Source organism: Balaenoptera musculus, chromosome X, assembly GCF_009873245.2.
Source record: "Balaenoptera musculus isolate JJ_BM4_2016_0621 chromosome X, mBalMus1.pri.v3, whole genome shotgun sequence".
Lineage (NCBI taxonomy): Eukaryota > Metazoa > Chordata > Mammalia > Artiodactyla > Balaenopteridae > Balaenoptera > Balaenoptera musculus.
In genome coordinates, this window is record NC_045806.1 from 54,014,245 (window position 1) to 54,086,333 (window position 72,089).

At 38.5% G+C, this 72,089-nt stretch overlaps 1 long non-coding RNA gene across 1 annotated transcript; it reads right to left on the reverse strand.

Moving 5' to 3' along the window:
* Window positions 1-674: 674 nt before the first annotated feature.
* LOC118888673 lies at window positions 675-28,592 on the reverse strand. Its single transcript, XR_005018345.1, has 3 exons — window positions 28,582-28,592; window positions 20,201-20,204; window positions 675-1,143 (listed from the first exon to the last, which is right to left on the reverse strand). It is a non-coding gene; the product is annotated as an uncharacterized LOC118888673 (long non-coding RNA).
* Window positions 28,593-72,089: the final 43,497 nt, after the last annotated feature.

Consider the following 72,089-nt stretch of genomic DNA (forward strand, 5'->3'; position numbering starts at 1 on the left):
TGGTTTTGGTCTCGGTCTTGTTTTTTATGCGTATCCTTTTGTGTTGCAAGTCGACAGACTCGATTTTGTAGGGTAAGTCACTCCAGGGTGCACACCAGAAACATATTCCTCTCTCAAGTTGGGCTTTTCCTTTATGGGATAAGCCAATTTATTTGATTGGGGTACCATGTTGGAAGGGGAATTGTTGTTGGACTCTACCTGATTTGGAATCGGTTCGTTGGGAACTAGTTCATTGGTTTTGTAGAGTAAGTCTACCCAATTTGGGAGCTAGTTCATTGTTTTTGTAGGGTAAGTCTACCTGATTCGGGAACCGGTTTTCATCTTGGTCTTGTTTTGGTTTTGTGTGCATCAATGCTAGAATTTTTGGGGCCTTTTTTGTTGAAATTTGTTTGTGTCTTTTTGTATGTTGGTGTTATCAAACTTATAAAAATGGGAAATACTCCATCTATCCCAAAGGAGAGCCCTTTGGGGCATATATTAGATAAATGGGTGAAACATAGCCACAAGCCTATGACTAAGAAAGACATGATGTACTATTGTAATACAGTGTGGACCCAATATTTAAGATCAGAAGAGTGATGGCCCCTGAATGGCTCACTCAATTATATGGTCTTGCAGTTAGAAATGTTTTGCAAAAGAGCAGGCTGCACTGGCAGTTGTTCCAACTGCTCCCCCCATGCCATCATCATATTCACCACCACCTGTTTCCCTTACCCATGGGAATCAAATAGAAGTTTCTATGTTAACCCCCAGAGCACAGGAGCCTGATTTAGTATCACCATCTAAGACTCCACAGGCCACCCAATTTGGACCAGGAGCCACTTCCACAGCAGGGCAATTTCCCTTGTGCTGACAACCTATAAGAGGCCAGGCGACGCCCTTGGACCTGAGGCGTCCGATTCTAATTTCCCCACAGGAGCCCCAGGGAACTTTGACAGTGGGGAACGAGTTGATTGACTCTCCAATAGATACCACTCCCCAAACCCTCCCTTAAGGAGGGTTTATCTTAAGAGGCTTGTAAATATTAAACAAAGGGGAAACAAAGTCATCCTAGGAATAACTTGCCTGTATCTTTGAGATGCAAATGTCCTTTCTGGTCTTCTCAGGAACCCTCATCTCTGCCATCTTTTTAAAATGCATCTTCTTAAAAGAGGGTAAAGTAATTTAGAAATTGACTTATCAAGGATAAATAAAAAACCTAAGTGTCTTTTCTGTAAAAATTCAGCCATCTAGACAAGTGAGTTTGATTTTTTCCATCTGTCAGAAACCTAATTTGAATCCAACCTCTTTTTGTAAACTGATGGGTTTCACATGGCTGTACCTGACTCCCTGCTGAAATTTGGAAATGACAACTATGACGTCTCTGTATGTTTGTGTCCTTGTATGTGTCTTTGTCTTTGGATAACATTGCTGAGGTTGATTTGTGGATGAGCTCTATTTAATTGGCTTAAAGAAAAGTGAGCACTTACAAACCAAACTATTCTAAATACAAGAGAAATTGAGCTAAATGAGCTTCAGGTTCATGTGAACTGGGAAATATTCAGTATTAATTAAGACCTGGTATTAATGTTCGTTTGTTGATCTAATTAATATAGACATGCTGTTAGAGTCATCAACATTAAGTATAATACTTTTATTGTGCCTAGGTTTAATATAAGCTAAATAAAATCTTGTTATATCTATTGCAAATTTGTCAGCAAGGAAATAACCTGATGTGAAGAAACTTTTAAGGAAAGAAAATGCAAATGAAATAAGAGCTTTAGGTGAACTTTTTAAAATACTTATCTTTTAGGAAGGTCTATCTAAAATTAGTCTCTCCAGATATTTGACCACTTGAAAGTCAGAATTGTGCTAAAATAAGTGACAGAAGCTTTATGGAAAGTGGACCCTGAAAAAAAGAGTTCTGTACGTGGTCAGGATTGACTAAGTTGAATTGAGTAAATAAATTTTAAAAGTAAGCTGGTGCAAAACCTGAATTTCGCTTTTCTCTCTGTTAAGAAGACAAGGTTTCTTAAGATTTTGGACTGCTTTTGATACCAGATTTTAAGTTTTTCTACCTTTTAAGAGATCTGTTCTGTACTTGCCTTTGAAATCTTTTGTTGTTACTTTGGCTAACTGAATAACTATTGTTTCACAGTGACATGTGATCCTACCTGACTGTTTTTAACCCTTTTCTTATTTTTCGGACAAAACTTCCCAAATCAAATTATAATGAAGTTCCTTTGACCTCTAGCTAACTTTGGGGTGCTTCAAAGGGCCCCTGAAACACCCCAAAGAGATATTAACTAATTAGGTTGACTTGGTATGTTGAATTACACGGGAAGTGTTGTCAAATAAGCAATAAATCTTCTTAGGTTACATTGTATGCCAAATGATACAGGTATTCTACAGATTATATGGAGTTCCTAAAATTTGGTATGTCCTGGTAAAATGTTATCAGTCATAATTCTAGTTATTATCTGAAAGTGTTGCATGTCACAGCAGCAACCAAGTTGCTTTGTCAATTACATTGTAATCAGATTTAAACGTGCCTTCCTAAGTCTTTCGTCATTATAGACAGTTATGGTTTCACTCTGATTGATGCCTTTGCTAAACTGCTTCCTCTTCAGGAAGATTTATGGAAAGGACCTTTGGATAAATACAAGTTTCTGGCTTTCAGACCATAATGCTGAACTGGGTAAGAAATTGAAAAATTCTAAAGGGAAACCTGGTGGCTTCCTAAAGCTGTTAACGAAAAGGATTAGTCACATAGGACTGAGTAAACTTGTGAATATGGTTATTTTTATGGTTTCTATCTGAAAAATGACTGGTTTAAATCTGTGTTTTCCACAGATTTAAGGAAAACCTTCCCCTTAAACTAATTATGACTTACAGTAATTTGGTAAATTATACCTTTGTAAGCAGAATTGAAACATTTATTTTCTTCTCTCTACCTGGTTGATACTGCCTGTAACATATGCTTGTCTCAAAGATTAAGCCATGTATGTCTAAGTACACGTGGCTGGTACAGTGAAACTGCGGATGTCTCATTAAATCTGTTATGGTACCTTTGGTTGCTCGCTATTGCAATTGGATTATAAGTAATTATACTAATCATTGTTCTTTGTTTCCAAATTGTTTGTGCTTTGTGTCTCCCTGCTGCACTATGTCTTTGTCAATGTTACTAGCTGCATTACTTATATCTTGTCTATTTTATAAGATTGTTGTCTCTTACAGTACCCAGTGTGTAACCAGGCTTCCAACAAAACTTCTCTGGCTTAACATCCTGAGGAAATAGATCACATTTATAACATAAAATAATTGTAATAGTGTGATTCTAGGTATGGGAAGAAGCAACGAGGGAAAATGTCTTCTGGATCATAATTAATTAGTGGATCCAGAGAATCTTTAATTATCCATAGGGCCTGATCCAAAACTAGCACCTGGATTGGCATATCATGAATTTTCGCCTGATCTGGGATGAGGCTACCAGTGCCAAGGGACAAAATTTGATCATGAAATATCTCCCAAATATTGGTCAAAATCCTGACTAAGAGGAGAGGATCTGAGAAATGGAATATTTCCTCCACATAGCCCTCCAACAAAAGCCGATGAGCCCTGAGAAAACTCAGGATATGAGAATACAGGATACAGGCCCAGATAGCTGAGGTGCATATCAAGAGAGTGATTTCAGTGAGTCCAGACTCTTGCATCTTCCCATACATAGAAAAGTGCTAAATTCCTTAACTTGAGATGCTGCCTCCTGGGCTTGAAGCCCTCAAAATTCCCACCGAATAAATCATAACTCTCAACTTTTAGGTTGTGAATATGTTTTTAAGTCTACAGGTGTAAAGGAGACACTTTCCAGAGAGGAACAAAAGAAACAAGGTTTGGAACACTGGCACGGATGGCAGACACTCCCAGAAAGATCCGTCTAACAAAGCAATTAGAATGGTCGTCACCTCTTTTCCCACAAGATTGTGAAATGGACATTGACAGTGGGGAATTGTAACAGGGAAGAGCCAAATCTGACTACATGTTGAATCTGTTTCGTTTACTTTAACCTTTACTTCCCATTGCTTTTGTTCACTAAAAGGATACTGTCTATATATAATGGCCTGCCTCAGGGAACGCTGCCCCCTGCCTGAATGTTAAACCAAAGTGCCTTTGTTTAGGGAAACATCCAGACCCTGTCCACTTGTGGATGGCTGCAAGAAAGAAGAAATTAATACATCCCCTCCCTGAGGCTGGCCATTCCAGGGGATATTTGCAAATCTTATGGCCTTTTTACTTTACTTCCTCATCTCCTCCCCCTCTCTGTGCTATAAAAGAAACTGGCATTCAAACCCCCAATTATTTTGAGATTGTAGTCTGCCATCTTCTCAGTCTGCTGGCTTTCCGATAAAGTCGTATTCTTTGCCTCAACACCTCATCTCCGATTTATTGGCCTGTCATGGGGCGAGCAGAGCGAGCTTGGACTCGGTTACAGTTAGTTACTTGGGGGTAAGGAGGGGGAGGGATAAATTTGAAGATTGGGATTGACCCATACACATTACTATATATAAAATAGATATCTAATAAAGACCTACTGTATAGCACAGGGAACTCTACCCAATAATCTTTAATGACCTATATTGGAAAAGAATCTAAAAAAAGAGTGGATATATGTATATGTATAACAGATTCACTTTGTTGTACACCCGAAAATAACACAACATTGTAAATCATTAAAAACTAAATAAATTAAAACATTTTAAAAAAGGAGTAAATGCAAATGAGAATATACTCAGAAGCCTCTCTTTAGCTCCTTTTTTTCAACAAGTATAATCAGTTTATTAACTTTCTGCTACATTTGTTTTATCATTTTATGTGTATAGCACATATACACATATTTATGTTGTTATACATATGTGTGTGTGAATATTCTCATATTGCAATTTTGACAATTAACTCAATTATATACTTTATAGCTTTTTTTCCTCTAATGAAGAATCCAATCCAAGATAACATATTGCATTTATTTATTTATTTATTTAAGTATAGTAGATTTACAATATTATATTAGTTTGTAGTGCTCAGCATAGTGATTCAGCATTTTTGCAGATTATACTCCGTTATAGGTTATTACAAGATAATGGTTATAGTTCCCTGTACTATACAGTATATCCTTGTTGCTTATCTATTTTATAAATAGTAGTTTGTATCTGTTGATCTCATGGCCCTAATTTGTCCCTCCTCCCTTCCCTCTCCCTTTTTGTCACCACAAGTTTATTTTCTATAAGTGTGAGCCTATTTTATACCTCCAATTGTATTATTTTTTAGATTCCACATATAAGTGATATCATACAGCATTTGCCTTTCTCTGTCTGACTTAACTCTTGAAAGTATTGCAGAATCACTGCTAAAGCATTAGTTGCCCAGCAAAGATCCTTAGACACTCTGGCTAAGGTTGTTCTTGATAATAGGGTAGCCCTTGATTATCTTTTAGCTGGGCAAGGAGGTGTCTGTGTTGTGGTCAACACCACATGCTCTAACTAGAGCAACACTTCTGGGGAAGTTGAAAGTCAGTTACATAAGACCATTGAGCAAGCCACTTGGCTTAAAAGGATGACTCCTTCAATGGGGTCTTTCTTTGATGTATCTTGGGACCCATGGCATGTTATATGCTCTCAAAAGCTTTAAATGCATGTTCACAGCCACTAACCACCAGACAAATGATCTCCCTAAGTCTGGAACATCAAAAAAGAAACAAAGAGAGTAACCCAATTTAAGGATTATGAACCTGGAACTGTGATCTGTGAATGTCATGGGGTTAAGCAAAAACATCATGACCAATGAATAACACATCAAAGATCAACAAAGCTGCAGAGTGGCAGCTGAGAATGATGCTAATGCCTTAAATCTTGACCACATCTCTTTGTTAAGCTCAGAGACTCATCAAAATGGGGGAGTTATTACAAAGAAAATCACAGGCCCAAAATGGCATCACTTGCGTTAAGGCCCATGATACCAAACCTAGATTTAATACCTAATCTAATTGCAGTTTCCACCTTCCCCAGAAATATGATCCTAATCAACCAGTCTGGAATTTTCTGGTCAGCACCAATTAGGCAACCTGTCATATGAGCCATCTCTATCCCCCAGAGGAAGAAGAGGCAATCTGCACAATAAAAACCCATGTTGTTCCCTCCAAAAGAAGATTTCCTGACCCAGAATAACCCCTTCCTTTCTTTTGCTAATGATGTCTTTGCGCCATCCTCTTTTTCATAATAGACTCCCATTTTGCATAGCTCTTCAAGGTGCCCTCCTAGTTGTTAGATGGGAGACTGCTCGAATCATTAATTGCTTAATAATACAAATTAGATCTTCAAGTTTATTCAGTTGAATTTTGTTTATTTTTTCTTAACACAGATTAAAATGCAAAGAGAAAAAAGCAAATCAGAGTATCCAAGAACAATGAGAGAATATCAAAAGTTATAAGATATGCTTACTTGTAATACCAGAAGGAGAAGAAAGAAAGAATGGAGCAGAAGAAATATTTGAAATATTAATAGCTGGTAACTTTCCAAAATTAATAACAAACACTGAACCACAGATCCAAGAAGCACAGAGATCTTATCCAATGAAGTAAATACCCCCCAAATGCACAGCTAGACATATCATACTCAAAATGCAGAAGACCAAAGACAAAGAGAAAATCTTGAAAGGCGCCAGGAAGTGAGGGATAGTGTGATAGAAAGAATACCTTACGTATAGAGGAACAAAGATAATAATTACACCAGAATTCTCATCCAAAACCATGCAAGCAAGAAGAGAGTGGAGTGAATAATTTAGTGTGTTGAGAGAAAAAAAAAACATGAACCTAGAATTCTATCCAGCAAAATTATCTTTTGAAAGTAAATGAGAAATGAAGACTCTCAGACAAACAAGAACTGAGGGAATTAATTGCCAGCAGATTTTCTCTGCAAGAAGAAGTAAAATATAGGTCAGAAACTTGGATGCACATAAAGAAATGAAGAGCAATGTAGAAGGAATAAATGAAGGTAAAATAGAATCTTTTTTACTCTGAATTGATATAATACTGTTTAAAGTGATGCTAGTGACCATGTACTGTGTCACTATTATAGCATATAGAAAAGTGAAATGAATGACAGCAATGTTATAAGGGAAGGGTGGGGAGATTTGGGAATACTCTAAGGTACTTGCACTGAACATGAAAGTGGTATAGTGCTATTTGAAAGTGTATTTGCTGCAAATTAGTTGTGAGAGTCACCCCAGGTCTGGACGTAGATAAGTTGTAAATTAATTCAGCTTAGATTAGTGGAAAGTGGACTTAGATTAGTTGTTCAAAATCTGAACCACTAATTTTTTTTAAAGTATAATTGATATAAGAGAAAAGAGAAAATTAAATCATATAAAGTGCCCAATATAAAATGTTCCATTAAAACCAGAATAGGTAAAATAAGAGGGGAAAAGGAAAAAAAGAAATAAAGAACAAGTGCAACAAATAGAAAACTTACAAATATTATAGATATTAATTCAACGATATCAATAATAACTTACAATGTGAATGGACTAAATACACCAATTAAAAGACAGAGATAATCTGAATGGATAAAAATAAGAAACTCACCTTAAAAATAAAGACTCATTTTAAGAGTTAAGTGATGGCAAAAGATATATTGAATATAATCATAAATTGCTTTTACATAGTAAGAGCTCAACGAACAGTAGTTATGATTATTTTTTGCATTTTTTGTTGTTGTTACCAAACTTGGAGCTCCTAGAGGGCCAGGACCTAATCTACTTCATCTCTGCCTCCCCAGTACCTGGCATAGAGCAAGTGGGGAAGAAATGATAGCTAGTGGGAAGCAGCTGCATCACACAGGGAGATCAGCTTGGTGCTTTGTGACCACCTAGAGGGGTGGGATATGGAAGGTGGGAGGGAGACGCAGGAGGGAAGGGATATGGGGATATATGTACACATATAGCTGATTCAGTTTGTTATACAGCAGAAACTAACACAACATTGTAAAGCAATTATACTCCAATAAAGATGTTAGAAAAAATTAGTTCCATAAATTGAACAAATGTTACATTAAAAATAAAGAGATAAATTGACCAAAAAAAAAAATGGATTAAATGACTACTCTGTGCCAGACCTTGTTTGGGAACAAGAGAGGTGATTTAGACTCAGCATCTGTCCTTGAGTAGCTCACAGTCAAATGGAGAAGATGGACTTTCACTCTTTCAATAGATATTTATCTGTAAGTCAATAGTTAAAAGAACAGTGTGATACGTTTTTCACATTTTGACACCTTCGAAATTGGGAGGTATCTTGAGACCACTGGTGACTTAGCAGTATGTTGTAATTTAATTGATGATATGTGTTTTTCCTCTGTGTTACACAAAATGATGGTGTGATTCCAATCAGTGGCATCTTAGATTTGATGAAATATGACAATAGATTATGTCAAGGCCTTCAACAACCTTAAGCCATAGGGTTTTATTTATGAGAAAACTGAAGTTTAGAGAGGTTAAGTAATTTGTTCAAGGTCACACAGTTGGTAAGTAGCAAGTCATTGTGCCTCTAAAACTCCTTTTCTTTCTCTTTCACAAGAACTATTCAAGAACTGAGTAAGCATTCAATATCACATTGGAATAAGTGAATGAGTGAGTAATAGTAAATGTCAGCCTTTTAAATAAAGTGTTTGGTGATATTTGATTGCTGTCCAGTAGAAATATGTGAGCCTTATATATAATTTTAAATTTTCTGGTGACTACATTTTTTAAAAGTTTAAAAAGTGAAATTAATTTTAATAATACATTTATTTTATCTATTATATCCAACATGTTATCATCTCAACATGTAGTCAGTTTAAAAACATTATTAGTGAAATAATTTACAATCCTTTTTTTCATACTAACTCCTTGAAAATGCAGTATATACGTTTATACTTATAGCACATCTCAATTTGGAATAGCCACATTTTAAGTGTTCAATAGCCACATATGGCTAATAGGTACCTCATCAGACAGTGCAAGTCTAGAACATCAGGAAGACCTAGCAAGCCTGTCTTTAGACCTTCTTTTTCATTTGGCCATTAAAATGATTCCCTTCTCTCTCTCCCCACAAGTGCCTCAGCGTTAGGAGACTTTTATATTTATTTATTTTTACTTTCTATCTTTTATTTTTAACTTATTATAGAAAATTTCTAACATATAAAAACAGAGAGAGAATAAAATAATAAGCTCCCATATATGTATAAGTTTTCTGCTTATATTGCTCTACCTCTTCTCCATGTATTTTCTTCCAGGAATATTTTAAGAAAACCCCAGACAACTTATGACTAAATCCATAAATATTTCAGAATTCATTTCTAACAGGAAAACACTGTGATTTAAACATAACCTGCATACGGTCGTCATTAGAGTCTTTCTTACATTCTTATCCAACCATTCCCTACTGTTTGGTGCATGGCCTTGGCAGGCAGGATTGGAGATAAAGAAGATGCAGTGATCTTGGCTAGTCATTTAATCTCTTTGAGCTTCAGTTTCTTCATCTGTAAAATGGAGATAAGGTAGCTATGACACTGAATTGTTGTGAGTATTCAATGAGATAACTCCAGGTAGACCTGTAAGTATAGTGTCTGGTGCATAGTGTGAGCTTATTGAACCCCAAGATGGTAAAAGGGAAGTCCGAACTAATATAGACTAGAGCAGGTTGGTAACTTTAATTGTTCCATGTACTATGTTTTATTAATGCAGCCTATCACTGCCTTAGCTTTTGTGGCAGTCATACCTCGTTATTAAGCCAAGGAATTCACTGCCAATTTTCAGAACTGCTGCTACTGAGTCCTGACTTTGCATCTTGTGATTGTACCTGTACTCTTATCCTCTAGCAAATCTACCCTTCTTTGCTCAGGTCTTTATTGTCTCACACTTGGATGATTGTACAGTCTCCTAACAGGTCTCCCTGACACCATTCTAGACTTCCTCCTTTCTGTTGGCTTTGAGGTTTCCAGACTCTGAGAGAATTGCCAACTCTTCTCCAGCTCCCTCAGGAATCTGAAATAAGCAGGAATAACAGTGGAAGGACTGAGATAAAAGATGATCCCTCTACCACCCCAGGCATTTTATGGAGAAGGGACAGGCTCTTCTAACTGGTTTTCCTGTTTCCAGGTGAAACAGGAGGGAAGGGGGCAGGACACAACCTCTAAAAGAATGACATATTCCTTGAGGATACGACATAAACTGGTTAGAACCAACTAGGTCCAAGATGGTGGAAGATTCGACTTCCAGAGGACCTTGAGCCTCATTGTAATACATTAGCATCTAAATGACACACCCACCAGCACTATGACAGTTTTGGGGCCAACCATTAAAAGGCCAAAAAGTGGGTGGTGGCTCAATTCCTGGAAATCCCAGCCCCTTCCCCCAAATAGTTGGAATAATCCTCCCACTCATTAGCCTATGAAATTACCCAGCCCATTAAAACTAACCACACCATATTTCAGGGCCTATTGCCTTCTGAAATGACCCACACTCTGTCTGTGGAGTGTGTTTCTCTCTAAATAAATTCACTTCTTACCTATCACTTTGTCTCTCACTGAATTCTTTCTGCGATGAGACATCAAGAACCTGAGCTTCATTAAGTCCTGAGACCAGGTGTGTGATCTCAATTAAAAGACAGTGGGTTCAAGTCCCAATCTGGGTTCTGGCTGGGTTCTAATCCTGACACGTGGGTTCAAGTCCCATCTGCGGTGCACAGTTTCACAGGTGCTCCCCTTCAACTTACCCTCCACCAGCCACCAGTGTGATCTTTGTAACAGAGATTCACATGTCACTCCCTTTCTCAAAACCCTTTAGAGACTCCCCTTATCCTATAGAATACAGTCTAACTCCCGAACACAGCACTCAAGTCCCTCTGGGGTCTGGTCAAACCCTCTAGGGGTTTCCCATCTCATTAAGAGTAAAAGCCAAAATCATTATGGTAGCCTATAAGATCCTACATGCTCTACCCCCACCTCTGTCCCATAACCCTAATCTCTCTGACCTCATGTTTAACTATCTACCCTACCTCATTCTGCTTCAAGCATACCAGTCTCCCTACTTATTCCTTGAATATAAGTGTGTCCCCACTTTGGGATCTTTGTACTTGTAACTCCCTTTGCCTGGAACTCTCTACCCCCAGATATTCACATGGCTCTCTTCCTAACTTTTTTCAGATCTTTATTCAAATACTACCTTCTCAGTGTTTGCATTTTATTTAAAATTACATGTCCCATCCCCACACATCTCATCATTTTTCCCTTCTTTATTTTCCACTATAGCATTTAAAATATACAATTTTTGTTTTTATTATCTGTCTCCTTCTACTGGAATGTAAGTTGCATGAAGGCAGTGATTTTTGTCTGTTATTTACTGTCATATCCTTGACACTCCCTCAACCTCCCCGTCTGGATGTAGTCTTCCCCATCTCAATGCAGTGCCCTGTATTTATCCTTGTGGTAGCACTCATCACACTGGAGTATTATTTTCTCTCTCCTTGTCTGTCTCCCACAGTAGTTCTAGAGTTCCTTGCAAGGTTTGCACTGTGTCAGCGTCTATTGTCTAATTGAATTTTACAGGTGTGTTTTGCAGCTGAGGTGCAGGACTTTGCACTTGAATAAGATAAATGCATCTTGTTAGCTGTGGCCCTGGGACCCAGTCGACACACACCCTCTTTGGACTGAGGATGCCCTCCTGGGCTCCTGTCCCCTGATCCCACCTTTATCTAGCTTCTTAGCATTTGTGACTTTGTTTGGCATGTTCTCTAGTTCAACAAGGCAATTGGTGAAATTATTGGGCAAAATATTAAGCTAGGGTTGAGGGTGGGGGAATGCCTTGTGGCAAAGTACCAAGGATATCATCTGAAAGGACTCTATTCTATTCCTAAATGCTGTATAAGTGCACTCATGTAGTCATTCCAGGCATACCTGCCTGAACTAGTCTTTACATTGGTCTTTGCTATTTTCTTGGATTGTCCATAGATAGGCAGAGTCTTGACCCATCCACCACATACACACATACTCTCTGGGCTTCAATACTATTGTCCTAATCACACAAGATGTTCAGAGGCCTGAAGAGCTGCAACACCAAGACATGTAAGTTCATCATATATTGTCAGAGACTTACTATGTCCTAGGACCTGTGAGGAGTAGCCTGGGAGCTTTTGAGGGGAGGCACTTTATCTTATTCATCTCTGTATCCCTAAAATCTGGTAAGAGCTTGGCATAAAATAGGCACTTATCAGGTGATTAATGATAAAGGGATGAGTGAATGAATAAACCAATAAACAAAGTTGCTCACAGTCTAGAATACAAGAATATAAAATAAAACTATTTGTTAGAACAATTTACCAAAAAACATCAGTGTCTAGAAGCCAGGGACCAAAACTAGAAAACCATGGTAAGATTCTAGAGTCCATGTGCCTTTCCCACTCTTATTTTCTTTTTTACACACTTACATTTTCCTGAAGAAATTATCAAGAAATGACTCAAAGCTCAAAAAGAAACCTAATGTTGTTGAGGATATGGTAAGATGAACACTCTTGATTCTGTTGGGAAGAGTGTAAATACCTTCTGGAAAGCAGTCCTGCCTCAGCAGGTCCATCTCCAGGAACTGAACCTAAGGAGATAAGCAGGCTATTAGACTACAAGCTTCAGGATGGCAGGAACTAAGTCTGTTTTGTCCATCATATTTTGCTAGAGCTTAGCATAAGTACCTGTAAACATTCAACCAATATTTGTTGAATAAATGAAAGTTAAAAAACATGTGTTTTATGCACAAGGATATTCATTATGATGTTTATACCATTGAAAAATTAGAAGCAACCTAAATATCCTCCAAAGAGTGGTATCTGTGGAATACTATGTATAGAAATTAGCAATGGCACTAATTTATATATAAGTAAAATTCTGTGTGTGTGTGTTTATGTGTCTGTTTGAGGAGATTTTCAACAAAATGGCAAAAAGTGGGTTATGTCTGAATAATAGGATTTTAAGAATTTTGAAATTCCTTCTTTATTTTTATGCTGTATATGTATTCTTTTAAAATAAGATATTAACCCACAGGTAACTTTAACTCAATGGCAAAAATTGAAAGTGTTTCCTCTAAGATCAGGAATAAGACAAGGATAGTCACTCTCATCACTCTTATTCAATAAAGTACTGGAAACCCTAGCTTGAGTGGTTAAGCAAGAAAAATACATTTAAAAAATACAAATAAGAAAGGAAGAAGTAAAATTATCACAATTTGCAAATGATATGATTTTTTATATAGAAAATCACAAAGACCCAGTCAAAAAACTGTTGGAACCAATCAATGAATTCTAGTAAAGTTGCAGGATATAAAACCAACATACAGAAATCAGTTGCATTTCTATGCACTGATAATGAAATATCTGAACAAGAAATAGAGAAAATTACCCCATTCACAATAGCATCAAAAACAATAAAATATGTAGGAATAAATTTAACCAAGGAGATGAAAGATCTGTAAAACCAAACTACAAGACTTTGTTGAAAGAAATCAAAGAAGAAACAAACAAATGGAAAGACATCCCATGTTCATAGATTGCAAGAATTAATATTGTTAAAATGTCCATACCACCCAAAGCCATCTGTAGATTTAATGCAATTCTCATCAAAATATCAATAAAATTTTTCACAGAGATAGAAAAAAGAATTCTAAAATTTGTATGGATCCACAAAACATCATGAAACAATCCTGAAGAGAAAGAACAAAGCCAGAGATATCACACTTCCTGATTTCAAACTATACTACAAAAGTATAGTAATAAGAACAGTACAGTATTGGCATGGACATAGACACATAGACCAATGGAACAGAAAAAAGAACTCAGAATTAAACCCCTTCATGTGTGGTCACCTAATATTCCACAAGGCAGCCAAGAACACTTAATGGGGAAAGGATAGTGTCTTCAACAAAAAGGGTTGGGAAATCTGGATAAATACATGCAGAACAATGAAACTGGACTCCTATCTTGCACCACTCACAAAAATTAACTCAGAATGGATCAAAGATTAAACATGAGACCTGATACCCTAAAACTACTAGAAGAAAATGTAAGGAAGAAGCTCCTTGATGTTAGTCTTGGCAATGATTTTTCTGGATGATACAGAAGTACAAACAACAGAAGAAAAAAATCAGCAAATGTGAATACATCAAACTTAAAAGTTTCTGGGAATGTAAATTGGTACAGCTACTGTGGAGAATGGTGTGGAGGTTCCTTAAGAAACTAAAAATAGAGTTACTATATGATCTTGCAATCCAACTCCTGGGCATATATCCAGAGAAAACTATAATGCGAAAAGATACATGCACCCCAATATTCATTGCAGCACTATTTACAATAACCAAGACATGGAAGCAGCCTAAATGTCCATCAACAGAGAAATAGATAAAGAAGATGTGATATATATATATATATACACACACACACACACACAGACAATGGAATACTACTCGGCCATAAAAAAGAATGAAATAATGTCATTTGCAGCAACATGAATGGGCCTAGAGATTATCACATTAAGTGAAGTAAGCCAGGCAGAGAAAGAAAAATATATGATATTGCTTATATGTGGAATCTAAAAAAAAAAAAAAAAAAAAAGATACAAATGAACTTATTTACAAAATAGAAATAGACCCATGGACATAGAAAACAAACTTATGGTTACCAAAGGGGAAAGCAACCTACAGAATAGGAGAAGATTTTTTCAAACCATATATCAGATAAGGGGTTAATATCCAAAATAAATAAAGAATTCATACAACTCAATAACAACAACAACAAAAATCAAGCAATCCGATTTTAAAAATGGGCAGAAGAACTAACTAGACATTTTTCCAAAGAAGACATTCAAAAGGCCAACAGGTACATGAAAAGCTGCTCAGCATCACATCATCAGGGAAGTGCAAATCAAAATCATGAGATCACCTGTTAGAATGGCTATCATTAAGAAGACAAGAGATAACATGTATTGGGGAGGATGTGGAGAAAAGGGAAACCTGTGCACTACTGGTGGGAATGTAAACTGGTGCAGCCACTATGAAAAACAGTATGAAGGTTCCTCAAAAAATTAAAAATAGAACTACAATATGATTCTTCTTCTGGATATATACCCAAAGGAAATGAAAACAGGTTATTGAAGAGATATGTGCACTCCTGTGTTTACTGCACCATTACTGACAATAGCCAAGATACAGAAATACCCTAAGTGCCCAACAGTGAATGAAAAGATAAAGAAGAAGTGGTATACGTAGTAAAAATTGAATATTTTTCAGGCACAAGAAAGAAGGACATCCTGCCATTTGCAACAACATAGCTGGACTTTGAGCACATCATGCCAAGTGAGATAAGTCAGACAAAGACTGTGCAATATCACTTGTATGTGGAATATATAAAAGTCAATGTCATAAAAACAGAAAGTAAAATGGTGATTACCAGGGGATGGGGGGATAGGATATATGTTGTTTAGGAATACAAACTTGTAACAAGTAGTAAATAAGCTCCAAAGATCTAATGCACAGTATACTGAGTATAGACCACAATATTGTATTATAATCATCAAACTAGCCAAGAGACTAGAACTTAATTATTCCAACCACTAAAAGGAAATGATAATTATGTACTGTAATAGAGGTACAATCATATTACAATATAAAATATATCAAGTTAACACGGTGTATACCTCAAATTTACATAATGTTATATTTTAAATATATATATTTTTAAACATCTTTATTGAAGTATAATTGCCTTACAATGGTGTGGTAGCTTCTGCTTTATAACAAAGTGAATCAGTTATACATATACAATATGTTCCCATTTCTCTTCCCTCTTGCATCTCCCTCCCTCCCACCCTCCCCATCCCACCCCTCTAGGTGGTCACAAAGCACCGAGCTGATCTCCCTGTGCTATGCGGCTGCTTCCCACTACCTATCTATTTTACATTTGGTAGTGTATATATGTCCATGACACTCTCTTACCCTGTCACATCTCACCCCTCCCCCTCCCCATATCCTCAAGTCCATTCTCTAGTAGGTCTGTGTCTTTATTCCTGTCTTGCCACTAGGTGCTTCATGGCCTTTTTTTTTTTTCCTTAGATTCCATATATATGTGTTAGCATACTGTATTTGTTTTTCTCTTTCTGACTTACTTCACTCTGTATGACAGACTCTAACTCCATCCACCTCATTACAAATACCTCCATTTCATTTCTTTTTATGGCTGAGTAATATTCCATTGTATATATGTGCCACATCTTTATCCATTCATCTGTCGATGGACATTTAGGTTGCTTCCATGTCCTGGCTATTGTAAATAGAGCTGCAATGAACATTTTGGTACATGACTCTTTTTTTTTTTTTTAAACATCTTTATTGAAGTATAATTGCCTTACAATGGTGTGGTAGCTTCTTCTTTATAACAAAGTGAATCAGTTATACACATACAATATGTTCCCATATCTCTTCCCTCTTGCATCTCCCTCCCTCCCACCCTCCCCATCCCACCCCTCTAGGTGGTCACAAAGCACCGAGCTGATCTCCCTGTGCTATGTGGCTGCTTCCCACTAGCTATCTATTTTACATTTGGTAGTGTATATATGTCCATGACACTCTCTTACCCTGTCACATCTCACCCCTCCCCCTCCCCATATCCTCAAGTCCATTCTCTAGTAGGTCTGTGTCTTTATTCCTGTCTTGCCACTAGGTGCTTCATGGCCTTTTTTTTTTTCCTTAGATTCCATATATATGTGTTAGCATACTGTATTTGTTTTTCTCTTTCTGACTTACTTCACTCTGTATGACAGACTCTAACTCCGTCCACCTCATTACAAATACCTCCGTTTCATTTCTTTTTATGGCTGAGTAATATTCCATTGTATATATGTGCCACATCTTCTTTATCCATTCATCTGTCGATGGACATTTAGGTTGCTTCCATGTCCTGGCTATTGTAAACAGAGCTGCAATGAATATTTTGGTACATGACTCTTTTTGAACTATGGTTTTCTCAGGGTATATGCCCAGTAGTGGGATTGCTGGGTCGTATGGTAGTTCTATTTGTAGTTTTTTAAGGAACCTCCATACTGTTCTCCATAGTGGCTGTATCAATTTACATTCCCACCAACAGTGCAAGAGTGTTCCCTTTCCTCCACACCCTCTCCAGCATTTATTGTTTCTAGATTTTTTGATGATGGCCATTCTGATCGGTGTGAGATGATATCTCATTGTAGTTTTGATTTGCATTTCTCTAAGGATTAATGATGTTGAGCATTCTTTCATGTGTCTGTTGGCAATCTGTATATCTTCTTTGGAGAAATGGCTATTTAGGTCTTCTGCCCATTTTTGGATTGGGTTGTTCGTTTTTTTTGTTATTGAGCTGCATGAGCTGCTTGTAAATCTTGGAGATTAATCCTTTGTCAGTTGCTTCATTTGCAAATATTTTCTCCCATTCTGAGGGTTGTCTTTTGGTCTTGTTTATGGTTTCCTTTGCTGTGCAAAAGATTTTAAGTTTCATTAGGTCCCATTTGTTTATTTGTGTTCTTATTTCCATTTCTCTGGGAGCTGGGTCAAAAAGAATCTTGCTGTGATGTATGTCATAGAGTGTTCTGCCTATATTTTCCTCTAAGAGTTTGATAGTGTCTGGCCTTACACTTAGGTCTTTAATCCATTTTGAGTTTATTTTTGTGCATGGTGTCAGGGAGTGTTCTAATTTCATACTTTTACATGTATCTGTCCAGTTTTCCCAGCACCACTTATTGAAGAGGCTGTCTTTTCTCCACTGTATATGCTTGCCTCCTTTATCAAAGATAAGGTGACCATATGTGTGTGGGTTTATCTCTGGGCTTTCTATCCTGTTCCATTGATCTATATTTCTGTTTTTGTGCCAGTACCAAACTGTCTTGATTACTGTAGCTTTGTAATATAGTCTGAAGTCAGGGAGCCTGATTCCCCCAGCTCCATTTTTCATTCTCAAGATTGCTTTGGCTATTCGGGGTCTTTTGTGTTTCCATACAAATTGTGAAATTTTTTGTTCTAGTTCTGTGAAAAATGCCAGTGGTAGTTTGATAGGGATTGCATTGAATCTGTAGATTGCTTTGGGTAGTAGAGTCATTTTCACAATGTTGATTCTTCCAATCCAGGAACATGGTATATCTCTCCATCTATTTGTATCATCTTTAATTTCTTTCATCAGTGTCTTATAATTTTCTGCATACAGGTCTTTTGTCTCCTTAGGTAGGTTTATTCCTAGTAAATATATTTTTTAAAAGTTAAAATAAGGTATTAACATAAAAGGAAATAAGCTGTTTAGGGGGCTGATAAAAAGATAGTGATAGGGATAACACATCCCTTACTGCGATCAGTCTTTTGTCCAAGTGTGTCATAGATGAGGCTGGTTTTAAAGAGGAAAAAAACAAGCTGAGTGCTCAGGCCAGCCCTTCTGTGGTAGAAAAGGGGTACTAGACTCAGCCAACTGGAGGCACATTAAACCTGACAACTCCTGAGCCATCGGAAGAGTTATGTTAGTACGCTGGTCTGCCCTAGCTTGGCCTGACATCCTACAGCCTGATCCCTGGCAGCCAACTGGAAATCTTACTCTATCCACTGCTGAATGAGTCAGCTAATGCATGGGGTTCTCCCTGACAGAGACTATGCTGGGGGAGAGGTAGCCATTGGCGCTGCTTTCTCAGCTAAGGTTGTGTAGATGCTCACTGATCAAGGTCATTTTCATAACACAGGCCTTGAAAACTGTCCCCTGGAATAACTGGAGAATATAGCCCCCACTCTCCTAAAGGAGTGAATGAGGAACTTGATGTCTCAACAAGTAGCAAAACAAGCTTACACAGAGAGAGGAAAGAAGATCACTGCTAAAATTTGAAAACTGAGAAGGAGAGGGGGTATTTTTCAAGCTGCAGAGTTAGGCTCCAAAAAGATGTCTATAGGCTGCAATAAGAGGTTGAACCTAACCATATGATTGACAGTTACAAATGGAGAATCCTGCCCTTGGGTGCAAAAAACCACCGGCTATACACAGGATGGAAGATACTGCCCTGTACACAGTTCACAGGAAAAGGACTAGAGACTTTGCCTAGTAGACATCACCAGTGCAATGCAAAAAATCTCTAATGGGAACTCAGGCTGTATTAATATAAATATAGTGTTGGATCAAGGTAAGTAACAATCCCTTTCCACTCTGCCCTGGTTAGCCCCTTACTAAAGGACTGTATCCAGCTCTGAATATCATACATTTAAGGGGTCATATGTGAAATGTGTCCAGAAGAAACTGAGCAGTCAGGAGAGGGAGCCAAAAGACATAGGGCTGTGGCTTTTCATGCTGGAGAAGAGAACACTTAAGGGAAGTGGTCTCTGCCTTCATACCTCTAAGGAGCTGTCAAGGGCAGAGAGAGAAGATGGGTTCAGGAAGCCCCAGAAGGCAGAGTTAAGACCCATGGGTGGAAGCCATAAGGAAACCAATTTCAGCTCAACAGAAGGAAGAACTTTCTGAGTGGGCTATGTATGTAACAACTTGTCATTATATGGAGTGAGCTCCTTGTCATGGGAGATTTCAGGAAAGGTCTAGACAATTGCTTCTTTAGGATGTTGCAGAGGAGAACCACGTATCAGTTAAGGGGCATAGACATAGTCTAGGTGGCTTCTTAGCCTTCCCCCAACTGTGTGCCTAGTTTTCTGGGTACTGTGCAGCTGCGAATTTCCCATGTACAGACCCAGACATAGTCTGTCTAGCAGTTCATAGAGGCTGAGATACCAAATTCTGTCTCAGAAGTTTCTGTGGAATGATCCACAGGCTTTCCTCTGGGAGTTCAGAAGTTTATGTGCTGACTTACATACTGATGAAGTTGCTTTGCTATTCGGAATTACCAAAATGTCTTCTACAAAATGTTTCTCGGGATGAGAGCTGGGAACCAGAGAAAGACAGAGAGAAAAATAGAGAAATGTTTTGATTAGTTCACCCAGAAAGGGCAGACTGAGAGGAGACACATGGGATGGGCTGGGAGACAGGCAGACAGACAAGTAAGACAAGCACAACTTGCACAGAGGGTGAGGCAGATAAGGAGGGGAGTGGGGAGTGAACAGAAGGGGCCAGGATGCTTAAACTGAACATTCATTTGACTCTCATTACAGTGACAAAGCTCTCAGTCTCATGCTTAGCAGTTAGCCTTTGAATTTCCCAGAGTTTCATAAGTACCAATTACTTCTGAATTTATTCTACCAAAGGGGGCTCAATTGCCAATAAATCTGCCATGTATGCTCCTTGGGGTTAGATCTTTGTTTTACATGAGGAGAAAACACAGCACCCCCCACTTCCACCCATGCAAGGATCTTACCATCCAGGGGAGGCAGATACAGGTCTAGACTGACATAACCTCCTGACTTCCTTCACCAGCTCCCAGCCTGGCCCTTGTACATGGTCACCAACCTTGCAACCAGGAATGCCACAACCTCACCTTGGCATGGGGTGGGGAGAATGAGTAGTAGCTATGAAGGCAGGCCAAGGAGACGGACAGGTATTCAGCTATCCCACCTATTTGCCAGGCTCAGCACATGAAAAGCCCAAGAGAATTCTCAAGGTGAGAATTTCCTATAAATTGGGCACTCCTATTTATTCTCGTATTTAATCCTCATTCATTTATTCAATAGCTTTTCACTGAAAACACACAAAAATCAAACACTGTTCTAGGTGCTGGGCATACAGAAAGGAATGAAGCAGCCAAAGATCCCTGTCCTCATGGAGCCAACATTCCAATAGAAAATTGGGAAAATAATAAGCAAAGGAATTATAAAATATGCAAGAGTGAGAAATGTTATGAAAGAAATGTAAAGCTTGAAAAAAGGAATTAAGAGTGCCCAGTGCCCAGATATAAAATATCTGAGCATTGAGACGTGACTTGCCTAAAGTCATCACGCTGGCAAGTGCTGCATCTGGTACTGAAACCAAGTTTGTGGGACTCTTCCTTTTTTGCCATACTGCCTCCAAGGACACATAGCTAAGTAGTTGAAAGCTAGAGGGTTGACCTGGTGCCAGGGGTGAGAGTGTCCTATATTAGGCATGAGATTAGGAAGAAGACTCCGGTGGGGCCTAAGAAACCCACTTGTCTAACAGTTTTGCCTGCTGGCCAGAGCTTCAAAATGAGACTTCCAGCATTACCCCAGAGAGGCCAAAAGACAGTCAGGAGAAGCGTAGCATGCTAGAGAGAACTAGGATTCATATGTACTTGGGGTACTGTTCTAGTTCCTTAAGTTCTTGTGATGACAGGTCTATCCCTCTTCCTCTCTGGGTCATAGAACCTCATTTGTGTCATCAAGGAGTTAGACTTGATGAATTTTCTAAGATCTCTTCCCCCTCTGATGTTTCATGGGCCACTAAACTTAGTAATAGAAGAGAGCCAGTTACTCAGAAAATTCTGTAAGATTCTTTTGTTAGTATGGTTCTCCCATGACCCAGAAGTGAGTAGCACTAACACCCAAAGTTCCTTGATGCTCACTTTTAGGGAAGGCAAACAAAAAGGAAGGAGATGAGATTGTGTTCAAATTCACAGGTAAAGTCCAAATGGGCATATGGGGTAGAACCCAAGGAAGCTAAGTCAGTCATAATGTCGAGAGAAGCAAGCAGATCCTGGAGTCAGAGGAAAGTAGGAAGGGGAGGCCTCAGACAGACAAGGATAAGGCATTCTGGTAACTTCCCCAGCAGACTCCTAGATTTCCTGACCATATTCTCCTCACACTCTCCTTTCCAGCCCGTCCTACCACTTGCAAATACAGTCTGGGCTGAACTTGCTGCCCAGCTCTAGCTTAGCACTGTCATCGCCTTTTGTCGCTCTATGTGCCCAGGAAACTGCAGTTTGAAGAGAAAGGTTTAATAGATTATTACGTAGTGTAAAGTAATGAGTCCTTCTCAGGGACTCATTTGTAACTTTAAGGGTTTGGAATGTTTCTTAACTTTTTGTGGGATCATAGACTTCTGAGAATCTGATGAAATCTGTGAATGCAGATGCCACAATTTTGAATATAATTTTAGGTGACTCATGGACCCCTAGGCTAAGAATTCCTGCCTGATAGCTAAGGGCTTTTTCAGCTCTAAGTCTGTGGTCCTGTGATCTGGGCATGAGGCCAAGGTCTGCCTGCCCCTTCCGGAGGAAGAGGAGGAGGAATCCACCTTCCAAATATATCTCTTGGTCTGTGTTTCCAACTCCTTTTGGCTTTAACGCATGACACTCTGGGGCTACGGGGATTTCTTGCTTCTCCCACAAGGCCTGAAACTGAGTAACAAAGATAAAGCCAGGGTGCTAGAGCACCCTTCAAAACCCCATGCCTCTGAGGTCCCTTCTTAGGGCCTCTTAGTTCCCAGCCTAAAACTAATGGCAAGAGTAGGAGGGCCTCTGGTGTAGACAATAAATGACTCTCCAGGAAGACTGGTTTGCACTGCCTGGTGGCAAGGCTTTTCCAGACCGTAGAGTCCTCTGGTGGCTGTGAACATGTAAAGGAATTTAGCTAAAATACACAAGCATTAATAGCAGTATAGGGATAGGAACCAGCTGGTAGCAAATCTAAGGGAAGTTCCACAAGGTGTCTGGATTTAGTCCATAGCTACTGTTATAAACCAAGCTCAGAATTTGGGCTGTGGGGAATGAGAGATGGAGGCTGTACTACCAGCACATTCTGAGGTTAGCCGGAGCAACTACTGACTTTCAGCCCTGGAGGCATCATCACTGATTCTAGGGAACCTCCTCTTTTGAAGCTCTTTGTCATTCTTACCCTGGGACCCTGAAGTAGAGCTCCCTTATTATGACTTTGCCAATATATTACGCATGAGTAAGGAGAGGGAGATCACAATGGATAGCCAGGCCTCCAGCAACAATGAGGACCAGTGCTCCTTCCCTGGGATCAAGGAAAATCTCATATCTTCTCCTTTTTATTTTAACATCTTTATTGGAGTATAATTGTTTTACAATGTTGTGTTAGTTTCTGCTGTATAAGAAAGTGAATCAGCTATATTTAAACATATATCCCCATATCCCCTCCCTCTTGTGTCTCCCTCCCACCCTCCCTATCCTACCCCTCTAGGTGTTCACAAAGCACAGAGCTGATCACCCTGTGCTTTGCAGCTGCTTCCCATTAGTTATCTATTTTATATTTGAGAGTGTATATATGTCAGTGCTACTCTCTAACTTCGTCCCAGCTCACTCTTCTGCCTCCCTGTACCCTCAGGTCCATTCTCTACCTCTGCATCTTTTTTCCTGGCCTGCCGCTATGTTCATCAGAACCATTTTTATTTTTTTTTAGATTCTATATATATATATGTGTTAGCATACGGTATTTGTTTTTCTCTTTCTGACTTACTTCACTCTGTATGACACACTCTAGGTTTTTCCACATCACTACAAAAAACTCAATTTCGTTTCTGTTTATGGCTGACTAATATTCCATTGTATACATCTCCCACATCTTCTTTATCTATTCATCTGTCAATGGACACTTAGGTTGCTTCCATGTCCTGGCTATTGTAAATAGAACTGCAATGAACATTGTGGTACATGACACTTTTTGAATTATGGTTTCTCAGGGTATATACCCTGTAGTGGGATTGCTGCATCGTATGGTAGTTCTACATTTAGTATTTTAAGGAACCTCCCTACTGTTCTCCATAGTGGCTGTATCAATTTACATTCCCACCAACAGTTCTAGAGGGTTCCCTTTTCTCCACACCCTCTCCAACATTTATTGTTTGTAGATTTTTTGATGATGGCCATTCTGACTGGTGTGAGATGATATCTCATTGTAGTTTTGATTTGCATTTCTCTCATGATTAATGATGTTGAGCATCCTTTCATGTGTTTGTTGGCAATCAGTATATCTTCTTTGGAGAAATGTCTATTTAGGTCTTCTGCCCATTTTTGGATTGGCTTGTTTGTTTTTTGATATTGAGCTGCATGAGCTGCTTGTAAATTTTGGAGATTAATCCTTTGTCAGTTGCTTCATTGGCAAATATTTTCTCCCATTCTGAGGGCTGTCTTTTTGTCTTGTTTATGGCTTCCATTGCTGTGCAAAAGCGTTTAAGTTTCATTAGGTCCCATTTGTTTATTTTTGTTTTTATTACCATTTCTCTAGGAGCTGCGTCAAAACGGATCTTGCTGTGATTTATGTCATAGAGTGTTCTACCTATGTTTTCCTCTAAGAGTTGTTAGTGTCTGGCCTTACTTTTAGGTCTTTAATCCATTTTGAGTTTATTTTTGTGTATGGTGTTAGGGAGTTTTCTAATTTCATTCTTTTACATGTAGCTGTACAGTTTTCCCAGCATCACTTATTGAAGAGGCTCTCTTTTCTCCATTGTATATTCTTGCCTCCTTTTTCAAAGATAAGTGGACCATATGTGTGTGGGTTTATCCATGGGCTTTCTATCCTGTTCCATTGATCTATATTTCTGTTTTACTGCCAGTACCATACTGTCTTGATGACTGTAGCTTTGTAGTATAGTCTGAAGTCAGGGAGCCTGATTCCTCCAGCTCCGTTTTTCTTTCTCCAGGTTGCTTTGCTATTCGGGGTCTTCTGTGTTTCCATACAAATTGTGAAACTTTTTCTTCTAGTTCTGTGAAAAATGCCCTTGGTAGTTTGATAGGGATTGCATTGAATCTGGAGATTGCTTTGGGTATTATAGTCATTTTTACAATGTTGATGCCTCCAATCCAAAAACATGGTATATCTTTCCATCTATTTGTATCATCTTTGATTTCTTTCATCAGTCTTACAGTTTTCTGCATACAGGTCTTTGTCTCCTTAGGTAGGTTTATTCCTAGGTATTTTATTCTTTTTGTTGCAGTGTAAATAGGAGTGTTTCCTTAATTCCTCTTTCAGATTTTTCATTGTTAGTGTATAGGAATGCAAGAGATTTCTGTGCATGACTTTTGTATCCTGCTACTTTACCAAATTCATTGATTAGCTCTAGTAGTTTTCTGGTATCATAGTTAGGATACTCTGTGTATAGTATCATGTCATCTGCAAACAGTGACAGTTTTACTTCTTCTTTTCCAGTTTGGATTCCTTTTCTTTCTTTTTCTTCTCTGATAGCAGTGGCTAAAATTTCCAAAACTATGTTGGATGATAGTGGTGTAAGTGGGTAACCTTGTCTTGTTCCTGATCTTAGAGGGAAGCGTTTTAGTTTTTCACCTTTGAGAATGATGTTGTCTGTGGATTTGTCATATATGGCCTTTATTATGTTGAGGTAGGTTCCCTCTGCCTACATTCTCGAGAGTTTTTATCATAAATGGGTGATGAATTTTGTTGAAACATTTTACTCTATCTATTGAGATTATCACATGGTTTTTATACTTCAATTTTTTAATATGGTATATCATGATGATTGATTTGCATATTGTGAAGAATCCTTGCATTCCTGTGATAAACCCCACTTGATCATGGTGTATGATCCTTTTAATGTGCTGTTGGATTCTGTTTGCTAGTATTTTGTTGAGGATTTTTGCATCTATGTTCATCAGTGATATTGGCCTCTAGTTTTCTTTTTTTGTGACATCTTTGCCTGGTTTAGGTATCAGGGTGATATTGGCCTCGTAGAATGAGTTTGGCAATGTTCCTCTCTCTGCTATATTTTGGAAGAGTTTGAGAAGGATAGGTGTTAGCTCTTCTCTAAATGTTTGATAGAATTCGCCTGTGAAGCCATCTGGTCCTGGGCTTTTGTTTGTTGGAAGATTTTTAATCACAGTTTCAATTTCAGTGCTGGTCATTGGTCTGTTCATATTTTTTATTTCTTCCTGGTTCAGTCTCGGCAGGTTGTGCATTTCTAAGAATTTGTCCATTTCTTCCAGGTTATCCATTTTATTGGTCTAGAGTTGCTTGTAGTAATCTCTCATGATCCTTTGTGTTTCTGCAGTGTCAGTTGTTACTTCTCCTTTTTCATTTCCGATTCTGTTGATTTGATCTTCTCTCTTTTTTTCTTGATGAGTCTGGCTAATGGTTTATCAATTTTGTTTATCTTCTCAAAGAACCAGCTTTTAGTTTTATTGATCTTTGCTATTGTTTCCTTCATTTCTTTTTAATTTATTTCTGATCTGAACTTTATGATTTCTTTTTTCTGCTAACTTTGGGTTTTTTTGGTTCTTTCTTTAATTGCTTTAGGTGTAAGGTTAGGTGTTTTATTTGAATTTTTTCTTGTTTCTTGAAGTAGGTTTGTTTTGTTATAAACTTCCCTCTTAGAACTGATTTGCTGCATCCCATAGGTTTTGGATCATGGTGTTTTCATTGTCATTTGTTTCTAGGTAGTTTTTGATTTCCTCTTTGATTTCTTCAGTGATCTCTTGGTTATTTAGTAGCATATTGTTTAGTCTCCATATGTTTGTATCTTTTACAATTTTTTCCTATAATTGAATTCTAGTCTCACAGCATTGTGACCAGAAAATATACTTGATACGATTTCACTTTCCTTAAATTTACCAAGGCTTCACTTGTGACCCAAGATATGATCTATCCTGCAGAATATTCCATGAGCACTTGAGAAGAAAGTGTATTCTGTTGTTCTTGGATGGAATGTCTTGTAAATATCAATTAAATTCATCAGGACTCATGTGTCATTTAAAGCTTGTGTTTCCTTATTTATTTTCATTTTGGATGATCTGTCCTTTGGTGAAAGTAGGGTGTTAAATTCCCCTACTCTGATTGTGTTACTGTCGATTTCCCCTTTTATGGTTGTTAGCATTTGCGTTATGTATTGATGTGCTCCTATGATGGGTGCATACATATTTACAATTGTTATATCTTCTTCTTGGTTTGATCCCTTGATCATTATGTCGTGTCCTTCTTTGTCTCTTGTAATAGTCTTTATTTTAAAGCCTATTTTGTCTGATATGAGAATTGCTCCTGCAGCTTTCTTTTGATCTCCATTTGCATGGAATATCTTTTTCCATCCCCTCACTTTCAGCCTGTATGTGTCCCTAGGTCTGAAGTGGGTCTCTTGTAGACAGCATATATACAGTTCTTGTTTTTGTATCCTTTTGGCCATTCTCTGTCTTTTTGTTGGAGCGTTTAATCCATTTACATTTAAGGTAATTATCAATTATGTTTGTTCCTATTACCATTTTCTTAATTGTTTTGGGTTTGTTTTTGTCAGTCTTTTTCTTTTCTTGTGTTTCCTGCCTAGAGAAGTTCCTTTAACATTTGTGTAAAGCTGGTTTGGTGGTGCTGAATTCTCTTAGCTTTTGCTTGTCTTTAAAGGTTTTAATTTCTCTGTTGAACCCAAATGAGGTCCTTGCTGGGTAGAGTAATCTTGGTTGTAGGGTTTTCCCTTTCATCACTTTAAGTATGTCCTGCCACTCCCTTCTGGCTTGCAGAGTTTCTGATGAAAGATCAGCTGTTAACATTATGGGGCTTCCCTTGTATGTTAATTGTTGCATTCCCTTGCTGCTTTTAATATTTTTTCTTTGTATTTAATTTTTGATAGTTTGATTAACATGTGTCTTTGCATGTTTCTCCTTGGATTTATACTGCATGGGACTCTCTGCACTCCTGGATTTGATTGACTGTTTCCTTTCCCATTTTAGGGAAGTTTTCAACTGTAATCTCTTCAAATATTTTCTCAGACCCTTTCTTTTTCTCTTCTTCTTCTGGGACCCCTATAATTCTAATGTTGGTGCAGTTAATGTTGTCCCAGAGGTCTCTGAGACTGTCCTCAAATCTTTTCATTCTTTATTCTGTTTTGCAGCAGTTATTTCCACTATTTTATTTTCAGGTCACTTATCCGTTCTTCTGCCTCATTTATTCTGCTATTGATTCCTTCTAGAGAATTTTTAATTTCATTTATTGTGTTGTTTATCATTGTTTGTTTGCTCTTAAGTTCTTCTAGGTTCTTGTTAAACGTTTCTTGTATTTTCTCCATTCTAGTTCCAAGATTTTGGATCATCTTTACTATCATTACTCTGAATTCTTTTTCAGGTAGACAGCCTTCTTCGTCTTCATTTGTTAGGTCTGATGGGTTTTTACCTTGCTCCTTCATCTGTTGCATATTTCTCTGTCTTCTTTTTTTTTTCTAACTTACTGTGTTTGGAGTCTACTTTTTGCAGGCTGCAGGTTCATGGTCCCTGTTGTTTTTGGTTTCTGCCCCCTGGTGGGTGAGGTTGATTCAGTGCCTTTTGTAGGCTTCCTGGTGTCTGTGTTCTGGTGGGTGGGGCTGGAACTTGTCTTTCTGGTGGGCACTGTCATGTCTGCTGTTGTGTTTTGGGGTATCTGTGAACTTAGTATGACTGCGCAGCCTCTCTGCTAATGGGTGGGGTTGTGTTCCTGTCTTGCTAGTTGTTTGGCATGAGGCATCCAGCGCTGAAGCTTGCTGGTCATTGGGTGGAGCTGGGTTTTAGTGTTCAGACGGAGATCTCTGGGAGACCTCTCACCAATTGATATTACGTGGGACCAGGAGGTCTCTGGTGGTCCAATATCCTGGACTCAGCTCTCCCACCTCTGCATCTCAGGCCTGACACCCAGCCAGAACACCACGACCCTGCCAGCCACAAGGCTCAGAAGGAAGAAAAGAAAAGGAAGAATAAAAATAATAAAATAAAAAATTAAATGAAATTTAAAAAATTAAAAACAAAAAAAGAAGAGAGCAACCAAACCAATAAACAAATCCACCAATGATAGCAAGCACTAAACAATAAACTAAGATAAACATAACAATCAGAAACAAATCAGTCGCAGAAAGAAAACCCTAAGTCTGCAGTTGCTCCCAAATTCCACCACCTCAATTTTGGGAACATTCATTGTCTATTCAGGTATTTCAGGGATACAGGGTTCATCAAGTTGATTGTGGGGATTTAATCTGTTGCTCCTGAGGCTGCAAAGAGAGATTTCCCTTTCTCTTCCTTGTTCGCCCAGCTCCTTGGGTTCAGCTTTGGTTTTGGCCCCGCCTCTGTGTGTAGGTCACCCTCAGGTGTCTGTTCCCCACCCAGACAGGAGGGGGTTAAAGCAGCAGCTGATTAGGGCTCTCTTGGTCACTCAAGTCGGGGAGAGGGAGGTGTACAATAGTCATAATTGGAATGCGGGGTGAGCCTGTGGTGGCAGAGGCCGGCATGACATTGCAGCAACTTGAAGCATGCCGTGTGTTCTCCCGGGGAAGTTGTCCCTGGATATCATGACCTTAGCAGTGCGGTGCTGCACAGGCTCCCTGGGGGGGTGTGGGTAGTGACCTGTGTTTGCGCACAGAATTCTTGGTGGCAGCAGCCTTAGCGTTTCATGCCTGTCTCTGGGGTCTGAGCTGATAGCCGTGGCTCAAGCCCGACTCTGGAGCTCACTTAGGCAGTGCTCTGCCTTCTGTTGGCACATGGGGATGCAACCCCCTCTCTTCGTGCACCCCGAAACTATGGTCTCTTGCCTTTTCAGCAGGTCCAGTCTTTTTCCCTGACTCCCTCCTGGCTAGTTGTGGCGCACTAGCCTCCTTCAGGCTGTCTTCACTCAGCCAACCCCAGTCCTCTCCCTGGGATCTGACCTCTAAAGCCTGAGCTTCAGCTCCCAGCCCCCACCCATCCCAGTAGGTGTGCAGACAAGCAACTCAGATTGGTGAGTTCTGGTTGGCACTGATCCACTGTGCAGGAATCTCTCCACTTTGCCCTCTGCACCCCTGTTGCTGTGCTCTCCTCTGTGGCTCCGAGCCTTCTCCACTGCCCACCCCCTGTCCCTGCCAGTGAAGGGGCTCCCTAGTGTGTGGTAACTTTTCCTCCTTTACATCTCCCTCCCAGAGGTGCAGGTCTCATCCCTATTCTTTTGTCTCTGTTTTTTCTTTTTTCTTGTGCCCTACTCAGGTACGTGGGGAGTTTCTTGCCTTTTGGGAAGTCTGAGGTCTTCTGCCAGCACTCATTAGGTGTTCTATAAGAGTTGTTCCACATGTAGATGTATTTTTGATGTATTTGTGGGGAGGAAGTTGATCTCCATGTCTTACTCCTCCACCTTCTTGAAGGTCTCCTCGCTCATATATTCTTTTGGGCTCACACCTATATAGCCAACTGCTTGTTGGGCATCACAAGCCTAGATGTGCCACAGACATTTTTCTAAATTCACCATATCCCAACTTAACTCATCACTTCCCTTTCCTAACCTAGTTGTTTCAGTTAGGAGGCTTTAAGGTACAAATACCAGAAATTAAGTAAATTAAATTATGATAAAATTATAACAATTTGTTGTCTTTAACAGACACACTGGAGATGGTCACATATGTTGGCCAATTCAGTGGCTCAGTAGTATCAAGGATCCAGGTCCTTTCCATCTGTTTTCTGTATTATCATCAGCATGTCAACTACTCCTCTTATGGTCAAAAAATGGCCACAGTAGTTCCAGACATTGTTTTCATACAATAATGTCCAAACACTGAAAGACAGGGTGATCCTTCCTTTTGACCCTTTTCAGAGAGAGAAAATCTTTCCTAGAAGCTCTGCAACAGATTTCTCTTCACTTGTCATTGGTAAGAATTGTACCACATGCCTTATGCTTTACAATTTAGGCTTAGATTCAGCAGCAACACGGCAGAAAAACAAAAAAACAAATCAAAACAGATGACCTAAATATGGTACAATTTTATACAGGAGAACAGAGGCATGCAGTCCAGGGTTGGTAAGGTAACTTCATGAACTCATCAGAAACCCAGGATCCTTCCAGTCTTCTATTTTGTCATCCTCAGGGAATTTCCCATATCTACATGATCCTAGAAGGCTGTTGAAGATCCAGTCATCACATCCATGTTCAGGAAGGAATATGGTACAAATAAATGAGAAGGTGTATCCTCTCCATTTTAAAAAGTCTTCCCATTAAATCTCACTGGCCAAAACTTAGTGTCATCATCACACCCAGCTGCAAGAAAATCTGGCAGTAATGTGCCAGGCTAAAAATTGGCACTCTATTGCTAAGAATGAAATGGAAAATGGATATTTGGGGCTGACCAGCACTCTGAACAACATAATGCTTTTAAATTAATCACTGGCAAAGGAAATAAAATTTCCATTATTAGTTCATACCAGTGACTCCCAGTCAGGGGTGATTTTGTCCTCCAGGAAACATTTGACAATGTCTGGAGACATTTTTAGTTATCACAACTTGGGGGAAGTGTTGCTACTAGTACCTGGTGGGTAGAAGCCCAGGAAGCTGCTAAACATCCTGCAAAGCACAAGACAGGCCCCCACATCAAAGAATTACTTAGCCTAAAATGTGAATAAAGCTGGGAGTTTAGAAACTCTGGCTTAGACTTATCAAGATCTACCACATACTTACCTTTGGCTCTTGACCTGGAGAAAAGCCCAGGCTTCTCTAGCTTTCCGTATGTCAGTGAATGGTAAATAATCTATCCAGCTATCCAGGCTAAAATTCTGGGGATTGTCCTTCCTTGGCTTAAAACTCTACAGTGGCTTCTCATTGCTGTCAGGATAAAGACAAAACACTTAATATGACCTGAGAGAACCTACATTATCTGGGCCCTACCAGCTTTGTAACATACCACTCTCCCCTTGCTCTCTGTGGTCCAGCTATACTGGCCTTTTCTTTCAGTTTCTCAAATGTGTTATAGTCTTTCCCAACTCTCCTTTGCTTCATCTTTCAGATCCAACTTCAGTAGATTGATAGCATTAGTGGTCTCAATTATTCACCCTTCCCTCTATCCATGCCCACTGGTGTGTAATATTGTAGTATCCTTCCACTCTGACTAGACCTGCCTATGTGATTTGCTTCAGTCAGTGGAAAGTTGGCATAAGTGACAGGGTGCTGATTCTGAAGCTAGGCACTGAGAAACATTTTGTGCCTTCTCATCCCTGTAGTCAATCCAGGACAAGCCCAGACAAGATCAGTAGAACCTCAGATGACCTGCAGATATTTGAGTATGAAATAAATGCTTATTGTTATATGGCATTGAGATTCTGTGATTGTTATGCAGCATTACTGTGGCAGAAGCTGACTGATAAACACCTCAATCCAATATCACCAAATTCTGTTCATTCTACTGCCTGTCATCCCACTGACTCTGTTCTGACCTTTAAAATGTTCTAACTGGTCTCCCTATTTCTAGGCCTTCCCTCCTCCAGCCAATCCTCCACACTGCTTCCATAATTATCATTCAAAACAAAACAAAACAAAAAATTATCATGTTATTCTCCTGCTTAAAATTCTTTGATGTCCCTCCATTGCCTTCAGGATAAGATCCAAACCCCTAAGCCTTGCATTGTAGGCTTCCTTTCTTAGTTACTTTTACCTTTAAAATCTCATCTGCTCTGTCCTCCCTGGCATCCTCCAATCACAAGGCTCAAACGTGCTCTGTACTTTAAAGCCTGTAGACCTCTACTCTTCCCTCTGTTCCCTTCCCTCCCCTCATTTGGGTAAAATTCATTTTCAGCTTTCTAGGTGAACTCAAATACCAGCTCTTCTGTGCAGCCTTCCCTGATTCCCTTCACTTCCCCTCAGATGGAAAATATCATGCCTCTCCTTTGTGCTTCCATGAGGAGCTGTTTAGCTCACACTTCCTTTAGCCTTGAGTTATAATTAGTTCCTTAAGCAGTCACCTGTCCCACCCCCTGTGAACTTCCCTTTGTTATTTTTATCCCAGTCCCCTTCCTTGCTCCCACAACCTCCCCATATCTAACATGGAACCTGGAACAAAGTAAGTAATGTGTGTTGCAAAGGAAGAAATCTCTAATTTTAAACCCTTAGATTTAGATAGATAGATCTAGATAGATCTTTAAGGTGTTATATTAGGGGCAGTTATATCCCATCAAATTATCTTCCCTTCCCTGCCTTCACATTTCCAACCATAATTATCTATTAATAAGAAAGTCATTGGGGTAACAAACTCTCCCTTTGAAAGTTATATAACACCAAGGAGGGGGAAAGTCTTCATTAGTGTGTAGCCTAGGTCTTTCCTCTCATATATCTACCTGAGATAAGGTAATAAGCATTTTGTTGTATACAGGAGCGGAACAAGGATGCTCTGTAGAGCTGTACAGGATGCACATTCCAACTCTAAATGGTGCCACTCAGATAGGTTCGGGGTAGGGATGAGGAGTGGGGGCTACGTATAGTGACTCTGAAACAGGGAATAGGAGAGAGAGTAACCAGAGAGTACTGAGGAGGCCAAGAGAGGAGAGGATAAGTGAAGAGACATGAGACAACGAGAGAAGTGATAAAAAAAGAAAGTCTGGAGGCTATAGCAATTTTTCCATGTGCCTCTAGTCTGTGAGCCTCTATTCTGCAGCAATCTTAGAACATGAAGACCATGATCCAGGACAGAATTGCGTTGGAGAGGGTAAACACACACTTTGTGGGTGGTCTGCCTACTAAGCCCCTGGTGTCAAATATCCTCAGCCTTTGCTTCCATGCCCAACTTTATGCTTCAAGGAGTTTCCAAATACTTCTTGCTCTGTATCTCAATTCCCTAGTTTGCCACTGACTCCCTGTGTGACCTTGGGTTGATCCTTTCTACTCTTTAGGCTTCTGGGTCCCCACTTATAGCATGAGTGGGGGGTTGATAAAATGTTTTACAAGGATTTGACTCAAGGATACTATGTATCTATGATTCCATAACTATAAGGTGTGTTTGTGAGTGTGAGTGTATAGGTATGTATATGAATTTGGACATGCCTCTGCCCCTTGGGCTTCAGTTAACTTATAAAATGGGTATATTTGATCCAGATCTCTTAAGGTCCTTCAAGTTTATAAGTATCCATAATTCCACAATTCTGCAGTCCAAGCCCTTTCCTCTAAGTCAGATTTTCTTTTTTCGTATCTTTATTATCCTCCTATCCATTTTCTCTGTAGCTCAAGGATGCTTCCCTTCTTGCAACTCCCAGAAAGAAACATGAATATTTCTAGGTCCTGCCCTAGATCTAGGGAGCCATGTTCTCCTCTGGCCACACTACTCTCAGCTCCAAAGAACTATGAAAATGCCAGCTGCTTGGAGCTGTCTCCCACTGCTAATAGGTTTTTTTTTTTCCAGTTGTCTTGAGAAACTAAATTATTCTCCAAATAAACTCCACTTAGGTTTATAATAAATGTGATTTAAGTGAAAAAATTATCACCCTCTTAGGCTGAGAAAACCACTCCAATCTCTCCAGGGAAGAAATGCTTTCATTAACCAGGGCCTCTCCCAGACTCTTCAAGGCAAAGACCTCACCCTGGGGGTGACACTCAGAGAAATGCAAATGCTGTTGGACTGGAGTGAGCTCACAACTAGTCCCAGCCCTCCTGGGGGACACAGACATTCAGGGTCCATTGAGCCCTCAAGGGTATCACCCTAGACAGCTCCCTGCCCTCAAGCTGGGCAGCCTTTCTTCCAAGCCAGACAGTTGAGATCGCTCCTGTTTGTAAAGATCTTTGGATGTCTCATTACTATTCATGCCACAATTTAAAGATCCATATGGATTCTTAAAGATCATCAGATCTAACTGCCTTGTTGAAGAGAGGCAGTTCTCTCAGTCTCTGGGGAGACTGAGGCTTAGAGAGAACAAAAAAGGACTTGCCCAAGGTCACAGGATCAGTCAGTGGCAAAACCAACCAGAGTCTTCTCAGCCTGTGGAAGAGCAGCAACCACATAGTAGTTTGATTTTTGCAATTCTCCCTACCTCATTCTTTCCCATTTATCACCCAGTGCTCTAGTCTAAATCATCCTTGTCAGTTTTTGGTTTTGTGTGAGTACCCAATTTTTGGATGCAAGGGAAACTACCAGAGAGTGGGACCTACACCTTCCTACAGTCTGGCTCAAAGCATTTACCAGCCACATCTGATTCTGCTTGGGATCTTGGTTATCTGACAGCATAAGCCTATTACGAGCCCTTGGTATTTTTTTAATGACTGCTCTGGCTGAGTTCCCAGCCTCTTTATCCATAATCAAGGACAGCTGCCCCATCCTTCCCACAGACAGGAGCTGCTGTAGGCCTGAAATCTCCGTCTCTCCCTAAGAAACACCTCTAAGAGCATGTTCCATAGAAGGAAGAGAATGGAATGGAATCTTTCAACTCTGGAAATCTTGATGACTTAGTCCTCTTCCATTCCAACTCCTGTTCTCTCCAGAACCCACCCTCAACACTAGTTCCCTCTGCTGACAGGTAGCCTAGTGCATTCTAGCACCATATATCTTCATAAAACAGGAGGCCTGGCAATACATTTTAGGACAACGTGAAGGAGGGACTTATAAACTCTGTTATTGGAAAGTCTAGGGCACACAGAGAATATGATTCCCATAGCTGCATTTTTTATTCATTCACTTGTCAATAATTCATTCATTCCTTAACAGTCACCAAGTGTCTATTGTGGGTCAGGCTATGTGTGAGATGCTGGGGATAAAGAAGTAAGGCACAGACCGTTATCCTCCAGGAGTCCCCAGATTAGTAGGAGCAGGTGTGACAATGTTATAATATACAGTGATCCATGGCAGATCAGGGTTAGGTACAAAGTGTTGAGTAAATATATGTGAATGCCTTATTTTGCTTAGGGGTTTCAAGCAACATTTCACAAAGGAGATAATTTTTCAGTAATTTTGGAAGGACAAAAGAGAGTTTGCTGACAGAAATAGGAAAGAGTGTCCCAAGCAGAGGGACTACCATATCAAAATCCCATGGCTGAATTTTAATAGCTAACATTTATTGAGAACCTACTATGTGTCAGGTACTTTATACATTAACTCATTTAATCCAGACAATAACCCTATGAAGTAGGTAATATTGTAACCTTATTTACAGATGGGAAACTAAGGCACATAAAGGTTAAATGACTTGCCCAAGGCTACTTTAACTAGGAAATAGGGGAGGCATTATTTGTACCCAAACAGTTGGACTTCAGAAGTGGAGCTCTTAACCACTACATGGTATTGCTTCTTTCAGACGGTAGTGGGAAATAGCTTGACTGAGATGTAAGGCTGGAGGGGTAGAGACACAAGGGTGAAAATGTCAAGAAGCAGGTTGGAGAGATCCTAATCAAAAGGTCAAGTGGTGAAACAAAGAGGAGACATTGGAATGGGGGAGGCATTTGCATTAGTTATGACTCTCAGGCACAAATTCAGGTCTATGTGGAATACCCTATTTGCTCACCCCTATGTAAGACATTATTGCCACCTCCCAAGGAGGCTTAGGCAGGTTTCCAGAAAAATGGGAGAAGGGCCTCTAATTTCCAGTTTCTCATGGCCACCTCTGACACCCTTGCTATCCAAGACCAGCCAATGGGCTATGAATGAGGCAAGCTGGAAACCACCGGAGGTCATAGGGCCCCAGGCAACTGCTGTCTTCGGCCTTAGTTTGGAAAGAGCTTGTGAGGCTCAAAAGAGGTAGTATTTGAGATTTGGAAGGGAGCTGGGTGGGCAGAGATGTCATTTCCTGAGAGGTGGTGCCAGTGAGGTACCACTGAGGTGCCTCAGTGAGAATTTGTCTTCTGGCCACAAAAACTTGCTTTCAAAATTTAACCACATTAATAAGGTTTTCCTTTTTTTTTATCATTCTTTCTGCCTTTAATCTTTTTTTTAGTAGTTAATAATTTTTTGTGTGTGAAATAGCAGTCACTTTCAGTTATGTTGCAAAGAAGCAGAAAATGCGTGTGGCAGACACTGCTTGTCCTTACCCAATATCCATTCTCCTCTTCTCCCTGTCTAACAGAACTCTGATTTTGTTTGGGGCAGAAGTGGGCCCAGCAGGGGTGGGGGAAACCTATACTTCTTAGCTTCCCTCAGCTTGCAGAGGGGTAGCCAGAAGATTTAGTTCTGACCAATGAAATGCAAGCAGAAGTGACTGTGTGGCAATTTCACAAAAGAGTTTTTAAAAGAGGGTAGACTCAGTGGACACATAACTTTTGCCTTTTCCTGTCCTTACTTCCTACAATGCAGACATGGTGCCTGGTGCTATAGGGGCTATCTGTCTCATAGATAGACTCCTATATATACCCTGAGGATGATACCACAGTTAAGAATAGTAGAACATAAAGACACAGGGGCCTGGATACCCAGTGGGTCCTGGACTCTAACTCTTGATTTCTTGCTAAATATATATGTATATATATGACCCCTACTTGTTTAAACCTCTGGGTTTGTTTGTATGCGTGTTTGCTTTTATTATTTGTTGCCCAATGCAATCCAAATTGGTATAGTTTGCATACTTTCTTGAGCTGGAGTTTAAAGCGTGGTGGGGTAACAGAATCCACTAAGGAAGAGGTGATCCTGAGGGATGAGCTGGGGGCAGCCCCTCCTTCCTTCCTGCAGGCTTTTCTTCCCAAGCTTCTCTTTGTCCAAACCTGGGAATTTCTTCTGTTCTGATTAAATCAGGAAGGTTGTTCCCTTACAAGGAGTGGCAGTGAGAACCAGAGCCTTCAAGGGAAAGCGAAACCCAGGAGATAAAATATGGGCATCTGATACAAGCTGTACCTTCCCTCCTACATCTGTCTTTTGGAAATCTTCTCTGGCAAAGCCTAGGATGTTCCCTGTTCTGTTTCTTTTTAAATATGCCAATTTAATGAGTTAATGACTACAAGCAAGACAAAGTGATAAAATTGTGCTTCTTTTATAGACTGGTGACAATGAGACGTTTAGCTATAATTTTCCAATACAAACTTGAAACAATATTCATATTGAATAAACACCTTCACAAATGAGTCATGTGATGAACACAGAAATTTTGACCAAAGCAAATCGTAAATTGAAAATTGTTGGAATTATTCATATTTTTAATTCAACATGTTTGCTCTATTTAAAAATTAATACCTGTAGAAGATCACAATAGATTATATTTTCAGACATTACAGAGAAGGTATATACCATTGTTTATAATCCTTAAAGTATCTCTTAAATTAGAAAATACTGCTATGCTACATATCAAAATTTTAAAAAAAAGCAAATAAAAAACATACTGGTTTATTTAAAATATAAACATTTTATTTTATAAATTACTTTAAAATAATAGATATTGATGTGCATTTTAAAAGCACATTAATTCCATCATAACCAATTGGCAAAATTTAGGAAAATCATACATCATTTCCATATTCCTTGGTTAAAATGTTTCCTTTATTGTGGCAATTAAATTTAAAAGTAAAATAATGAATTACTGGAAAAATATCAACATCATAATGATTTGCCTGTTTTTTCCAAAGGAATAGAATTTAGAATTATGTATCCACTTTAGAAATACTGCAAAGTTCAAACTAGTTGGGAGAATTTAACAACCATTTTTAAGTTCACAAAATACAGTATTTTCATTTAATATTTATAAATATACAGTACTGTTTCCTATACCAATACAGCATTGTACAATAAGTGTAATGCCATCTAAAACTTACAGAGGAGACTCATTTAAACAGGTCAGTAAGATAAACAGTAGTACCCATGTTTAGGCACACAAATTGTAAAACTGCAGTTTATTTTTTATGATTGGTTCTGTGCAATTAAAAATGAGACAGATACAAAATAATTAGATATGCAAGAAATAGCTATTCACAGTTAAATGGTGACATTCTGTGCATATTTCATACATCATTTTATGCATATTTTTTCTATTTTTTAACTTCAAAATAAAAAGTACTGGTTTTCTATGGGTTCATAAAACAACATAAAAATAAGCACAATCCAAGAGAATGTAATGCAGGTGTTATTTGAAGTTAACAAACTATGGCCCAGGGCTTAGATCCACTGCAAAATATTTCCAAATCCAAATAATCCTTACAGAAACAATTCTACACAGAAAAAAAAAATATTGCTTGCCTCCATAGAAACCAATAATTTATAAGAACAATGTTCCTTTTTAATTAACCTACATATTAAAGTCACACATAGCCCATCTTTAATAGTCAAACTTAATGTCACTACAAAAGAATGCAGATTGGACCGTTGTTTTGGACTGTAAATTTTCACATGAATGAAAATGTATAAAGCTGGAATGGTATAAAAAGATATCTATATAAATCAGAGGTTTAACTTTTTTTCCTTAACAGTCTTAGGTACCAACCAGATGAAGTTGCTGGTAATTCATACACTGATGATTTTTGAGGTATATTGGGAAGGGAAGGTTGGTTATTACCACTAGGACTCTTGTTGATTCTACTCATAGTCCTGCAAATGGAAGGAAACCAAGGATGAGGAGACTGAATTGGACTAGGCAAACAAGAAGAGGTAGAAGGAATAACTCCTGCTGGGCCTTGTCACTCCCAGAGTCACTATTCAGTTCTCCAACATTTGTCAGTCCATCTCTTTCATGACTAATCTTCTGTATAAAATGGCACTGGTAGTTTGGGAGTTTAGTATTGACATGTACACACTGCTATATTTAAAATAGATAACCAACAATGACCTACTGTATAGCACAGGGAACTCTGCTCAATATTATGTAATAACCTAAATGGGAAAAGATTTTGGAAAAGAATATATACATGTATATGTATAACTGAATCACTTTGCTGAACACCCGAAACTATCACAACATTGAAAATCAACTATACTCCAATATAAAATTTAAAAATTTAAAAATAAATTTAAAAAATGCCATTGGAATCTTGATAAAGATTGCAATGAATCTATCAATGACTTTGAATGGACATTATTTTTTTTTGGCTGCACCTTGTGACATGTGGGATAATTCCCCAACCAGGGATTGAACCCATGCCCCCCACAGTGGAAGCACAGAGTCTTAACCACCGAACCACCAGGGAAGTCCCTGGATGGACATTTTAACAATATTAATTTTTCCAATTCATGAACACAAGATATCATTCTATTTATTTGTGTCTTCTGTAATTTCTTTGATCAATTTCGTGTCCTTTTCAGTGTAGAAATCTTTTACCTCCTTGGTTAAATGTATTATTAATATTTCATTGTTTTTGATGCTGTTGTAAATGGAATCATTTTCTTTATTTCTCTATTAGATCATTTGTTGTTAGTATATATAAATACCATTTTTCACAGAAGTAGAAAAACAATTCTAAAATGTATATGGAACCAAACAGAAAAACCACTGAATAGCCAAAGCCATCCTGAGAATGAAAAGCAAAGTGGGAAGCATCATACTTCCTGATTCCAAGATATTTTATAAAGTTATGGTAAATAAAAAATTATGGTACTGGGATAAAAATAGACAAATAGACCAATGGAACAGAATCAAGAACGCTGAAATAAATTCATGCATATAGAGTCAACTAAAATTTGACAAGTGAGCCAAGAATACACAGGGGGAAAAGTCAGTTTCTTAAATTAATGGTCCTGGGAAAATTCGCATGTAATAGACTGAAACAGACCCCTATCTTATACCACTCACAAAATTTAACTTCAAATGGATTAAATACTTAAATGCAATACCTGAAACCATAAAAGTCCTAGAGGAAAACATAGAGACAAAGCTTCTTGACATGGGTCTTGGCAATTAGTTTTTGCATATGACATATAAAGCACAAGCAACAAAAATAAAAATAAACAGGTGAGACTATATCATACTAAAAACCTTCTTCACAGCAAAATAAATGATTAGCAAAGTAAAAAGGCAACCTACATAATGGGAAAAATATTTGCAAATCATACATCTGATAAGGAGGTAATATCCAAAATATATAACAATAACAACATTATTACAACTCAATAGTGAAAAAAAAACCAATTTAAAAATGGGCAAAGAATTTTAATAGACATTTTTGCCAAAGAAGATATAAAAATGGCAAATAGGTACATGAAAAAGTGCTCAACATTAGTAATCATTAGGGAAATGCAAATCAAAGCCATAATAAGATATCCCCTCACCCTTGTTAGATTGACTATCTACAAAAAGACAAGAGATACAAATGCTGATGAAGATGTGGAGAAAAGGGGACCCTTATGCACTGTTGATGGGAATGTAAATTGGTACAGCAACTATGGAAAACAGTATGGAGTTCTTTAAAAAACTAAAAATAAAGCTACCATATGATCCATTAATACCACTTCTTGGTATATATATGAATGAAACGAAAACAATAACTCAAAAAGATATCTACTCCCTCACGTTTATTACAGATTTATTTATAATAGCCAAAACTTGGAAACTCCTGAATCTATTGATTGATAAATGGATAAGTTGTTGTATGAATACAAAATGGAATATTATTCATCCATAAAAGGGTGAAATCCTGCTGCTTATGACAAAATGGATGTACCTTGAGGGCATACTCCTAAGTGAAATAAGTCAGACAGGTAAGACAAATACTGTATGATCTCACCTATCTGTTGAATCTTTTGAAAAAACTCACAGAAAAAGTCATTAGATATGTGGCTATCAGAGGTGGGGGTAGAGGTGGAGGAACTGGAAGAAGAAGGCCAAAAGATACAAACTTGTGGTTAAAAAATAAATAAATACTAAGGATGCAATGTACAACATGATGACTATATATATATATATATATTTAAACATCTTTATTGGAGTATAATTGCTTTAAAATGGTATGTTAGTTTCTGCTTTATAAAAAAGTGAATCAGTTATACATATACATATGTCCTCATATCTCTTCCCTCTTGTGTCTCCCTCCCTCCCTCCTTCCCTATCCCACCCCTCTAGGTGGCCACAAAGCACCGAGCTGATTTCCCTGTGCTATGCAGCTGCTTCCCAGTAGTTGTCTATTTTACATTTGGTAGTGTATATATGTCCATGTCACTCTCTCACATTTTCCCAGCTTATCCTTCCACCTCCCCGTATCCTCAAGTCCATTCTCTAGTAGGTCTACATCTTTATTCCCATCTTGCCCCTAGGTTCTTCATGAAAATTTTTTTGTTTGTTTTTTAGATTCCATATATATGTGTTAGCATACGGTATTTGTTTTTCTCTTTCTGACTTACTTCACTCTGTATGACACACTCTAGGTCTTTCCACATCACTACAAATAACTCAACTTTGTTTCTTTCTATGGCTGAGTAATATTCCATTGTATATATGAGCCACATCTTCTTTATCCATTCATCTGTTGATGGACACTCAGGTTCCATCCATGTCCTGGTTATTGTAAATAGAGCTGCAATGAACATTGTGGTACATGACCCTTTTGAATTATGGTTTCTCAGGGTATATGCCCAGTAGTGGGATTGCTGCACTATATGGTAGTTCTACATTTAGTATTTTAAGGAACCTCCCTACTGTTCTCCATAGTGGCTGTATCAATTTACATTCCCACCAACAGTGCAAGAGGGTTCCCTTTTCTCCACACCCTCTCCAGATTTTACTGTTTGTAGATTTTTTGATGATGGCCATTCTGACTGGTGTGAGATGATATCTCATTGCAGTTTTGATTTGCATTTCTCTCATGATTAATGATGTTGAGCATTCTTTCATGTGTTTGTTGGCAATCAGTATATCTTCTTTGGAGAAAAGTCTATTTAGGACTTCTGCCCATTTTTGGATTGGGTTGTTTGTTTTTTGATATTGACCTGCATGAGCTGCTTCTAAATTTTGGAGATTAATCCTTTGTCAGTTGCTTCATTTGCAAATATTATCTCCCATTCGGAGGGTTGTCTTTTCATCTTGCTTATGGTTTCCATTGCTGTGCAAAAGATTTTAAGTTTCATTAGATCCTATTTGTTTATTTTTGTATTTATTTCCATTTCACTAGGAGGTGGGTCAAAAAGGATCTTGCTGTGATTTATGTCATAGAGTGTTCTGCCTATGTTTTCCTCTAAGTGTTTGATAGTGTCTGGCCTTACATTTACGTCTTTAATCCATTTTGAGTTTATTTTTGTGTATGGCATTAGGGGGTGTTCTAATTTCATTCTTTTACATGTAGCTGTCCAGTTTTCCAAGCACCACATATTGAAGAGGCTGTCTTTTCTCCACTGTATATTCTTGCCTCCTTCATCAAAGATAAGGTGACCATATGTGCGTGGGTTTCTCTCTGGGCTTTCTATCTCGTTCCATTGATCTATATTTCTGTTTTTGTGCCAGTACCATACTGTCTTGATTACTGTAGCTTTGTAGTATACTCTAAAGTCAGGGAGCCTGATTCCTCCAGCTCTGTTTTTCTATCTCAGCATTCCTTTGTCTATTCGGGGTCTTTTGTGTTTCCATACAAACTGTGAAATTTTTTGTTCTAGTTCTGTGAAAAATGCCAGTGGTAATTTGATAGGGATTGCATTGAATCGGTAGATTGCTTTGGGTAGTAGAGTCATTTTCACAATGTTGATTCTTCCATTCCAAGAACATGGTCTATCTCTCCATCTGTTTGTATCATCTTTAATTTCTTTCATCAGTGTCTTACAATTTTCTGCATACAGGTCTTTTGTCTCCTTAGGTAGGTTTATTCCTACAGATTTTATTCTTTCTGTTGCAATGGTAAATGGGAGTGTTTTCTTAATTTCACTTTCAGATTTTTCATTCTTAGCGTATAGGAATGCAAGACATTTCTGTGCATTAATTTTGTATCCTGCTACTTTAACAAATTCATTGATTACCTCTGGTAGTTTTCTGGTAGCATCTTTAGGATACTCTATGTATAGTATCATGTCATCTGCAAACAGTGACAGCTTTACTTCTTCTTTTCCGATTTGGACTCCTTTTATTTCTTTTTCTTCTCTGACTGCTCTGGTTAACACTTCCAAAACTATGTTGAATAATAGTGGTGAGAGTGGGCACCCTTGTCTTGTTCCTGATCTTAGTGGAAATGGTTTCAGTTTTTCACCATTGAGGATGATGTTGGATGTGGGTTTGTCATATATGGCCTTTATTATGTTGAGGAAAGTTCCCTCTATGCCTACTTTCTGCAGGGCTTTTATCATAAATGGGTGTTGAATTTTGTCGAAAGCTTTTCTGCATCTATTGAGATGATCATATGGTTTTTCTCCTTCAATTTGTTAAGATGGTGTATCACGTTGATAGATTTGCATATATTGAAGAATCCTTGCATTCCTGGAATAAACCCCACTTGATCATGGTGTATGATCCTTTTAATGTGCTGTTGGATTCTGTTTGCTAGTATTTTCTGAGGATTTTTGCATCTATGTTCATCGGTGATATTGGCCTGTAGTTTTCTTTCTTGGTGACATCTTTGTCTGGTTTTGGTATCAGGGTGATGGTGGCCTCGTAGAATGAGTTGGGGAGTGTTCCTCCCTGTGCAATATTTTAGAAGAATTTGGGAAGGATAGGTGTTAGCTATTCTCTAAATGTTTGATAGAATTCGCCTGTGAAGCCATCTGGTCCTGGGCTTTTGTTTGTTGGAAGATTTTTAATCACAGTTTCAATTTCAGTGATTGTGAACGGTCTGTTCATATTTTCTATTTGTTCCTGGTTCAGTCTCGGCAGGTGGTGCATTTCTAGGAATTTGTCCATTTCTTCCAGGTTGTCCATTTTATTGGCCTAGAGTTGCTAGTAGTAATCTCTCATGATCGTTTGTATTTCTGCAGTGTCAGTTGTTACTTCTCCTTTTTCATTTCTAATTCTATTGATTTGAGTCTTCTCCCTTTTTTTCTTGAGGAGTCTGGCTAATGGTTTATCAATTTTGCTTATCTTCTCGGAGAACAAGCTTTGAGTTTTATTGATCTTGGCTATTGTTTCCTTCATTTCTTTGTTATTTATTTCTGATCTGATCTTTATGATTTCTTACCTTCTGCTATCTTTGGGGTTTTTTTTGTTCTTCTTTCTCTAATTGCTTTAGGTGCAAGGTTAGGTTTTTTATTCGAGATGTTTCCCATTTCTTGATGTATGTTGTATTGCTATAAACTTCCCTCTTAGAACTGCTTTTGCTGCATCCCATAGGTTTTGGGTCATCGTGTCTCCATTGTCATTTGTTTCTAGCTATTTTTTGATTTCCCCTTTGATTTGTTCAGTGATCACTTCGTTATTAAGTAGCGTATTGTGTAGCCTCCATGTGTTTGTATTTTTTACAGATCTTTTCCTGTAATTGATATCTAGTCTCATAGCGTTTGGTCGGAAAAGATACTTCATACGATTTCAATTTTCTTAAACTTACCAAGGCTTGATTTGTGACCCAAGATATGATCTAACCTGGAGAATGTTCCATGAGCACTTGAGAAAAATGTGTATTCTGTTGTTTTGGGGTGGAATGTCCTATAAATATCAATTAGGTCCATTGTTTAATGTATCATTTAAAGCTTGTGTTTCCTTATTTATTTTCATTTTGGATGATCTGTCCATTGGTGAAAGTGGGGTGTTAAAGTACCCTACTATGAGTGTGTTACTGTCAATTTCCCTTCTTATGTCTGTTAGTATTTGCCTTATGTATTGAGGTGCTCCTATGTTGGGTGCATAAATATTTACAACTGTTATACCTTCTTCTTGGATCGATACCTTGATCATTATATAGTGTCCTTCTTTGTCTCTTGTAATAGTCTTTATTTTAAAGTCTATTTTGTCTGATATAAGAATTGCTACTCCAGCTTTCTTTTGATTTGCATTTGCATGGAATATCTTTTTCCATCCCCTCAATTTCAGCCTGTATGTGTCCCTAGGTCTGAAATGGGTCTCTTGTAGACAGCATATATACAGGTCTTGTTTTTGTATCCATTAAGCCAGTCTGTGTCTTTTGGTTGGAACATTTAATCCATTAACATTTACGGTAATTATCAATATGTATGTTCCTATTCCCATTTTCTTACATGTTTTGGGTGTTATTGTAGGTGTTTTCCTTCTCTTGTGTTTCTTGCCTAGAGAAGTTCCTTTAGCGTTTGTTGTAAAGGTGGTTTGGTGGTGCTGAACTCTCTCAGCTTCTGCTTGTCTGTAAAGGTTTTAATTTCGCCATCAAATCTTTATGAGATCCCTGCTGGGTAGGGTAATCTTGGTTGTAGGTTTTTCTCCTTCATCACTTTAAATATTTCCTGCCTCTCCCTTCTGGCTTGCAGAGTTTCTGCTGAAAGATCAGATGTTAACCTTATGGAGATTCCCTTGTGTGTTATTTGTTGTTTTTCCCTTGCTGCTTTTAATATGTTTTCCTGATATTTATTTTTTGATAGTTTGATTAATATGTGTCTTGGCACGTTTCTCCTTGGATTTATCCTGTATGGGACTCTCTGTGCTTCCAGGACTTGATTAACTGTTTACTTTCCCATATTAGGGAAGTTTACAACTATAATCTCTTCAAATATTTTCTCAGTCCCTTTCTTTTTCTCTTCTTCTCGGACCCCTATAATTCGAATGTTGGTGCATTTAATGTTGTCCCAGAGGTCTCTGAGACTGCCCTCTATTCTTTTCATTCTTTTTTCTTTATTCTGCTCTGCAGTAGTTATTTCCACTATTTTATGTTCCAGGTCACTTATCCGTTCTTCTGCCTCAGTTATTCTGCTATTGGTCCCTTCTAGAGTATTTTTAATTTCATTTATTGTGTTTTTCATCATTGCTTGGTTCCTCTTTAGTTCTTCTAGATCCTTGTTAAATGTTTCTTGCATTTTGTGTATTCTATTTCCAAGATTTTGGATCATGTTTACTTTCATTGTTCTGAATTCTTTTTCAGGTAGACTGCCTATTTCCTCTTCATTTGTTAGGTCTGGTGTGTTTTGACCCTGCTCCTTCATCTGCTGTGTGTTTTTCTGTCTTCCCTTTTTGTTTATCTTACTGTGTTTGGGGTCTCCTTTTCACAGGCTGCAGGTTTGTGTTCCCATTGTTTTCGGTATCTGTCCCCAGTGGCTAAAGTTGGTTCAGTGGGTTGTGTAGGCTTCCTGGTGGAGGGAACTAGTGCCTGAGTTCTGGTGGATGAGGCTGGATCTTGTCTTTCTGGTGTGAATGTCCACCTCTGGTGGTGTGTTTTGGGGTGTCTGTGGCCTTATTATGATTTTAGGCAGTCTCTCTGGTAATGCATGGGGCTGTGTTCCTGTCTTACTAGTTCTTTGGCATAGGGTGTCCAGCACTGTAAGTTGCTGGTCATTGAGTGAAGCTGGGTCTTGATGTTGAGATGGAGATCTCTGAGAGATTTTCGCCATTTGGTATTACATGGAGCAGGGAGGTCTCTTGTGGACCAGTGTCCTGAAGTTGGCTCTCCCACCTCAGAGGCACAGCCCTGATGCCTGGCTGGAGCACCAAGAGCCTTTCATTCACACGGCTCAGAATAAAAGTGAGAAAAAATAGAAAGAAAGAAAGAAAGAGGATAAAATAAAATAAAATAAAATAAAGCTATTGTAATAAAAAATAAGAAAAAAATTATTAAGAATATACTTATTAAGAAAAATTCTTTTAATTTTTTATAATAAAAAATAAGAAAAAAATTATTAAGAAAAAATTGTTTTTTTACTTTTATAAAATAAAAAATAAATTATTAAGAAAATTTTTTTTTAAATTTTTTAAATTAAAAAATAAAAAATAAGTTATTAAGAAAAATTTTTTTTAATTTTTTAAAATATAAAAGAAGGATAAGGGGCTTCCCTGGTGGCACAGTGGTTGAGAGTCTGCCTGCCAGTGCAGGGGCCACGGGCTCGAGCCCTGGTCTGGGAGGATCCCACATGCCACGGAGCCACTGGGCCCGTGAGCCACAATTGCTGAGCCTGCACGTCTCGAGCCTGTGGTCTGCAGCAGGAGGGGCCACGATGGTGAGAGGCCCTCGCACCGCAGTGAAGAGTGGCCCCCACTTGCCGCAACTGGAGAGGGCCCTCGCACAGAAGCGAAGACCCAACACAGCCATAAATAAATAAATAAATAAATAAATAAATAAATAAATAATTTTTTAAAAATAAGGTAAAATTATTAAGAAAAAATTTATTAAGAAAAAAAATTTTATAATTAAAAAAAAAAACGTACTGACTGAACCCTAGGACAAATGGTGAAAGCAAAGCTATACAGACAAAATCTCACCCAGAAGCATACACATATACGCTCACAAAAAGAGGAAAAGAGGAAAAATTAATATATCCTGCTCCCAAAGTCCACCTCCTGAATTTGGGATGATTCATTGTCTATTCAGGTATTCAACAGATGCAGGTACATTAAGTTGTTTGTGGAGCTTTAATCCGCTGCTTCTGAGGCTGCTGGGAGAAATTTTCCTTGCTCTTCTTTGTTCGTACAGCCCCCAGGGTTCAGCTTTGGATTTGGACCCGCCTCTGCGTGTAGGTCTCCTGAGGGCCTCTGTTCTTCGCTCAGACAGGACGGGGTTAAAGGAGCAGCTGCTTCGGGGGCTCTGGCTCACTCAGGCGGGGGGGAGGGAAGGCTACAGATGCGGGGTGAGCCTGCGGTGGCAGAGGCCAGCGTGACGTTGCAGCAGCCTGAGGCATGCCGTGCGTTCTCCAGGGGAAGTTGTCCCTGGATCACGGGACCCTGGCAGTGGCGGGCTGCACTGGCTCCTGGGAGGGGCGGTGTGGATAGTGACCTGTGCTCGCACACAGGCTTCTTGGTGGCAGCAGCAGCAGCCTTAGTGTCTCATGCCCATCTTTGGGGTCCACGCTGATAGCCACGGCTTGTGCCCGTCTCTGGAGCTCATTTAGGTTGCGCTCTGAATCCCCTCTCCTCGCGCACCAGGAACCAAAGAGGCAAGAAAAAGTGTCTTGCCTCTTCGGCAGCTGCAGACTTTTTCCCGGACTCCCTCCCGGCTAGCTGTGGTGCGCTAACCCCTTCAGGCTGTGTTCACGCTGCCAACCCCAGTCCTCTCCCTGTGATCTGACCGAAGCCCGAGCCTCAGCTCCCAGCCCCCGCCTGCCCCGGCGGGTGAGCAGACAAGCCTCTCGGGCTGGTGAGTGCTGGTTGGCACCAATCCTCTCTGCAGGAATCTCTCCGCTTTGCCCTCCACACCCCTGTGGCTGCGCTCTCCTCCGTGGCTCCGAAGCTTCCCCCCTCTGCCACCCGCATTCTCCGCCCACGAAGGGGCTTCCTAGTGTGTGGAAACCTTTCCTCCTTCACAACTTCCTCCCACTGGTGCAGTTCCCGTCCCTATTCTTTTGTCTCTGTTATTTCTTTTTTCTTTTGCCCTACCCAAGTACGTGGGGAGTTTCTTGTCTTTTGGGAGGTCTGACGTCTTCTGCCAGCTTTCAGTGGGTGTTCTGTAGGAGCAGTTCCATGTGTAGATGTATTTCTGATGTATCTGTGGGGAGGAAGGTTTTCTCCACGTCTTACTCTTCCACCATCTTGAAGCTCCTCTCCCATGATGACTATATTTAATGCTGCTAAATGGTATATTTGTAAGTAGTTCTCATCACAAGGGAAAAAAAACATTTTTATTTACTTTCTTTTGGTATCTATATGTGATAATGAATGTTAGCTAAACTTATTATGGTAATCATTTCACAATAAATGTGAGGCAAGTCATTATGTTGTACACCTTAAACTTATACAGTGCTTTATGCCAATTATATCTCAGTAAAACTGAAAAACTGAAACACTACTGATTTCTGCATGTTGATTTTGTATCCTGTAGCTTTACTGAACTTATTGATTGGATCTTAGGTCATTTTATGGTGTCTTTAGGATTTTTTATAAAGTCATGTCATCTGCAAATAGAGCCAATTTTACTCCTTTTTTTTTCCATTTTTGATGCCATTTTTTTTTCTTGCCTGATTGCTCTGGCTAGGACTTTCAGCACTATGTTGGAGAGGTAAGAGTAGGTACCCTTGTCTTGTTCCTGATCTTAGAGGAAATCTTTCAAATTTTCACCATGGAGTATGACGTTTGCTATGGGCTTGTCCAATAAGGTCTTTATTATTTTGAGGTGTGTTCCTTGTATACCTAATTTGTTGAGAGTTTTTGTCATTGAGTGGATGTTGAATTTTGTTTAATGTGTTTTCTGCATCTATTAAGATGGTTTATTGATTTGCATATGTTGAACGAACCTTGCATCCCAAGAATGAATCCTGCTCGATTATGGTGTATGATCCTTTTAATGTGCTGTTGAATTTGGTCTGCTAGTATTTTATTGAGAAATTTTGCACCCATGTTAATCAGAGATATTAGCCTGTAGTTTTCTCTTAGTGCCCTTCTCTGCTTTGGTATCGGTATGCTGGACTCATGGAATGAATTTGGGAATGTTCCCTCCTTTTAGATTTTTGGAAAATGTTTTAGAAGAATTGGTGTTATTCTTCTTTAAATTTTTGGTGCAATTTAACAGTGAAGCCATCTGTCCAGGGCTTTTATGTGTTGGGAGATTTTTGATTACTGATTCAATCTTGTTACTCATTATTGGTCTGCTCAGATTTTCTGTTTCTTCCTGATTCAGTCTTGAGAGGGTGTATGTTTCTAAGAATTTATCCATTTCTTCTAGGTTGTCCTGTTTGTTTTCATGTGGTTGTCCATAGTAGCTTCTTATAATCCTTTGTATTTCTGTGCTACTATTTGTAATGACTACACTCTCATTAATAATTTTGTTGATTTGGGTCCTCTCTTTTATTCTTGGTTAGTTTAGCTAAAGGTTTGTAAATTTTGTTTGTCTTTTTAAAAAGCAAATCTTAGGTTTTTAATCTTTTCTACTGTTTTCTTGTATACTAGTTCATATATTTCTGCTCTAGTCTTTATTATGTCCTTCCTTCTGCTAATTTGGTCTCAGTTTGTTCTTTTTCTTGTTGTTTGAGGTTAAAGTTAGGTTGCTTATTTGAGATCTTTCTAGTTTCTTGTTGTATGCATTTATAGCTATAAACTTCCCTCTCAGAACTACTTTTGCTGAAACCCATAAGATTTGGTTTGTTATGTGTCCATTTTTTTCTCTCAAGATACATTTTTAATTTTCCTTTTAATTTCTTCTTTGATCCATTTGTTAGTAAGGGGAGTGTTGTTTTATTCCATGTATTTATGAATTTTTCAGTTTTCCTCCTGCTATTGATTTCCAGTTTCATACCATGGTGGTCAGAGAAGACACTTGGTATGATTTCAGGCTTCTTGAATTTGCTGACTTGTGTCCAAACACATAATCTAACCTAGAAAAAAAAATCCATGTGCACTTTGGAGGAATGTGGATTCTGCTGTTGTCAGATAGAATTATCTGTTTATGTCTGTTAAGTCCATTTAGACTATAGTGTTCTTCAAATCCACTTTTTACTTACTGATTCTCTATCTGGATAATCTATCCATTGTTGAGAGTAAGGTATCAGTCACCAACTATTATTTTATTGCTACTTATTTGTCCTTGTATTTCCTTTATATAATTTGCTGCTCCAATGTCGGGTTCATAAATATTTATAATTATACCTTCTCGGTTGATTGACCCCTTTATCATTATATAATGATCCTATTTGTCTCTTTTTAAAATTTTTATCTCAATGTCTATTTTGTCTGATGTAATATAGTCTTGCTTTTTTTTAGTTTCCATTTGCTTGAAATATTTTTCCACCCCTTCATTCTCAGTCTCTGTGTGTCTTTAAAGCTAAAGTGAGTCTCTTGTAGGTAGCATGTTATTGGATGTTGTTTTTATTATCCATTTAGTCATTGTATGTCTTAAGATTTGAGAATTTAATCTATTTACCTTTAAAGTAATTATTTATAGCTAATGACATTATTGCCATTTTGTTCATTGTTTTCTGGTGGTTTTATATATCCAGTGTTCCTTGCTTCTTATCCTACTATCTTCTTTTATGATTTGATGTCTCTTTGTGTCAGTATGCATTGGCTTCTTTATCATGATCTTTTGTGTTAACTACTACAGGTTTTTTCCTTGTGGTCATCATAAGGCTTACATAAAATATCTTAAAAATAATAACACCCTATTTAAGCTGATAACAACTTAACTTCAATAGCATTCTTAAACTTTACACTTCACTTCCCCCCTTACATTTTAGGTTATTAATGTTACAATTTACATATTTTTTATATCGTGTATCTAATAACAGAGTATTTTAGTTATGATTATTTTAATACATTTTCAAACTTATAAACTAGAGTTGAAAGTGAGTTATGCAGCATCATTACCATATTACAGAATCTGTCTTTGACTATTATTTGTTGATACCAGTGAGTTTTACACTACCTTCATATGTTTCTACAATGTTAATTGGTGTCATTTATTTCCACTTGAACAATGCCCTTTAGCATTTCTTGTAAGGCAGTTATAGTGGTGATGAACTCCCTCAACTTTCGTTTGTTTGAGAAAGTTTTTATCTCTCCTTCATTTCTTAAGGACAGCTTTTTCAGGTGTAGTATTCATGGTTGGCAGTTTTTTTCTTTCAATATTTTGAATATATCATCTCATTATCATCTGGCCTGAAAAGTTTCTCTTGAGAAATGTGCTGACAGTCTTATGGGAGTCACCTTGTATATGACAGGTTGCTTTTCTCTTACTGCTTTCAAATTTCTTCCTTTTTTCTTTGAGTTTTGATGATTTAATTATAATGTCTCTCAATTTATCCCTATCAAGTTCAACCTATTTGGGGTCTTTTGGCCTCATGGATCTGGTTGTCCATTTCTTTTCCCAGATTTGGCAACTTTTCAGCCATTATTGCTTTAAGTATATTTTCTGTCCTTTTTTCTTTCTTTCCCTTATTGGGATTCCCATAATGAAGACATTGTTTTATTTGATGGTGTTCCATAAGTTCTACAGGCTTTCCTTTTTTCTTTTTTTTCCTTTTTGCTCCTCTGACAGGGTAATTTCAAATGCCCTGTCTTCTAGATCACTGATTCTTTCTTCTGCATCATCAAGTCTACTGTTGAAGCTCTCTATTTAATTCTTCAGTTTAATCATTTTATTCTTCACCTCCAGCATTTCTGGGGTTTTTATGGTTTCTATTTTTTGTTGAACCAATCTTTTTGTTCATACATTATTTTCCTAATTTTGTTTAGTTGTCTGTCTGTGTGTTCTTGTAGTTCACTAAATTTCTTTAATAGGATTATTCTGACTTCTTTATCTGAAAGTTCATAGATCTCCATTTCTTTAGGATCAGTTACTGGATCTTTATTAGAGTCCATTTGTGGTGCCATATTTACCTGATTTTCCACGATCCTTGATTCCTTACATTGGTATCTGTGTATTAGAGTAAGTGGTCTCCTCTTCCTGACTTTACAAGTTTGTTTTGGCAGAGAACCCTTCACCAGTCAGCTCAGGTTTTGGTTCTGGTTGTGTGAGCTGATATCTGGCAGGTGGGGCTTGCTATCTGTGTCCATCTCTGGGAGAGGTTACAGCTCAAGCTTGAGGTCAGAGGGAGTGCCTCTTGCTGAAAACCGTTGAACAGGACTGCAGGCTTTGTTCCATGTCCAAGTAAAGCTATAAGATGGGCTCCATGGTTTCCTGGATTCTCTGATCTGGCTTTCTAGATTGTCTAGACAGGATACTATATTCAGTAGTTGATGGGACTATGAATTAGCTCTCCTGTTCAGGCAGAGAAGCAGAATGGGTACCAAGGTCAGCAAGCCTTGTTTGGGGACCCAAGTCAAGTAAGACTACACACTGAATTCCATGGCCAGATGGGCCCACTTGCTTTCATCTGTTGTTGGAGAGACCCATCGACTTGAATCTCTGCTCAAGTGCCACCATAAGCAGGGTTGAGGGATGGGTAAGTTAACCAACTTAATATATACTCATTAGGTTTCCTATTTGAGCAGGCTGAAAGGTATATCTAGCACTTGGTGAGGATACAAATTAGTTTCCCTGCCCAGGTGTAGCCACAATACAGGCCTCAAGGTTAGTAAGCCTCTTGTTTGGAGACCAAATTAAGCAGAACTATGCACCAAATTCCCTGGACTGGTGGACCATTACCTTGACTTTGCAGATGGGCAGGGCTGCCTGCTGGGCTCGCCACTCAAGTGCCAGTGTAATCAGGGTTGCAGAATGAACTGCATAGACTCCTGGGAGCTCTGATTAGGTTTCCTGGTCAGGCAGGGCTCATGGCTATATTCAGGAGTGAACAGGGCTATGAACTATTTTACCTGCCCATGTAGGCCTGTAGAACAGGCTCTAAGGCTGACAACTTTCTTGTTTGGGGACCAAATTAGGCAAAACTGTGCACCAAGCTCCCTCACCAGACAGAGCCACTGGATTTACTCTGCATATGGGAAGAACAACTAGTCATGCTGTCCACTTGAATGCTATTGGGCTAAGCAGATTTCTAGGTGCTCTAACCAGGCTTTCTGGTCAGGTGGGGCTGGGAGCTTCATTCAGCAGCAAGCAGGACTATGAGTTAGCTTCTCTGTCCCATGGGGCAGCAGAACAGACTCCAAGTCCTGAAAGGCTTGTTGTTTGGGGGTTCTTGTCAAGTTCTCTGGTAAGACTAGGCCACAATCTTGGCTCGGCAGATGAATAATTCTGCAGGTTGGGATTTCCACTTGGATGCTGCTGTAAGTAGGAACTCAGTCTGCCAAGATCCAAGTGTTGGTTGATGTGAGCCCTGTCTCCATCACTATCTGATTCTCTGGTGATCTCATGAGGCAAGACCTGAGTGGACCTCCTGAGAAGTAACCCACAATACTGGGGCAGCTGAATGTCCACCTTGGGCTCTCCTTTTCCCACTGGAGAAACAATAGGCTCATGGCGGCTCTCTCAGTGCAATGCAGTGACAGCCAAAACTGAGTCAACTCAAACGAACCTAATCTGTCACGGCTATAAATTCCATTAGACTAGACTATCTAGTCTAATGCCCTATGTATATAGATAGGGACACTGAAACCTAGAACTCAAGGATAAAATTTAGTAGTGATACCAGGATTAAGACTTAGGCATTCATACTCTTATTCCAGTTCTCTTTCTAGTATTTTTGGCCCATAGAAAGTGCCTGGGAAATGTTCATTAAAGGAATGAATAAATAGATTAATGTAACACCTAAACTGAAACAAGTGGTTCTGACAATGCTGTGGAAATGGAGAGAAATGCTTAGAGCAGGGTTACTGATATCAGACCAGAAGCTCCTAGAAGACAAGAACAAGGGTTCCTGGTCTCTTCCTATATGCATATTTTATTTGAATATGGCCCAGTAAGAACTATCAGGAACCTAGAAAAATGCTTGATGAGGACAATGAGTGATTCTTCTCTCAAAAAGCCCTCTGCCTCTATCTCTCTGCCTCTCTCTCGCTCTCTCACACACACACACATAAACACACACACAAACACACACACAATTCCTCTTTTGCCAGGAATCAGGATATCCTGTAAAGAAGCTGGCACATTGTGGCATAAAAAAAGAGCACTGGAGCTGGACTCAGAGAAATCTAAGTTTGGATTCAAGCTCTGCCACTTACAAGCTGTATGATAGACAAATCTCTTAACCTCTCCAAGCTTGTTTCCTAATCTGTCCAATGGGAATTTAAGAAACCTTCCTCACAGTGTTGTTGGGAAGATTAGATGAGATGATTTAATAAAAAGTTGATTAAATTACAGTTAAGGTTGTGTTGAGTTCCTATAATGGAAATTAAACTAAAATGACTTAAATAAATAAGGACTTTGTGTCACTAATGAAAATCTGGAAGTAGATCACAGAGGAGTGGGACAATGGTTCCACAAAGTCATTAAGGATCAGATTCTTGTGCTTTTGGTTCTACCATCCCAAGCATATATCTTTCTTCCTTGTGCTCTCAAATTATCACATTCTAAGCATGCAAAGGAGAAGGAAAAAAGGACATGTCAGCTGAGTCTATCCCTTCTCATCAGGAAAAAAAAAATCTTTCCTAGAAGCCTCAACCAGGGATCTTTTGTTTGTATTTCATTGGCCACAACTGCATCACATGGCCATTACTAGCTGCAGTGAGTCTGGGGAGGAGAGAATTTTATGTGAGTGCATTGTTGACCCAAGTTAAATCATGATTCTATAAGGAAGAAGGGAAGAATGGATAAAGGGTGGGCAAATTGCAGAGTTTGTTACAATGGTGTATCTGAAAGATTTTATACATAGCGACAGTCTGGCACATAAGAGATGTTCAACAAATGTGAGTCATTGATCTCTGAATCTGAGAAAAGTTCAGGTAATAGGTGAAGACAAAGTCATTCTGGCCCATTAGGTGGGGGTATTCAAGAGTCAGATTTTCAGATTGGAGCTCCCCACCAAGGTGTCTACCTACATCTCATTTCTTAAGGAATTTGCAAGATAATGGAATAGCATTTAGCATGGGATATGCTGTGCTGAAGAAAACAAACACGGCCCCTATTTTCTTAAAATATTAATTTTGGTAAGAGAGCTAGAAAGTAAACAAGGAAATATCAGTGAGTAATAAAGAAGTGTTATTATAGAATTAAACAGGGTAATATGATTGGGGGTAACTGGGTTGTCAATTAGAATTTGGTCACAAGAAGAGAAACCACTATGTGGATTCCAGGTATGAAGAGGTTACTATAGGAATTAGGAGCTTATACAGCTATTACATGAGCTGGGGGCGCAATAATTATCTTACTCTGAAGTATCGAAGTGGGTGGTTTTCAGGAGCTGGTGAGGAAGCTGCTAAATTTCTCTAGAATCCTGGGGAGGTTCCCACTTATAATCTTAGTCCCAGTGAAGTAAGTAAATATTAAGAGCTCATAAGAAAGCTGTCGTAAATCTCATATCTGCCTACTTGTCCAGCTCCAATTGCCTCCACAGAATATCTTGTATCCTTCCAATTCTTATGCAAGCATCTCTTGTTGGCAAACTACAACCTGAAATCATATGAAGATGGGTATTCTAAAAAAATGTAGTTCTGAATTTGGTGATTCTCAATTGACAGAGACAATCTAGAATAACTGGAGATACTTTAGGTTGTGTCAGGAAAGGTCTTCTGGACAGAAGCTTCACAATACAATGTATTTTGCACAGAGGTACACAACTGAAGAAGAGAGGGGCTGAACTTCAGCCCACCTTCTGCTACCTTAGACTTGGGTCTTGGGACTGTGTCAGGAAAAAAGGAGTACCTTTCCCTAATCATTCCCTGAAGGTGCTCCTTTATGCAGTTTATCATGGGTGGGATGGTGTCTTTTTATAATTTACACAAAGGTCCTATACATCTTAACAATGGCCTTTCTCTCTTAGAAAGTGACAATAAAGATATGAGATGTGTAATAAAGGCCATATATGACAAACCCACAGCCAACATCATCCCCAGTGGTGAAAAACTGAAACCATTTCCACTAACATCAGGAACAAGACAGGGTTGCCCACTCTCACCACTATTATTCAACATAGTTTTGGAATTTTTAGCAATCAGAGAAGAAAAAGAAATAAAAGGAATCCAAATTGGAAAAGAAGAAGTAAAGCTGTCACTGTTTGCAGATGACATGAAACTATACATAGAGAATCCTAAAGATGCTGCCAGAAAACTACTAGAGCTAATCAATGAATTTGGTAAAGTAGCAGCATACAAAATTAATGTACAGAAAGCTCTTGCATTCCTATACACTAATGATGAAAAATCTGAAAGCGAAATTAAGAAAACACTCCCATTTACCATTGCAACAAAAAGAATAAAATATCTAGGAATAATCCTACCTAAGGAGACAAAAGACCTGTATGCAGAAAATTATAACACACTGATGAAAGAAATTAAAGATGATACAAATAGATGGAGAGATATACCATGTTCCTGGATTGGAAGAATCAACATTGTGAAAATGACTATACTACCCAGAGCAATCTACAGATTCAATGCAATCCCTATTAAACTACCACTGGCATTTTTCACAGAATTGGAACAAAAAATTTCACAATTTGTATGGAAACACAAAAGACCCCGAATAGCCAAAGCAATCTTGAGAAAGAAAAATGGAGCTGGAGGAATCAAGCTCCCTGACTTCAGACTATACTACAAAGCTACAGTAATCAAGACAGTATGGTACTGGCACAAAAACAGAAATACAGATCAATGGAACAGGATAGAAAGCCCAGAGATAAACCCACGCACATATGGTCACCTTATCTTTGATAAAGGAGGCAAGAATATACAGTGGAGGAAAGAGAGCCTGTTCAATAAGTGGTGCTGGGAAAACTGGACAGCTACATGTAAAAGAATGAAATTAGAACACCCCCTAACACCATACACAAAAATAAACTCAAAATGGATTAAAGACCTAAATGTAAGGCCAGACACTATCAAACGCTTAGAGGAAAACATAGGCAGAACACTCTATGACATAAATCACACCAAGATCCTTTTTGATCAACCTCCTAGAGAAATGGAAATAAAAACAAAAATAAACAAATGGGACCTAATGACACTTCAAAGCTTTTGCACAGCAAAGGAAACCATAAACAAGACTAAAAGACAACCCTCAGAATGGGAGATAATATTTGCAAATGAAGCAACTGACAAAGGATTAATCTCCAAAATTTACAAGCAGCTCATGCAACTCAATATCAAAAAAACAAACAACGCAATCCAAAAATGGGCAGAAGACCTAAATAGACATTTCTCCAAAGAAGACATACAGATGGCCAAGAAGCACATGAGAAACTGCTCAACATCACTAATTATTAGAGAAATGCAAATCAAAACTACAATGAGGTATCACCTCACACCAGTTAGAATGGGCATCATCAGAAAATCTACAAACAACAAATGCTGGAGTGGGTGCGGAGAAAAGGGAACCCTCTTGCACTGTTGGTGGGAATGTAAATTGATACAGCCACTATGGAGAACAGTATGGAGGTTCCTTAAAAAACTAAAAATAGAACTACCATACAACCCAGGAATCCCACTACTGGGCATATACCCTGAGAAAGCCATAATTCAAAAAGAGTCATGTACCACAATGTTCATTGCAGCTCTAGTTACAATAGCCAGGACATGGAAGCAACCTAAGTGTCCATCAACAGACGAATGGATAAAGAAGATGTGGCACATATATACAATGGAATATTACTCACCCATAAAAGGAAACGAAATTGAGTTATTTGTAGTGAGGTGGATGGACCTGGAGTCTGTCCTACAGAGTGAAGTAAGTCAGAAAGAGAAAAACAAATAATGTATGCTAACACATATATACGGAATCTAAAAAAAAAGTTATGAAGAACCTAGGGGCAAGGTGGGAATAAAGATGCAGACCTACTAGAGAATGGACTTGAGGATACGGGGAGGGGGAAGGGTAAGCTGGGACAAAGTGAGAGAGTGACATGGACATATATACACTACCAAATGTAAAATAGATAGCTAGTGGGAGCAGCTGCATAGCACAGGGATATCAGCTTGGTGCTTTGTGACCACCTAGAGGTGTGGGATAGGGACGGTGGGAGGGAGGGAGATGCAAGAGGGAAGAGATATAGGGATATATGTATATGTATAACTGATGCACTTTGTTATAAAGCAGAAACTAATACACCATTGTAAAGCAATTATACTCCAATAAAGATGTTAAAGAGAAAAAAAAAAAAAGATATGAGATGTGACCTGAGCCATGAGGGAACACGTCCGCCTCATTCTGCCTGTTTCAGGCACCTTAAAATCAAAGAAAAGTCAATATATTAATTTTTCCTGTGTTGGTTAGCTGGCTGATTAACAGAAGTCTGTTTTAGAAGTCTGTGTGACTAACAGGCTTACTGTTAAGCTAGCCAGCTGGAACTAACTAAATTTCTGATTGGATGACTTACAAACTGACAGAATGAGTGGCAAACTGACAGTTGATAGGATGACTTGCTGACATTCTGACTAATTGAATAATTTGCTGGATGATTTATTATCGGTCTATTATACAAGCTTTCTGCCTGTCTGTCTCAGCTGCCTGGCAGGCTGATTGTTTTGTTACTGTTTCCTATTCTACATATGACTGATAAGCTAATCTGATGGACTGTGTTCAGATATACAGATTCATTGACATACAAGTTTGGTGACTATCTGACTGTCTGACTCTTTGACTGTCTGACCTACTGGCTGGTTGTCATACTAGCTGACAGACTGCGTAGCTTTATTTCCAACTGATGGATCTTCAGTCTGACTGACAGGCTAGTCCACTGGGTGTTGAAATGGGTGACTGGCTAGCTATTATTCTGTCTGACAGACTTGTCAACAAGGTGGTCATGTGCATAGTCAAGGGTGAAAAAACAAAAATGATAAGACATGCAATTCAAGATGCTACCCCATGCAGATGAAAGAGGAAGGCAAGTTGGTGATAAGGAAAAAGATAGGGCACTTGACAAAGGGGTTAATAGCTTTCTCCTGACAGCTCAAGGGGAAAAATGGCACTAGAAAAAATCAACCCATTAATAATGGGACATAATATTAATGTTAGCTCTAAACTGCTTGAGACACAAAGCTTATTACTCAGCTTGATCGTTAACAAGGGAAATATCAGATGATACTTGGATATTAAAGAAACAGTAAAACATCAAGCATGATCATAAAGGAGTCACTTACTGAGCCAGCAGGATGAGTATTGAGAGGGCACAAATCCCAGAGTCCATGGATTCAGCTCCAAGTACTTAGGCACAAAGGAGCCCAGAAAGAAAAGAGACTCAAGGGCTGTACTTGTTTTCCAGTAGAAAGAAGAGGAAGGAATTATTGTTTGTTTGGTCTCTGAATAACCTAAACTGGAAGTCTCCTTTTCCTTAGTGTCCTTCAATTTTATATTAAGAAATATCAACTGGTACTATATTTACTACTGTAGTCCACACATTATTCATTGAGCACTAGATGTCAATCTTGATGCCTGCCTCACCCACAGTTTCTTATAGATAGCTGGCTACACCTTCAGACCTTGGTATAGGAAGATATGACTGTGCTCCCATGCATAGCCATAGCTATTAAACTATGGGTGCAAAATTAATGAAATGTTAGCCTAGCCATAGACTTGCCTGTGACTTATGACATTGTCTACTACAAAAAGTTTTATTGGGGAAACTCTCAATTCTTCAGAAATTGAACTAAGAAATATATAGAGAAGGAGGGAGTTAGCAGTAGGACTAGAATCTAAAAGGTGATGAGGTAAAGAGAGACAATGGCAACCATAATGTGCCAACTTTAAGCCTAAATTCTATGGAAATAGAACCAGAAGTCTAGAGGCAGAGAAGAGGGTGATAAACTGGCCATAATTGAAATGTGAAATCATGGAGTAATCATGGGGTAGCTGAGTTCCATTCATAGAAGACTACCAGAATGAGGAGCCATAACCTCTAGCTGCTGAAATCTGTGGAACTTTTTTGACCCATTCTATAGTTCCCTCTTTTACTGAATACCAGGCGATTTGTTTATCTTGTGCTCCTGGGGGCGTGTCCCTAAAATAAATCTATCATACTTAAAGAAACAGAGAGTTTATTATAACCAAAAGAACTATAAAGCCTAGGGACTTCTCTGGTGGTGCAGTGGTTAAGAATCCACGTGCCAAGGCAGGGAACACGGGTTCGATCCCTGGTCCAGGAAGATCCCACATGCTGTGAAGCAACTAAGTCCGTGCACCACAACTACGGAGTCTGCGCCCTAGAGCCCATGAGCCACAACCACTGAGCCCGCGCACTGCAACTACTGAAGCCCTCACACCTAGAGCCCATGCTCCACAACAAGAGAAGCCACCACATGAGAAGCCCACACACTGCAATGAAGAGTAACCCCCACTCGCCACAACTAGAGAAAGTCTGCGTGCAGCAACGAAGACCCAATGCAGACAAAAAAGAAAAAAAAATGTTAGAATAAATACCTTTAAAAAAGAGAGAGAACTATAAAGTCTATGTATAGAAACTCCTAACCTCTCCCTCCCCTCAATCCTTTTTATCAAAGTGTTCCTTCTTCTACATTTCCATATCCTTATGAACTCTTATGTAAAATATATGAGGTCCCATTTTCTTAGATGTGTAATGTCCCAAGTCTTGGATTTCTATCAATTATTAATATTTGTACAGAATTTTCACATTCCTTTAAAAATTTTTATCCCATAGCCCTGAGAGGTGGACAAGGTAGCTGTTGTTACCCCCATTTTAGAGCTAAAGTAATAGGCACACAGGGAAAGAAATGATTGGTCTAAAGTCAAGTAGTACTCTAGCTAGGACTATAACTCACTTTCCTTGACTTCCAGTCCTAGATTTTTTTCCTTTAGTTCTTGTTGCCTAAGGACTCATTCTTTAGATCAGAGTTCTCAAAATGGGTTGTGCCTACCTCATAGGATCCAGAAGACAATATGGTGTGACAAGTAAAAAACTTAAAAGTTAAAAATGCTATATAGACTTTTGCTTTTGGCAAGATGGAACAGACATAATTTTTCTTATTCTTCATATTAAATACAACTAAAAACCCTGGACACTGTATATAAAACAAATACAACAAGACTGAAATGTAGAGAGAAGAAGGCAGACTGGCAAGGGACTTTGAGACTTGAGAAATGGTGGTCAGCTCCCCAGGTTTTCTTTTGCTTATTAAGACATGGAGCTGAAGACCAACAACCCAGAAACACGAATGGCACAGACATAAAAACCTGCTACAACAACACTGCTCTCTATAGCCAAAAGACCAGAAAAGGAGCAACCTAGCAAAACAGAAAGTTTTAAGCAATACCGCTTTACTCCAGCCAGACAACATGGAAAAAAATGATGGCCCCATACCAAGCTACGTGTATTAGTAGGGGTTCCCCAGAAAAACAGAACCAATAGGCCTTAAACATATATATAAACATTTATTTTAAATATTAGTGACGTGGCCGACACAACTGTGGGGTGTGGCAAGTCCAAAATTATTAGGGCAAGCTGATATGCTGGAAATTCTGGCAAAAGTTGATGTTGTAGTCTTGAGCCCAAAAGCAGTCTCAAAGCAGAATACCTTCTTCCTCAGGGGACCCTTGTCTTTTCTCTAAGGCCTTCAACTGATTCTATGAGGTCTATCCACATAATGGAGAGTAATCTGCTTTACTCAAGCTCTACTTATTTAAACACTAATCGCATCCAAAAAATACCTTTACAATCACATTTAGACTGGTGTTTGACCAAACTACTGGACATTATAGCTTAAACAAGCTGATACATAAAATTAACCATCACAGTTCACCTCTTGTCAATGTAACACCCGTACACATCTCCTTAAATTAAACTTAATCTCAAAAAGACAATAACAAGGTTCTAATTTTGCCTAACATAATACAACTACTCTATATACAACTGAAAATTCACTAACTCTCTCCCTAGAAGAGGAAACAAAGTCCTTGAGTGATGTTTTCTCTTCTCAATATCCTGTAACTTAAATATTATGATGTAGAGTTAGCAGTACTTATATACAGTTATGGAAAGTCAATACATCTTATGTTATATAAAAAGGGGATAAAAGAGAGATGAAAACAAAGATATACATGTAGATACATGTATATGTACATACTACATACACACATACAAAAAATATTCATAAAAATAAGGAAGAAATATTAATAACAATTACAGTTCTAATTTCTGCAACTGGTCACATGGCTGGTATTTATAACTACCTTCTCCCTCTACCCATTCTGTATTCCATTTGCCTTCAGCAAACACCTCAGATTGTAGTGGCTCCCTACCTGGTGGCATGACCCAAATCTTCATTCCTGAAGGTTCTGGGCCATTAATAGTCTTGCCTGAATTGAGTTGTTGTAGTTTTCCATTGGCTTTAATCACAGGGCATGGCACTAAGAAACATCCTAAGGGATTTTCAGTATTCCAGACATACTCTACTTTACATCTGTTGTGGATTACTAGTCCAATTTGTCATGGCGATCAGTAACTATCATTGCAGCCAGTACAGTTATTCCCTTCCTTGACTGTTGATTCAGAGCCTGAGGAGCCCAAAGTGGCTGTGTGATAGTTTTCCAGTTCAGTGGAATCATTGCTGTGTCTACTAGTAGAAGCATTCCTCCCTTTGTAACTCTTTAAGATATCTAGACCAGCAGAGCAAAAGATTACAGGGACAGGAAGCTGGTGGATCACTAGTGGTAATAATGAGTAGTGCCACTCTTATTTCTACCTTTTGATGCCTGGACTCATGAATATTGGCTATAGGAGAAACAGTACCATAAATTTGATGCTGACTTAGAGTTTAAACAGCCTCCTGGAGAACCTTGTCCCAGCTCTACAAGGTAGGGTTTCCCACTTAGCTGATGTTTTAACAGAGTCTTCAAAAAGCCATTTTATCATTTATTGCTTTAGGATGGTAGGGAAAATGGTAGGACCAATAAATTCCATGAACACAGACCCATTGCCACACTTCAATTGCTGTGAAGTGCATTCCTTGAAGGAACTCACTTGATTACTGTGTGAGATACATAGTAATCAAATTGATAAAAATTAAAGACAAAGAAAAATTATTAAAAGCAACAAGGGAAGAGCAACAAATAACATACAATGGAACTCCCATAAGGTTATCAGCTGATTTCTCAGCAGAAACTCTGTGGGTCAGAAGGGAGTGGCATGATATATTTAAAGTGATGAAAGGGAAGAACCTACAACCCAAAATACTCTACCCAGCAAAGCTCTCTTTCAGATTTGATGGAGAAATCCAAAGCTTTGCAGACAAGCAAAAGCTAAGAGAATTCAGCACCAACAGACCAGCTTTGCAACAAATGCTAAAGAAATTTCTCTAGGTGGAAAAGAAAAGGTCACAACTAGAAAAAAATAAAATTACAAATGGAAAAGCTCACTGATAAAGGCAAACATATAGTAAAGGTAGGAAATCATGTGCACACAAATATGATATCAAAACCAGCAACTGTGAGAAGAGGAGAGAACAAATGCAGGATACTGGAAATGCATTTGAAATTAAAAGAGCAGCAAATTAAAACAAGCTTGTTTGCATATAGACTGCTATACCAAAACTTCATGGCAACTGCAAACCAAAAATCTACAATAGATACACACACAAAATAGAAAAATGGATCCAAACCACTAAAGTTAGTCATCAAATCACAAGAGAAGAGAACAAAAGACGAAAAGAAGAAAAAAGACCTACAAAAACAAATCCAAAACAATTAACAAAATGACAATAAGAACATACATATTGATAATTACCTTAAAAGTAAATGGAGTAAATGCTCCAAGCAAAAGACATAGACTGGCTGAATGGATAAAAAACCAAGACCCATATATATTCTGTCTAAAAGAGACCCACTTCAGAACTAAGGGAACATACAGACTGAAAGTGGGGAAATGGAAAAATGTATTCCATGCAAATGGAAATCAAAAGAAAGCTGGAGTAGCAGTACTCATATCAGACAAAATTGACTTTAAAATAAAGAGTGTTACAAGAGACAAAGAAGGATCAAGCCAAGAAGAAGATATAACAATTGTAAATATATATGCACCCAACATAGGAGCACTTCAATATATAAGGCAAATACTAACAGCCATAAAATAAGAAATCAACAGTAACAATAAAAATGGGGGACATTAACATCCCACATTCATCAATGGACAGATCATCCAGACAGAAAATCAATAAGGAAACACAGGCCTTAATTGAGACATTAGACCAGATGGAATTAACTGATATTTATAGAGCATTCCATCCAAAAGCAGCAGAATACACATTCTTCTTAAGTGCACATGGAACATTCTCCAGGAATGATCACGTGCTGGACCAAAAAGCAAGCATCAATAAATTTAAGAAAATTGAAATCATATCAGCATCTTTTCCGACCACAACACTATGAGATTAGAAGTGAATTCCAGGAAAAAAAAATGTAAAAACACAAACACATGGAGGCTAAACAATATGCTACTAAACAACCAATGGATCTCTGAAGAAATCCAAACTACTGAAAGACAAATGAAAGTGTAAACATGACAAACCTTTGGGAGGCAGCAAAAGCTGTACTAAGAGGGAAGTTTATAGCAATATAATCTTACCTCAGGAAACATGAAAAGATCTCAAATAAAAAACCTGACCTGACACCTAAATCAACTAGAGAAAGAAGAACAAACAAAACCCAAAGTTGGTTGAAGGAAAGAAATCAAAGATCAGAGCAGAAATAAATGAAATAGAGATGAAGAAAACAACAGAAAATCTCAATGAAACTAAAATCTGGTTCTTTGAGAAGATATACAAAACTGATAAATTTTTAGCCAAATTCATCAAGAAAAAGGAGAGGGCTTAAATCAATAAAATTAGAAATGAAAAAGGAGAAGATACAAGGGACACCACAGAAATACAAAGGATCATAAGAGATTACTACAAGCAACGATATGCCAATAAAATGGACAACCTAGAAAAAAATGGACAAATTGGTAAAAAGGTACAATCTCCCAAGACTGAACCAGGAAGAAATAGAAAATATGAACAGACCAATCACAAGTACTGGAATTGAAACTGTGATTAAAAAACTCCTAACAAACAAAAGTCCAGGGCCAGATGGCTTCACAGGTGAATTCTAGCAAACAGAGAAGAGTTAACACCTATCCTTTTGAGACTATTCCAAAAAAATCAGAGGAACGAACACTCCCAAACTCATTCTATGGGGCCACCATCACCCTGATACGAAAGCCAGGCAAAGATGCAAAAAAAAAAAAAAAAAATCAGAAGTCAATATGACTGATGAACATAGATGGAAAAATTCTCAACAAAATACTAGCAAACAAATCCAACTATATATTAAAAGGATCATACACCACAATCGAGTGGGGTTTATCCCAGGTTTTTTCAATATCCTCAAATCAATTGGTGTGATACACCACATTGACAAATTGAAGAATAAAAACCATATGATCATCTCAATAGATGCAGAAAAAGGTTTTGACAAAATTCAACACCAATTTATGATAAAAACTCTGCAGAAAGTGGGCAAAGAGGGAACATACCTCAACATAATAAAGGCCATATAAGACAAACTTACAGCTAACATCATACTAAATGTTGAAAAGCTGAAAGCATTTCCTCTAAGATAAGGAACAAGACAAGGATGTCCACTCTCACCACTTTTATTCAACAAAGTTTTGGAAGTCCTACCCATGGCTATCAGAGAACAAAAAGAAATAAATTGAATCCAAATTGGAAAAGAAGAAGTAAAACTGTCACTGTGTGCAGATGACATGATACTATAGATAGAAAATCCTAAAGATGTTATCAGAAAACTACTAAAGCTCATCAATGAATTTGGTAAAGTTGCAGAATATAAAATTAATACACAGAAATTGCTTGCATTTCTATACACTAACAATGAAATATCAGAAAGAGAAATTAAAGGAACAATACCATTTACCATCACATCAAAAAGAATAAAATACCTAGGAATAAACCTATCTAAGGAGGTCAAAGACCTGTACTCCAAAAACTACAAGATGCTGTTGAAAGAAATCAAAGATGACAAAAACAGATGAGAGGTATACCACGTTCTTGGATTGGAAGAATCAATAATGTCAAAATGACTATCCTACCCAAGGCAATCTACAGATTGAATGCAATCCCTTTCAAATTACCAATGGTATATTTTACAGAACTAGAACAAAAATTCTTAAAATTTGTATGGAGACACAAAAGACCCTTAATATCCAAAGCAATCTTGAGAAAGAAAAACGGAGCTGGAAAAACTAACCTATCTGACTTCAGACTATACTACAATGCTACAGTCATCAAAGCAGTATGGTACTTGCACAAAAACAGAAATATAGATCAAAGGAACAGGATAGAAAGCACAGAGGTAAACCCACACCCCTATAGTCAATCAATCTACAACAAAGGAGGCAAGACTACACAATGAAGAAAAGACAGTCTCTTCAATAAATGGTGCAAGAAAACTGGACAGCTACATGTAAAAAAAATGAAATTAGAACATTCTTTAACACCATACACAAAAATAAAATCAAAATGGATTAAAGATCTAAATGGAAGACTAGATACTATAAAACTCTTAGAGGAAAATATAGGCAGAACACTCTTTGACATAAATCCCAGCAATATCTTTTTGATTCATCTTATAGAGTAATGGAAATAAAAACAAAAAATAAAAAATGGGACCTAATTAACCTCAAAAGCTTTTGCACAGCAAAGGAAACCATAAACAAAATGAAAAGACAACCCACAGAATGGGAGAAAATATTTGCAAATGATGGGACTGACAAGTGATTAATCTTCATAATTTACCAACAGCTCATGTGGCTCAATGTCAAAAAAAGCCAAACAACCCAGTCAAAATAATGGCAGAATACCTAAATAGACATTTCTCCAAAGAAGACATACAGATAGTCAAGAGGCACATGAAAAGATGTTCAACATCGCTAATTGTTAGAGAAATGGAAATCAAAACTACAATGAGATATTACCTCACACCAGTCAGAATGGCCATCTTCAAATTATCTAAAAGCAATTAATGCTGGAGAAGGTGTGGAGAAAAGGAAACCTTCCTACACCGTTAGTGGCAATGTAAATTGGTACAATCACACAACCTCTATGGAGAACAGTATAGAGGTTACTTAAGAAACTAAGAATAGAACTACCATATGATCCCACAGTCCCACTGCTGGGCATATATCTGGAGACAAACATGGTTCAAAAGGATACATGCACCCCCATAGTTCATTGCAGTGCTGTTTACAATAGCCAAGACATGGAAGCAACCTAAATGTTGCTTCGACAGATGAATGGATAAAGAAGATGTGACACATATATACAATGGAATATTACTCAGACATTAAAATCAATGAAATAATGCCATTTGCAGCAACATAGATGGATCTGGAGATTATCATACTAAGAGAATTAAGTTAGACAAAGACAAATATTATATGATATTGTTTATATGCAGAATCTAATAAAAATGATACAAATGAACTTATTTACAAAACAGAAACAGACTCACAGATGTAGAAAACGAACTTATGGTTACCAGGGCAGAAGGGTGGGGTGGGGGATAGATTGGGAGTTTGGGATTGACATGTACACACTGCCATATTTAAAATAGATAACCAACAAGAACCTTCTGTATAGCACAGGGAATTCTGCTCAATATTCTCTAATAACCCAAATGGGAAAAGAATTGGAAAAGAATAGATACATGTATATTTATAACTGAATCACTTTGCTGTATACCTGAAACTAACACAACATTGTTAATCAATTATATTCCAATATAAAATAAAAGTTAAAAAATGTAATACTGTGTGGAATAATGCTATGCACTCAATTGTTTTCCCCCTCAAACTTCATCTGTTGAATTCCTAACACCAATGTGACTGTATTTGGAGTAAGGAATTAATTAAGTTTAGATGAATTCATAAGAGTGGGGCCCTGATCAGATAGGATTAGTGTCCTTATAAGAAGAGACACTCAGAGCATTCTCCTTCCCTCTCCCACATGCACACAAAGAAGAGGTCATGTGAGCACATGGTGAGATGGCAGCTGCCTACAAGCCCAGAGAAAATTTCCCACAAGAAACCTACACTGTTGGCTGTTGATCTGAGATGTCTAGCCTCCAAAATGTGAGAAAATAAATTTTATGTTGTTTAATTCTCCCAGTATATTATATTTTGTTATGGCATCCTAAGCTGACTAATACAAATACCAGGACAGTGGAGGATCCATTCTGTATGGTAAATTGCCATGGATGGTAATTATAGCAGAAACACTGCATGCAGAGAGGGCAAATCTGTATCCAGGGTAAGTATCTATTTGAGTAAGGTCAAAGTGCTGCTCCTTCCATGATGGAAATGCTCCAGTGTAATCAACCTGCCACCAGGCTGATCACCTCAGGGAACAGTGCCATATCAGAGACTCAGTGTTGATTTCTACTATTGGCAGATTGGGTAGTGAGCCATGGCCTTAACCAGGTCAGCCTTGGTGAATAGAAGCTCATATTGCTAAGTCCATGCCTAACTTCCATCCCTGACAACATGGTCACTTTGTTCATGAGCCCATTGGACAATGACAAGAGAGGCTGGGGAAAGAGGCTAACTGGTAGCCACAGAATGGGTCATCCTATCACTTGATTATTAAAAATTTCCTCTGCTGATGTTACCCTGTGGTGAGCATTCACATGGTACATAAATATCTTTATATTTTTCACCCATTCAGAAAGATCTATTGACATCCCTATTCCCCAGACATCCTGGGTACCAATTTTCCAATCATGTTCCTTCCAATTACCTGACCATACAGGCAAACCATTGACCACAGCTCATAAACTGGTATACAGCTACATCTCTGGCCATTTCTCCTTCTAAGCAAAACAAACAACCATGTACCAGGAAATTTTTCCACTGGGAAGATTTACTTTCACCACTATCCTTCAGGGATGTCCCAGAAAGGGGTTGTAGTGCTAGTGCTGATGCTGTCCACTTTTGGGTGGTGCCTGCATATTGTACAGGAGCATGTGTAAATCAGGCCCTAGTTTACTTTTGCTCTCTGATCACAGAGAACTCTCCATAAGGCTTAGCTTCAAGCTAAGGGAAAGAAGGTAATGTAGCAGAAATGGGGACCATGGGTATTTGGGCCACTCCTCTATATAACTTATTGTGTCTTCAAGTCTTGCTTGAGCCCAATCTCATATACCACTTCCACTGATAATAGATTGCTGCTGTTCACACTTTATGGTTGTGTAGGTCAGTAAACAACCAGTTCATGATGGGAAGTTCACGAACTTGGGAGACAATGTTCATGATTATCTGCTGAGAATTTTAAGTCTTTGATCTGAGATCCTAAGGTTCTGAGCTTTGATTCATATATAAAGTCCTGCCAAAATCTCCAAATAGTACCCCTTTCTGCCACTGACACTTCAAGCACCAGTGGATCTGCATGCCCCCAAGTGGCTAGAATCTTGCATGGCAGCCTGGACCTGTTACAGAGCCTTCTCTCATCTAGGGGCCACCCAAAATTAACAGCTTTTCAGGTTACCCAGTAAATGGGTCAGAGTGGCACACCCAAATGAAGAATATTTTGCCTTCAAATTTCAGAGGCCCACTAAGCAGTGTACCTCTATTTTGGTTGTAGGAGGGGCAAAATATAACAACTTACCCTTCAATTTAGAAAGGATATCTTAACATGCCCCACACCACTGGATGCCTAGAAATTTCACTGAGTTGGAAAGCCCCTGAACTTTTGTCAGATTTATTTCACACCCTCTGATATGCAAGTACCTTACCAATGAGGTAGAACAGGGAAGGTGTATTTATGGCCCTGCCAAGTGAAAGAAAAATGGCTCTGGTGGTCTTTACTGGCAGTATGGATTTTAAAAAAAGCAATGGCCAGATCAATAGCTGTATACCAGGTACTAAAGGTGTATTAATTTGGTCAAGCAATGAAACTATGTCTGGTACAACAGCTGCAATTGGCATCATCACCTGGTTAAGCTTACGACAATCCATTTTAATTCTTCAACATCCATCTCTTTTCTACACAGGCTAAATAGGTGAATTGAATGCAGATTGAGTGGGAAACCTACACTTCCACCCATGAGGCTGTAATGAGGCACCCTTATATCTCCACTGGACTGGTGTCAGAAAAGAGTAGGTAGGAAGTCAGAACTTTCAACCAGTTGTCCAGTAACACATCCCTCCATTCCAGACATGTTAGTGGAGACAGCTCAGGAGCTTAGACTTCCTCTACCACTTGGCAGTAATAAAAGTGCCCCTCCTCATCTCTACTGGAGTGATGTCAAAGTTGGACAAGAAAGAGTCGGGACTTTCACAATCACCAAGTGATAAAGAGGCTTGCTCCAACGTGCTGCAAGCGGACAGACCATGTAGGGAGTCAGAAATCTCACCCCCAACCAGCAGTAATGAGAAATTCCCTCTTTTGTCAACAGGCTACATAGGGAACCTGAACTTCTACCTCCATGTAGAATAATGAGGTGGAACATTTAATTCCCTTGCTGGAGTGGTGTTTTAAAAAATCCACCTAAAACATAAATTACATATGTTTTAAATAACATCTAGAGTCTCCTGACATACTTGGAAATGTCTAGGTTTTAATGAAAAATCTCTCATCAAATGAAAAACCAGGAAGATTTCAATCAGAATGAACAGAGGAAATCAATAGATGGCAAAACAAAATGATAGAGATTTTAGAATTATCTGACAAATATTTTAAAGCAGCCATGATAAAAATTTTTCAACACACAATTACAAACACATAAAACTTATGATAAAATAGAAATCTTCAGCAAAGAAAAAGAAAGACTCAGCAAAAGTAAAGGAAGGAAGGATGAACCAAATAAAGAAAGAACCAAAGAACGAAAAAAAAAAAACCAAACAAAGAACAGGAAAATGGAAAATAAGGACTCATATATACAATAACTGAGACATTGCATTGGCCAAAAAGTTACTTTGGTTTTTAAGTAAAAATAAAAGACATATTTTTCATTTTCACCAAGATCTTTGTTGAACAATGTATTCATCGTTTTGTTTCACTACCTTC